General features: G+C 35.3%; 1 protein-coding gene across 2 annotated transcripts; it reads left to right on the top strand.

Annotated features, from left to right (window-relative positions):
• Positions 1–25,352: 25,352 nt before the first annotated feature.
• On the top strand, positions 25,353–58,518 carry GMNC (geminin coiled-coil domain containing). 2 transcript variants are annotated; one of them, XM_010337727.3, is made up of 5 exons: positions 25,353–25,385; positions 49,652–49,826; positions 51,674–51,762; positions 53,176–53,292; positions 54,821–58,518. In XM_010337727.3, exons 1-5 carry the CDS (start codon positions 25,359–25,361, stop codon positions 55,439–55,441), a joined length of 1,029 nt encoding a protein of 342 aa, XP_010336029.1. In that variant the 5' UTR covers positions 25,353–25,358; the 3' UTR covers positions 55,442–58,518. The 2 variants fall into 2 exon arrangements, with proteins under 2 accessions (XP_010336029.1, XP_003927066.1); XM_003927017.4 differs by lacking the exon at positions 25,353–25,385 and adding an exon at positions 47,795–47,920.
• Positions 58,519–72,089: the final 13,571 nt, after the last annotated feature.

The following is a 72,089-nucleotide window of genomic DNA, read 5'->3' as shown; positions in this document are numbered from 1 at the left end:
ATACCAATATAACATGAGCAAGTCTATATGCAATCAATTCATTATTTTATCAAGCAAATAATTATATGATGATCTTTAAGTGCCAGACACTGTCTAGAATGCTTCCAAAATACTTAGTCATTTAAACCTCATGCAAAACCTATGGCATAGTTACTAATAATAGCTACATCATATAAATGGGAAAAATAGGAAAAATTCTGGGATTTAGACTCAGGGAGTCTAGCTCCAGAGCTATGTTCTTGACCTTTGTGCTACATTTTCTCTCAGCATTTAGAGCCACATATTTGTAGTAATGAATAAAATAGCTAACATGATTGCCACTCTAAACCACACAAAATATTAAATAGTTTTCCTGGATTAGTTCACTTAATCTTAACAATAGTCCCATGAGGGAACTTATATTTATTTCCATTTTACAGCTTAAAAAGTAGAAGTTTAAGTCATTTGCCCATACCTACACAACTATTAAATAGAAGAATCATGGATTTTCACTGTTTTATTCTCATGTTCATGTATTAAGTTATTTTATATGCTGCCTCCCAAGAAAGCACTTTTATTCTTATCATGAGAATGCACATCTAAAACAAGCATAGCTGTATCTCTTCATTATACTTTTTGGCCTTATAATTGCCTAGATGTTGGAATGAAACAACCACATATCAATTCTGAGTGGGCTTATTAAGAATTCAGTTTATTTAGTTTCTAACAACTGGTATTAACCTACCACTTGAACCTGGCCAATTATACACTGCTGGAGGAAATGTAAATTAGTGTGGCCACTGTAGAAAACAATTTGGAAATTTCTGAAAGAGTTTAAATGAGTATCACCTTTTTAGACAGCAATCCCATTAGTAGATAATATACCCAAAGAAATATAAATTGTTGTACCATGAAGACACATGCACATATGTTCATTATAGCAGTACTGACAAAGGCAAAGACATAGACTCAACCTAGATGGCTCTAATGATGAAATAGATAGAGAAAATATGGTACACATAGATCACAGAGGAGTATATAGCTATAAAAAAATGAAATTATGTTCTTCCAGCAATACGAATGGAGTTGGAGCCTATTATCCTAAGCAAATTAATGCACAAACAGAAAACCTACTACACATTCTCACTTATAAGTGGGAACTAAACACTGAGTACATGTGAATACAACGAGGAGAACAACAGACACCAGGGACTACTTAAGGGTGGAGCTTAAGAGCAGGGTGAGGATTAATAAACCACCTATGAGGTTTAATGTTCCTTATCTGGGTGACAAAATAATCTGTACACAAAACTTCCTTGACATGCAATTTACCCATGTAACAAGCCTCCACATATACCCCCTGAAACTAAAATAAAAGTTAGAAATAAAGAAAAATATGATTTAGAAAATGGAAAAAAAAAGCCTACAGACAGTAAGAAAATGTTTGCAGTTCATAAATGATATAAAGATTCTCTAAATTCAAAATTGAGGAAACAAGGACACAAAAGTGGGGGATAAACTTCAATGGACACTTTAGCATAGGATATGTAGCTGGCAGATTATCACATAAAAATATATTCATTATTAATTGGTAAGAAAATAAACATTTAAACCACAATGAGATACCATCACACATCTACTAAAATAAATTGTAAACACTGACCAACTTACAGCAAGAATATTGGTTAATGAAACTATAATATTTTTTTGTGGGAATATAAAATGGTATAACCAATTGCAAAATAGTTTGATAGTTTTTTAAACTTTCTTAAAATATACACTTACATGATTTTGCTGTTCCACTGGTACCATATTTCCACACAAAATCTTATGGATGAAACACCACCTATCTATCAGCAGATGAATTTATAAACACAATGCATATATACATATGAAATAGTACTTAGTAGAATATCATTTAGCAATAAAAATGGCATATATGATAACATGGAAGAAAAAAAACAGACCAACAAATAATATATATTCTATTATTACATTAACATAAAACTCTAGAAAATGCAAATTAATCTACAATGACAAAGGAGTAGTTGCCTGGGGAATCCATGGAGTTCCTTACCTAGGTAGAAGGAATAGTCCAGTGTTCCATAGCACACTAGGGTGACCACAGTTAACAATAATTTATTGTATATTTCAAAGTGGCTGGAATAGAGCATCTGGAATGTTCCCAACACAAGTAAATGAAGAACATTCACATTGGAAAATAATAAATCAAGTTTTTCTTGTTCACAAATGGAAAATCTAGACTCCACCAAAAATTGTTAAAACTGACAAATGACAAATGAATTCAGTAAAGTTTCAGGATACAAAATCAACATACAAAAATCAGAAGCATTTCTTTTTCTTCTTTTTTTTATTGCATTTTTGGTTTGGGGGTACATGTGAAGAATATGCAAGATGGTTGCATAGGTACACACATGGCAGTGTGGTTTGCTGCCGTCCTTTCCCTCACCTGTATCTGTCATTTCTCCCCATGCTATCTCTTCCCACCTCCCCACCCCCATCCCTCCCCCATTTCCCCCCAACAGACCCCAGTGTGTAGTGCTCCCCTCCCTGTGTCCATGTGTTCTCATTGTTCAACACCCGCCTATGAGTGAGAACATGCGGTGTTTGATTTTTCTGCTCTTGTGTCAGTTTAATCAGCAGCATTTCTATACACCAATAGCAAAGTTCTGAAAAAGAAATTAAAAAATCCAATCTCATTTATGTTAGCTACAAAAAATAAATTAACTAGTAATGAATTTAACTAAAAAAGTTAAAATCTTTACAAGAAAACTATAAAATGCTGATGAGGAAAGCTGATGAAGACACCAAAAAAATGAAAACATAGCTTATATTCATGGATTGGAAGAATTAATTCTGTTAAAATGTCCATAATATCAAAAGCAATCTACGGATTCAATACAATCTTTGTATAAATACAAATAATGTTTTTCCAGAAATAAAAAAAAATCCTAAAATTCATATGGAATGACAAAAGACCCCAAATATTCAAAACAATTCTGAGCAAAAACAATAAAGCTGAATGTATCGCATTATGTATGCAAACCAGTAAGCTTGATTTATTACATTAATATAATCAAGGACAACATAATTATTTCAATAGATGTCAAAAAAAGAATTGGATAAAATTCATCATCTGTTCACGATGCAAAAAACTATCAACACACTGGGCATAGAAGAAACATGTCTCAAAATAACAAAACTATATATAAAAAACCCACAGCTAGCACCATGCTGAATGGGGAAAATTGAAAGCCGTTCTTCCAAGTTCTGGAAGAAGACACAGATGCCCATTTTCAGCCCTTTTATATTAAAGAGTACTGGAAGTCCTAGTCAGAGCAGCTAGATAAGATAAATAAATGATAAACGTGTGAGGTGATGTATAATTTTAAGTACCCTGACTTGATCATTACACATTGTATGAATGGATCAAAATATCAGATGAACCTAGTAAATATGTGTAGCTATTATGCATTAATAAAAATAATTTTAAAAATAGTAGACAGTATAGAAATAGGTAGAGTTCCCTTATCTAAATGTTAATTGAATGCTGTCTTTCAGTGCCCACTGCAGGCACTGAAAACACAACTCTGAAAAAGACTTGGTGTCTTCCTTTGAAGGACAAAATTATTTAATGAAGGAAAATGCTTTCACAAAGGTTTTCCTGGAAATAATAAAAGTTTTTTGTCTTTAAGGAGTGGTATTTTACTTCAATTTTGGTGATTCCAGGAGATAGAAGAAGGGAAGTCAGAAGAAAGTGAAGGCAATGCCTAGACACAAAATTTAAAAAGGTAATTGGCAATATCAGATGAATCTGAAAAAAAAATCTGAGAAAATAAAAATCAAGAATATACATTAAATTGTACTCTTAAACTTACTTAAATAAGGCAAAAAGAAGGCAATGAATAGAAAAAGATATCAAATGCTGGAAAGTGCTTTTAAAATGTTTCCTACTTACTGAAAGGCTTAATGGTAGACAGATATTCCAATTATCTATTACTACAAAATGATTCACCCTCAAAGATTATTTTATTATACTCACTCTGTGAGTAAGGAATTAGGACAGAGCTCAGCAAGTGTGGCTTGTCTTTGTTCCACAGTGTCCAGGGTCTCAGCTGTGACTATTTGAACAGCTGGAAACCTGACACCTCTAGAGTCTTCTTCACTCACATGTCTAGTTTATGAGCAGGGATGATTCAAACAGCTTCTCCCTCTATGTAACTGCAGAGCCTCTCAATGCGGCCTCTTCTTATGGCCCTCCAGAATGGTGGCCTCAGTGTAGCTGGATTTTTTATATTGCAGCTTGGGTCTTTATAAGGGAGTATTTCAGCAAACAAAGTAGAAGTTTCATGCCTTTTGTTGATCCACCCTCTACACAATGCCACTTCTTTACCTATTTGTCTAAGAAGTCACAAGCCTATCCAGATTTAAGAGTAGGGAATACAGATTCCCACTAGGACAATCAACACATTTGAAATTAACACATTTTAAAAAACACAATAGGCCAGGCATGGTGGCTCACGCCTGTAATCCCAGCACTTTGGGAGGCTGAGGCAGGCGGATCACATGAGGTCAGGAGTTTGAGACTGGCCTGCCCAACATGGTGAAACCCCTTCTCTACTAAAAATACAAAAATTAGCTGGGTGTGGTGGCGAGTGCCTGTAATCCCAGCTACTCGGGGGGCTGAGGCAGGAGAATCGCTTGAACCTGGGAGGCAGAGGTTGTAGCGAACAGAGATCACGCCATTATACTCCAGCCTGGGCGACAAGAGTGAAACTCCATCTCAAACAAACAACACACACACACACACACACACACACACACACACACACACACACCACAACAGATTAATTCTAGAGAGAAGAAAATCTCAGATTTATGGAAGTGATAAATAAATCTCCCTGATTTTCTCAGCAAAATATATCACACATTAACTGTTGAAACTTTTCATGGGAAGGGGACATAGAATGAGGATGAGAGAAAGAACTAGTGATTGCATAAGAGGGATAAAAAAGTCTGAAAGGCCACTTTGGTCGAGAAGTCAGTAAGCAAAGAGTAGAGATTCTGAGATTTTTGGGGAAATGGAGAAAAATAGCGACATAAGGTAAAACACTTAAAATAATTCATTTATCAAACTCATGGCAAAAATACCGGAGGCAAAGTTAAAATACGACACAAACTATGGAAAATCTATAACACAATGGTCTGACAATTTAATATTAACATGTTACAAATGAATAAGACCAATAGCTCAAGATATAAGAACACAGTGTTTTAATAATGAATATTAGGTATAAGTCTGAAGCACTACATGAAAAAATAATATACTTTTTAATGTGAATATTGGGATAGATTGTAAAATAATAGGAGAGGAGTTTTTTTTTAAAGGCTGTATTTTGTTCGTTTGTTTAATATTGTCTTACAACTATCTAAAGACACATGCCATAAATTTGATAGCTTTTAATAAGGTTTGCTGTTGAGATCAAGAGTATATTTGAGTTTCAATATGACCATTAATTAACATGCGCTTTGTCACAGAAGATTTTATAAGGAAATGTACAAGAGTATTTATATTTGGGGCAGAAAAAAGAAAAACTTAATAAACTTTAAACAAAAACGTGTTTTAAATTATTTCAATTTATTAAACTACCAATAAACTTGAATATACACACTGGTAATTGCTGCGTTTATAAACTCATAAACTCAGGTTTCACTCTGAATAGCAGAATGCAGAGAAACCATCCGTTCCCAAATGCTGCTCTCTCTTTATCCCAGCAGGTGGGCTTCTAGCTTTTCTATACACATAGTTATTGCTGGACAAATCTTTCCCCCTCTTTCTAAGAAATTCACCCCTCCCTTGAGCCACAGTTCTTTATGATGAGATGACTCATTAAGCTTTTTTCCCAGCAAGGAGCTGACACCCAATTAATGAGCTGACACTGTTCTGAGTCTGCTCTCACTAGTGCAGTAAGGCTGTGTTTACAAACACAGGCTGTTGTGTGTGTTAGGGTGGGCAGGTTAAAATCTCCCTGCTGGGCCAGTTTGTTCAAAATCATAAGGGTTCTTCAAACACTGTCTTTGTGCCTTACACATCAGACATACTGCTTTCAGCAGGATGCAAGTCACCCTAATGACAATATCCTATTTGGTGGGAAAGGGACCAATGGACCCAGCTTTTGGACTATAAATAATACAAATGGTAAAAAATTTTATTACAAAGTTACTTGCAATACTCTCTAACGGTAGGTAATTTTTATCCTTAAGATAATATTTTAGGTTTGCCAACTTTTATTTTCAGCTGAAAATTGTTGTTAAATCCAGAATTTACATGTGTTTTCCTCCCTCCACCTAAAATTCCATCTGCCCTTCTTCATTTGTCAAACTTCTAATGAACCTCAGGCCCTAATTGAAACGTCATTTCTTCTGTGAAGTCTTTCTTGAATTTCTCAGGAAGGGGTAACACTCTATACAGTGTTCTCATGAGAGTTTTTTAAAGCCTCTATAGTAGCATTCATTACACTAACTCTCTTTTAAGTCTTCTCTTTCTTAAAAGGAGAAGAATCTAAAGTATCTAGACATAGTATAGTTCATGACACATAGTAGATGTTGACTTAGGCTTCCAATTCTATGCCTATGGGCTACCTACAGTGTGTTCTATATCTACTAGTATCAATCTTCACTTCGTTTTCTAAGGAACCTATTAGTTATGAAAATCATATCTCTTTCTGTACAATTAGGACTTCATGTATTCTCCCACTTTAATAGTGAGCAGCACAATGCCAGATGCTGCACTAGTCATGGGCAATCACAAGGTGAACAACTTACAGCTCATTTTCTCAAGGATCTCATAATTTCATATATAAATAACGGTTATTTATCTACTCTGTACCACTTCTGAGTATTAGAGCTTGGATCCAAAAGATATTTATTTGGAGATAGAGATAAACAACGTAGAAAGAGAAACAACAATATTGTTTTCATTGGGCAAAAATAATGTTTCATTTTATTAAAAAGACTTGAATGTTAAAATTATATCATTGCAACCAAAACCAAAGAAACCTATTTCTTTTTCAAACATTCTTATACTGACAGAGTGCAAACAGAGGTTCCTGTATATTCAGTAGTCTCCCAGTGATGCTTATTCAGTGCCAACGTTCCCACTTAAAGTTCTCATCCTAATTAAACAAAGCCTGAACATATAGATGGCATAGGAATAGTGAAAAAACTCAAAACTACAAAATTAAAAATTGCACTTCCCTGTTAATCACTGGTTAAAGGAAAATGGATATAGGGCTTCCAAAGCATGAGGGAGCACATTCACTGTATGTATGCTGGCATTTACACACAGACAGACAGACAGACAGACAGACAGACAGACACACACACACACACACACACACACACACACACACACCCCTTTTCAGAAAGGCATTTTCAGTTCACTGTATTCTCTTGAAACTCAGATAAAATAGCAAAAGCAATATTAAATTGGGAGAAAACTTATTTTACAATTAACTAGTTATGAAATTAACTTAAAACCACAATGCCTACTGAGTGCATACTGTGAACTAGAAATCTAAGTGCTTTATGCTAATTGAGAACAAATTAAAACTACAATGCTTGCTGAGTGCGTACTGTGAACTGGAAATCAATCTAAGTGCTTTATGCTAATTGAGAACACATACACAGCTCCCTAAAAGAACTGTCCCAGCCCTAAAAGACCCATCCAGTGATCTTTTAATTAAGGCAAAATCCCTCTTCAAATCTGTTTCACTCAGATTCTTCTATCTTAGAAGATAATTTTTTTTTAAAAAAGGTTTGCTGCTGTTGTTGTTTGTTCATTTGTTTTTGTCTCTGACTTAGTGTCTTTGTTGAAAAGGGGTATTGGAAGTAAAATGCTGAGAAGGAAGAGGAAGCAACAGCTTTGGATCTTAACAAGGAAAATCTGCAACTATATGCATATGAGTGGCAAAATCTTGTCCATTCTTAGTTTGTTATAAAGCATGGCTATTATGTCCTGCCATATTCTATTTTCCGTCATACCTGCATAGGTATTATGCTAACCTGAAAGGCATTTTGTGGACCAGACATTCAGGAGGCCTGGATTTTGACACTAATTAGATATATTTACCTGTGTCACTTGAATCTTTAATTTTCTCTAATTTTATTAATTGCATTCAGTTTCCAGAATGGTAGGCAACTTACTGCTGGGCTTGCTCTTTTTAATTGGAATCTGCAAGAATTCATTATGATCATAATGTGTATGTTATTTGTGGGTAATGGAAAAAGAAATATACAAGCATTTATGTTTTCATATGTGACTTCTGCAAAAATTTAAGTGTATAAAAGCTTTCAGACAGTGTTAATGATTGAAACACAAAGATCTATCAAATATTATTATCATCATACCACAAAATTCATGATGCTTTTATATGCTTGGAACTCTGTGTATTTTATGTCATCCTTGCAAGAACTCTGTAAAGTTATTAATATCCTTACTTATTCATAAGGGGATTGAGACTCTGAAAAGTTAAACATATTGGCCAAGTTCCTGTAACTAATCAGTGACGGAGTCAGATTTTGAATCCAGATATACTTATGCTTAAGGCTCACATTTTTAATAATTACCATTTTTCTTCTACCCTGAGCGATGGAATTTCCTTGAAGATAGATATGTAGGTACTTGTATCTAGTCCCAAGCAATGTTGCAAATATTCAAATAGAGATCAGAAAGGAAGCAATAATTGCTCTGTAGCTAAGAGGAGAACAAAGGACCTGGTTTTTGAAGAATGAGTAGATTTTTCAGGCAGGGAAGCAAAAAAAGAAATTATGTAGGCGAATAAGTGTGGAGAATGGTTAAGCTTTGAGAATATAGACTGTGGATAGAGAATTGCTAAGGCATGTGAATGATGGAAGTGAAATCTGAGGTTTGAAAAAGAAATTAGAGTTAGATTATAAAGATTCGTGAACACTATACACAGAAATCAGGATTTCACATTTTCCTGAACATAATTATCAAAGTTAATGGAAACTTTAGTAAATATCAAAAGCAGGTCCTGTTGTCCTTTTTGCTTAAAACTTTTCTACAACCATCACATCAGCCAACTTACTTAATACTTGCCAAGGATTGGTATCTTATCAAGGTATGATTCCTGCTTTTAAATTTATTTGTAACCTACTTACAAAATGACAAAATGATACATGTATAACATTATCAAATGAAGCATGGTCTTATATGATGGGGATCTGTTAATGGTCTAGAAAATATATAAAAGCTACATAATTCATATGTAGGAGTGACACTTGGAGGGAAATCGGTCATGGAAATATGCATAGTGGTGAAGACCATGAGCACTAGAATTGGGTCTGAGTTCTAATAAATCTAATAACCTCAAATTTTGTGTGATCTTGAACAAATTATTTACCTTTTAGTTTATTCATAAGTAAAATAGTGACAGTGATGAAAGCATAATTAATGATCAATAAATATTGAGCCAAAGATTCTGAGAGGAAAGAAATTGATGAATAGTCATTCAGGAAGGATAAAGGAAGAACAGGAAATAAGACACAGAGACAGGTATGACCCATGCTATGAGTAACTAGAATGAGTATAGAAGTGGAGAAATCCAGATAAATTTGAGTTGGATATGCCAGAATCATATTTGAGGTAGCATGGTACAATGGGAAAAACAGTGGATTCCCCTCTAGGCCATTTTGACAGTCTTCTGTATTGAGCACTTAACCACCCTTCTGAAACTATTTTTTAAATCCATAAAACAGATTTTACTATTCATTGAGAAGCACATAGGAGAATGTACAGCATGAAACATTCAGTATGTATTATTAGGATATCCATCTTACACTAAGCTATATGGCAATTTCATTGATATCTATGATTTGCACATACAACCCAATACTGTGTTGGAAGATGCACATGGTTCTAACGTTTAACTATTGGGATAATGTCCTCCCATGTACTTTGTGTTAAAGAACTTTTTCCTACAGGTCTATAAATTTTTTACTTGAATACAAAAGCACACTATCAACCAAATAAACAGATTTAGGGTAAAGAAAGCAGTAAACTTTTTTGTTGTTGTTAATTCCTCTTTGATGTAAAATCCACGGAGCCACATGTGTACATTGCACATTATAGTAAAGAATTTTTGGCCAAGTGTGGTGGCTCATGCCTGTATTCCTAGCACTTTTGGAGGCTGAGGTAGGCAGATCACAAGGTCAAGAGATCGAGACCATCCTGGCCAATTGGTGAAACCCCGTCTCTATTGAAAATACAAAAATTAGGTGAACGTGGTGGTGTGCACCTGTAATCCCAGCTACTCAGGAGGCTGGGGCTGGAGAATTGCTTGAACCAGACACGTGGAGTTTGCAGTGAGCTGAGATCACGCTATTGCCCTCCAAGCTGGTGACAGAGCAAGACTCTGTCTCAATAAAAAACAAAGGAGAAGAATTTTTAAATTTTTTGGGAAAATCAGCCTTCTTAGCTTTGTTTAATTCAGACCTTCCCATACTTATTTGATCACTGAACCATTTTAATTATGAAATATTTCTTAATAGTCAGTGGAACTATGGCACCTACTGGTTCTACTTTGGTTAATAATAAGGGCCAGGGCTGTAATAAACTGAAGACTTGACCAGGGCTGGAGGATCATTTTCCACATGGTTGTTGGCAGGAGGCCTCAGTTTCTCATCACATGGACATCTCCACAAGGTTGCCTAAATGTCCTCATGACATGCCAGCTGGCTTCTTCCATGGTAAGTGATCCCAGAGAGATAGAAAGGCAAAAGCCACAACGTTTTTGGTTACTTAGTCTCAAAAAATAATGAAGATGGTCATTTCTGGCATAATCTATTTGTTTCAAGTGACTCACTAAGTCCAGAGCACATTCCAGGGGAGAGATATTATGCTCCACCTTTATGTCAGAGAAGTAATGGACAGATTTAAAAACCTCTGTATTGGCATTTTGAGTGTGGGGAGGGAAGCTCAGCAACTTGCTTACTTGATGTATTAGTCTGTTCTTATGCTGCTAATGAAGACATACCCGAGATTGGGTAATGCGGTAAAAGAGGTTAAAGGATTCACAGTCCGACATGAGTAGGGAAGCCTCACAATCATTGTAGAATGCAAAAGAGGAGAAATGGACATCTTACATGGAGGCAGGCAAGACAGAGCATGTGCAGGGAAACTCCCTTTTATAAAACCATCAGATCTTGTGAGACTTACTCACTATCTTGGAAACAGCACAGAAAAAAACCTGACCCCATGATCCAATTATCTCCCTATGGGTCCTTCCCATGTCACATGGGGATTATTACAATTCAAGGTGAGATTTGGGTGTGGACACAGAGCCAAACCATATTATTCCTCTCCTGGCCCCTTCCAAATCTCATGTGTTCATATTTCAAAACCAATCATGCCTTCCAAAGAATCCCACAAAATCTTAACTCATTCCAGCATTAACTCAAAAGTCCAAGTCCCAAGTCTCATCTGAGACAAGCCAAGTCCCTTTTGCCTATAAGCCTGTAAAATTGAAAGCAAGTTAGTTACTTCTTCAAAACTATGGGGCCACAGGCATGGTGTAAATTTGCCCATATCAAATGGGAGAAATTGGCCAAAATGAAGCGGCTACAGGCCTCATACAAGTTTGAAATCCAGCAAGGTAGTCAAATCTTAAAGCTCAATATAATCTTATTTGACTTCATATCTCATATCCAAGTCACACTGATGCAAGAGGTGGGTTTCCATGGTCTTGGGAAACCACCACTGTGGCTTTGTGGGGTTCAGCCTCCCTCCTGGCTGCTTTCACAGGCTGGCATTGAGTGTCGATGGTTTTTCCAGGTGCATGGTGCAAGCTGTGAATGGATCTATCATGCTGGGGTCTGGAGGATGGTGGCCCTGTTCTCCCAATTCCACTCTACAGTCCTCCGGGGGGACTCCGTGTGGGGGCTCTGACTCCACACTTTTCTTCTGTATTGCCCCAGCAGAGGTTCCCCACAAGAACCCTGACTCTGCAGAAAACTTCTGCCTGCACATCCAGATGTTTTCATACATTCTCTGAAATCTAGGCGGAGGTTCCCAAACCTCAATTCTTAACTTCTGTGTACCCGCAGAACCGACACCATGTGAAAGCTACTAAGACTTGAGGCTTGCAGCATCAGAAGCAATGGCCTGAGCCGTATGTTGGCCCCTTTTAGCCACAGGTGGAACAGCTGGGACACAGGGCACTAAGTCCCAAGACTGCACACAGCAGGGATCCTTGGACCTGGCCCAGAAAACCATTTTTACCTCTTGGGTCTCCTGGTCTTTGATAAGAGGGGTTTCTGTGAAGGTAGCTGACATGCCCTGGAGACATTTTCCCCATTGTCTTGGTGATTAGTATTTGGCTCCTGGTTACTTACGCAAATTTCTGATGCCAGCTTGACTTTCTCCCCAGAAAATGGGCTTTTCCTTTCGACTTCATTGTCAGTCTGCAAATTTTTCCCACTTTTATGTTCTGCTTCCTCTTAATCACTTTGTTGCTTAGAAATTTCTTCTCTCAAGTTCAAAGTTCCACACATCTCTAGGGCAAGGGCAAAATACCACCAGTCTATTTCCATAACAAGAGTTATCTTTACTACAGTTCCCAAAAAGTTCCTTATCTCCATCAGAGACCAGCTCAGTCAGGACTTTACTGTCTGTGTCACTAGCAGCACTTAGGTAAAAGTCATTCAACATGTCTCTAGGAAGTTTCAAACTTTCCCACATCTTTCTGTCTTCTGAGCCCTCCAAGTCTCTAGGAGGTTTCAAACTTTTCCACACCTGACTGTATTCTGAGCCCTCTAAGTCTCTAAGAAGTTCCAAACGTTTCCACATTTTCCTATACTCTGAGCCTTCCAAACTTTCAAGCTCTGCCTGTTACGCAGTTCCAAGGTTGCTTCCACATTTTTGGGTAACTTTACAGCAGCACCCCACTACCCTGTACCAATTTACTGTATTAGTCTGTTCTTACACTGCTAATAAAGACACACTTGAGAGTGGGTAATCTTTAAATAAAAAGAGGTTTAATGGACTCAACAGTTCTGCATGGATGGGGAAACTTCACAATCACAGCAAAAGGTAAAAGAGGAGAAAGGCATGTCTTACATGGTGGCAGGCAAGAGAGAGCATGTGGAGGGGAACTCCCCTTTATAAACCATCAGATCTCATGAGACTTATTCCCTATCATGAGAACAGCACAGAAGAAACTTGCCCCCATAATTCCATTACCTCCCACTGGGTCCCTCCCACAACACATGGGAATTATTACAATTTAAGGTAAGATGTAGGTGGGGATACAGAGCCAAGCCATATCACTCAGTTACCTTCTTGTTTCCCCTGCATCTTTAATGTTGTGCTACAGAAATTCCAGGTCTTCCTCCAAATGGCTTTAAAACCATTTTTTGTCTAGATAATTATTAACTCAGAAAACATTGCAAGTAAATATTATATTCACCATCTATCTGCACATAGATAATTATTTTGTGAATTTTCGTTAAGTTTCACTGAGAAAGACTTCCTTCATTTAAATACTCTAGGAAATATAATGTGAGGGACCTAGTTACATTTAATAATGATTGTTCTAACCATGAGTTCTTGGAATTCTGAGACAATTGAGAAATGTAGAAAGTGTGATTTAAGAATTGTTCCATATGTTAAGACTTGAAGGCACAAAACATTTCCTGGGCAAGATTAGGCTCTCTTATTTTTAAATAACATTGTAGTAATAACAATTGATTTTTTAATTTTAACAGGAATATTAGATATTTCTATATGTTTCTTTAAGTAAAATGAGATTTTTAATACAAGAATCATGACAGACTCAGACATTCTGAGTTTTGATATCGATCACATGAACTTGGGAAAATCATACCACCTTTATTAGCCTGATTGTTTTCTGTAAAAACAAAATAAATATATTGCTAAATTACACAGTCTACATGCCGTCTGTTGAAAAATTCTTTGGCTCTACTATTCCTACTACATTTTATATGAAATCCTGGTAAAATCTTAATGCTACAAGCTGTTCTGATATCTAAGGTGAGAAATGCAAGATAGATGTTTTAAGTGAATAAAAACATATGAGCTAATACTCAGGAAAGGGTATTTTTAAATTGTTTGTTACCTGAAAAAGATATAATCCAAGTGCTAGGCATGATTCTATGGAATACACATATGCATTTGTAACATTCATAAAAACCTCTATGTTTATGCAAGGTCCACATAAATATTGTTCTCCTTAAAATAAACTGAGTATTTGAAATGGCTTAATCCAAATATTGAAGCATGCAAGCAAACTACCAGGAGACAGGTGAGTGAAGGTTGTTTATTTAAATAAGAAAAAGAGAACCAAATTACATCACCAGGGATTAAAATAATGCATTGCAGACAATCATAATTCATAACTAAATAAAGCACAAAATAGGTAGAATTAGTGGTGGTTCAATACTAAGGAATGAAGATTGTTTCAGATCTGTTCTATTATTGATCTGTTCAATGAAGTCCCATACATTGGAATAAAGTGCCTAGACAATGGGACTTTTAACACAGGCAAATATATAATGTCTACTGCAGGCAGGCACCATGACTAAGTGGCTATAGTCAGCTAGTCAGCCTTGCAACATAAATAGTCTCTGATGAAAACTCATACTGTATTTTGCCCATATGGGAGAATTTTTTTTTAAAAAACTAGAAGCTTTAAAGAGAGAAAGTGCTGATGTGTAAGCTGGCATCACCATTATTTCACATTGTGGTGCAAGCAAGTATTATGGGTGAAGCAACCTTCTCTTCACCACGCAGATCCTGTTGAACCTTTTTGCTGTGTGTGGTTTCTTTACCTGTGCACCTAAATAAGTTCTATTTTTAAGTTTGATAGTTCTTCATCTTCCTGTTTTGGGTTCACTGATTTTACAAAATTTACCCTAAACTATCAGACCACCTAAAGACAAGTATAACTATATGAGAATCATGTGAGTACCTCTCTGTCTTATTTTTAGCAAACATATATTTAGCATGTAAATTATGCCAGTCCTAATGTTGAAATATTCATGTACATTTTATTAGTCTGTTCTTTCATTGCTATAAAGAAATACCTGAGACTGGGCAATTATAAAGAATAGTGGTTTAATTGCCTCATGGTTCCACAAGATGTAGAGGAAACATGATGCTGGCCATTGGCTTCTGGGGAGGCCTCAGGAATCTTGCAATCATGGCAGAAAACAAAGTGGCTCCTCTTACATAGTCAGGGCACAAGTAAGAGAAAGGGGGAGAGTGCCATACATTTTTAAACAACTAGATGTCATAAGGACTTACTATCATGAAAACAGTACCAAAAGGGGGTGGTGTTAAACCATAAGCAACCACCCCCATGATCCAATCACTCCCCTCACTTCCAACATTAAGGATTATACTTCAAAGTAAGATTTGGTTGGAGACACAGATACAAAACATAACATTTTCCCCTGGCCCCTCCAAAATCTCAAGTCCTTCTCACATTGTAAAATACAATTATGCCTTCCCAACGTTCCTCCAAAGTATTGACTCATTTCAACATTAACTCAAAAGTCTGCAGTCTGAAGTCTTACCTGAGACAAGGCTAGTCCTTCCTGCTTTTGAGCCTATAAAATGAAAAACAAGTTAGTTATGGCCAATGTACAACAGGAGTATAAACATTGGGTAAACACACCTTTGCCAAAAGGGACACATTGACCAAAATAAAGTGGTTATAGGCCCATGCAACTCCAAAACCCAGAAGGGCAGTCATTAAATCTGAAGGTTCCAAAATAATCTCCTCCGATTCCATGTACCACATCCAGGGAACACTGGTGCAAGGGGTGGGCTCCCAAAGCTTTGGGTAGCTCTGCTTCTATGATTCAGCCCACTCAGCCACTCTCATGGGCTGGTATTGAGGGCCCACAACCCTTCCAGGTACAAGAGTGCAAGCTGCAAGTGAATCTACCATTCTAGGGTCTACAGGATGATGGCCCTCGTCTCATAGCTGCACCAGGCAGTGACCCCAACTTCATATTTTCCCTCCCCACTGACCTCTTAGAGCTTCTCCATGAGGGCTCTGTCCCTGAAGCAGGCTTCTGTCTGGACATCCAGGCTTTTCATACATACTCTGAAATCTAGGCAGAGGTGCCTAATCCTTAATTCTTGAATTCTGTTCACCCGCAAGCTTAACACCACGTGAAAGCTGCCAAGGCTTACGGCTTGCACCCTTTGAAGCAGCTACTTGAGCTGTTCTTGGATCCCTTTGAGCCATAGCTGGATGCAGGGAGTGGTTGGGATGCAGGGAGCTATGTCCCAAGGCTGTGCAGGGCAACAGGGCCCTGGGGGACAGGCCCATGAAACCATTCTCTTCAAGGCCTCTGGGCTTGTGAAAGAAGGAGCTGTGCCAAAGGTCTTTTCTAAAATGCCTTGAAGGTCTTCTGCCCATTATGTTGGAAGCTATTAGCACTTGCCTTGTTTTTAGTTATGTAAATTTTTAAATGACTGTTACACAACGGTTTATGTAAGTAAAAAATAATAAACAAATGTATATGCTCAATGTGATTATCCCATTTCATAACCACAAATAATAAACGAATGTAATATGCTTAATATGGTTATCCCATTTCATATCCACACAACAATTTTGTTTCCTTAACTAAAAATGAACTCAAAGAAGTCACACGTTTTCCTGTTGTCTAATGTGAGAAGGTTTGGGATTGAAGTTTCTTCAAAAAGAGGAGTTTACCAAGAAATCATCATGAAACCTGACTTTCATGGGGAGCCAAGACAAAAGAAAGGCATCAGAAGAAAAGACAAAGAGGGAGAAAAAGCTACATAAGAGGGAAACTACAAACATCATAAATGCTCTCTGCAGTGTTGTCATAATCTAGAAGCACCCAACCCATCCCAAGAGTCTTGGTACATACTGAGTTAAGGTTAGGGAGATGGAGGGCTAAAAAATTGTTTTTCTTCAAAGAAAATTAAAAAAAAAAACCAAACTACTCCCTCAAAAGTAAGCATATTATTGGTATTTGTTGTCCTTGAATCATTTTTGGTTATTTATTTATTTTTCCATAAGTTATTAGGATACAAGTGGTATTTGATTACATGAGTAAGTTCTTTAGTGCTGATTTGTGAGATTTTGATGCACCCATCACTTGAGCGATATACACTGCACCATGTTTGTAGTCTTTTATCCCTCACACCACTCCCACCTTCCCCCTGAGTCCCCAAAGTCCATTGTATCATTCTTATATGCCTTTGTGTTCTTATATTTTAGATCCCACATAACATTGAGAACATACAATGTTTGGTTTTCAATTCCTGAGTTACTTTGCTTAGAATAATAGTCTCCAATCTCATCCAGATCATTGCAGATGCCATTAATCTGCTCCTTTTTACGGCTGCATAGTATTCTATCACATATACATACCACAGTTTCTTTATCCATTCATTGATTGATGGGCATTTGGGTTGGTTTCATGATTTTGCAATTGTGAACAATGCTACTATAAAAATGTATGTGCAAGTATGTTTTTTGAATAATGACTTCTTTTCTTCTGGATAGATGCCCAGTAGTGGAATTGCTGGATCAAATAATAGTTCTACTTTTAGTTCTTTAAGGAATCTCCACACTGTTTTCCATACCAGAGTGAATGTACTAGTTTGCATTTCCACCAGCAGGGTAGATATGTTCCCTGCTCACTGCATCCACGCCAGCATCTACTGTTTCTGATTTTTTTTATTATGATTACAGTCATTCTTGCAGGAGTCAGGTGGTATTGCAGCATGATTTTGATTTGCTTTTAACATCATTAGTGATGTTGAACATTTTTTCATATGTTTGTTGGCCATTTGTCTATCTTCTTTTGGTAATTGTCTATTCGTGTCCTTAGCCCACTTTTTGATGGGATTGTTCATTTTTTTATTTTCTTATTTATTTGTTTGAGTTTATTGTAAATTATGGTTATTAGTTGTTTGTGTATAGATTTTGAAGATTTTCTCCTACTCTATCTGTTGCCTGTTTACTCTGCTGTATGCTCCCCTTGCCCTGTAAAGGCTGTTTAGTTTAATTAGATCCCAACTACTTATCTTTGTTTTTATTGAATTTGCTTTTGGGTTCATGGTCATGAGATCTTTGCCTAAGCCAATGTCTAGAAGGGTTTTTTGAAAGTTATATTCTAGAATTTTTATAGTTTCATGTCTTAGGTGTAAGTTCTTAATCCATCTTAAATTGATTTTTGTATAAAATGAGAGATGAAGATTCAGTTTCATTCTCCTAGGTGTGGCTTGTGAAATATCCTTGCACCATTTGTTGAAAAAGATGTCCTTTCCTCCACTTTATGTTTTTGTTTGTTTTGTTGAAGATCAGTTGGCTGTACGTATTTGGGTTTGTTTCTGGGTTCTCTATTCTGCTCCACTGGTCTATGTGTCTATTTATTATACCAGTACCACACTGTTTTGGCATCACTGGTGATGACTCCAGATTTGTTCTTTTTGCTTAGTCTTGCTTTGACAATTTGGGCACTTTTTTGGTTCCATATAAATTTTGGAATTTTCTTGTAATTCTGTAAAGAATAATGGTGGTATTTTGATTGGAATTGCATTGAATTTGGAGATTGCTTTTGGCAGTATGATCATTTGCACAATGTTGATTCTACCCATCCATGAACATGGGATGTATTTCCATTTGTTTGTGTCATCTACAATTTATTTCCCAGCGTTTTGCAGTTTTCCTTGTAGAAGTCTTTCAACTTCTTGGTTAGGTATATTCGTATATATATACTGCAGCTGTTGTAAAAGGAGTTGAGTTCTTGATTTGATTCTTGACTTGGTCACTGTTGGTGTAGAGAAGAGCTACTGATTTGTGTACATTAATCTTGTCTCCAGAGACTTCTGAATTCTTTAATCAGTTCTAGGAACTTTCTGGAGGAGTCCTTAGGGTTTCTAAGTAAATAATTATATTGCCAGCAAACAGTGACAATTTGACTTCCTCTTTCCCTATTGGGATGCCTTTTATTTCTTTCTATTCTTTCTCTTGCCTGATTGCTCTGGCTAGGACTTCCAGTACTATGTTGAAGAGGAGTGGTGAGAGTGGGCATCCTTGTCTTGTTTCAGTCTCAGAGGAAATAATTTCAACCTTTCTTCATTCAGTTTTATGTTGGCTGTGAGTCTGTCATAGATGGATTTTATTATATAAAGGTATGTACCTTATATGCTGATTTTGCTGAGTGTTTTAGTCATAATGGAATGTTGGATTTTGTCCAGTGCTTTTTCTGCATCTATTGAAATGATCATGTGATTTTTATTTTTAATTCTGCTTGTGTGGTGTATCACATTCATTGACTTGTGTATGTTAAACCATTCCTGCATCCCTGCTATGAAATCCACTTGATCATGATGGATTATCTTTTTGACATGTTGTTGAATTCAATTAGCTAGTATTTTGTTTAGAATTTTAGCATTTATGTTCATCAAAGATATTGGTCTGCAGTTTCCTTTTTTAGTTATGTTCTTTACTAGTTTTGGTATTAGGGTGATGCTGGCTTCATGGAATGAATTAGGGAGAGTTCCTTCTTTCTCTATGTTGTGGAATAGTGTCAAAAATATTGATAACAATTCTTTGAACATCTCATAGAATTATTCTGTGAATCTGTCTGGTCCTGGACCTTTTTTGTTGTTGATGGTAATTTTTACAATTTTAATTTTGCTGCCTGTTATTGGTCCATTCAGGGTATCTAATTCTTCTTGATTTAAACTAGAAGGGCTGTATTTTTCCGGGAAATTAGTCATCTCTTCTAGTTTTTCTAGCTTATGTGTGTAAAGATGTTCATACTAGCCTTAAATGATCTTTGGTATTTCAGTGCTGTCAGTTGTAATATCTCCTGTTTCGTTTCTTAGTGAGGTTATTTGGATTTTTCTCCTTTTCTTGATTAATCTTGCTAATAGTCTATCAATTTTATTTATCTTTTCAAAGAACCAGTTTTTGTTTCATTTATCTTTTGTATTGTTTATTTGTTGTTTTTTTCAATTTCATTTAGTTCTGCTCTGATCTTGGTTATTTTTTTCTTCTGCTGGGTTTGAGTTTGGTTTATTTTTGTTTCTCTAGTTCCTTGAGGTGTGACCTTAGAATGTCAGTTTGTGCTTTTTCAGTCTTTCTGATGTGGGCATTTAGGGCTATAAACTATCCTCTTAGCACTGCCTTGGCTGTACCCCAGAGGTTTTGATAGGTTGTGTCATTATCGTCATTCAGTTTGAAAAATTTTTAATTTCTATCTTGATTTTATTTACAATTCAATGCTGATTCAAGAGCAGGTTATTTAATTTCCATGTGTTTGTATGCTTTTGATTATGGAGGTTAGTTTTATGGCCTATCATATGGTCTGTCTTGGAGAAAGTTTCATGTGCTGTTGAATAGAATATGTATTCTGTGGTTGTTGGATGAACTGTTCAGTATATATCTGTTAAGTCCATTTGTTCCAAGGTATAGTTTAAATCCATTTTTTGTTGACTTCCTGTCTTGATGAGACTGTGTAGTGCTGTCAGTAGAGTATTGAAGTCTCCCACTATTATCGTGTTGCTGTCTATCTCATTTCTTAGGTCTATTAGTAATTGTTTTATAAATTTGGGAGCTCCAGTGTTAGATGTATATATGTTTAGGGTTGTGATATTTTCCATTGGACAAGGCCTTTTACAATTATATAATGTTCCTCTTTGTCTCTTTTAACTGCTGTTTCTTTAAACTTTGGTTTGTCTGATATAAGAATAGCTATCCCTGCTTGCTTGTTTTTTTACACCCCTTTACTTTAATTTTATGGGAGTCCTTACATGTTAGGTGAGTTCTCTTGAAGGCAGCACATGGTTGGCAAGTTCTTATTCATTCTGTGGTTCTGTATCTTTTAAGTGGAGCATGTATGCCATTTATATTCAAACATACATCACGCTATTGTTGCCTGTGTATTTTTGTTTTCTTGTTCTTTTTAACTTGTATTTTAGTTTCATAGGTTTTATGTGATTTATGTTTTAAAGAGGTTCTATTTTGTTGTGTTTCCAAAATTTGGTTCAAGATTTAGAGTTCCTTTTAGAGTTCTCATAGTGATGGATTGGTAGTGGTGAATTCTCTTAGCATGTGTTTGTCTGAAAAGGACTGTATCTTTCTTTCATATATGATGCTTAGTTTCATTGGATACAAAATTCTTGGCTGATAATTGTTTTGTTTGAGGAGGCTGAAGATAGGACCCCAATCCCTTCTAGCTTGTAGGGTTTCTGCTGAGGAATATGCTGTTAACCTGATAGGTTTTCCTTTATAGCTTACCTTGTGTTTCTGTCTCACAGCACTTAACGATTCTTTCCTTTTCTTAACTTTGGATAACCTGATGGCCATGTATCTAGTAGAAGATCTTTTTGCAATACATTTCCTGAGTTCTCTTTGTGCTTCTTGTATTTGGATGTCTAGATCTCTACTAAGGCTGTGAAAATTTTCCTTGACTATTCCCCCAAATATGTGATCCAAGCTTTTAGAATTCTCTTCTTCCTCAGGAACACTGATTATTCTTAGGTTTACTCATTTAACATAATCTCAGACTTCTTGGAGGCTTTGTTCATATTTTCTTGTTTTTTTTTTTTTTTTTTTTTTTTTTTTTGTCTTTGTTGGATTTGGTTAATTCAAAGACCTTGTCTTGAGCTCTTAATTTTTTTCTTCTACTTGTTCAATTTTATTGCTGAGACTTTCTGTAACATTCCACATTTCTAAAAGTGTGTCCAAAGTTCCCTGATTATTAAAAATTGTTTTTACTTTAAGCTATTTATTTCCTTGAATATTTCTCTCTTCTTCTTGTATCGTTTTTTGGATTTTCTTGCATTGGTTTCCCCTTTCTCAGGTCCCTTTCTTTCTGATTATCTTAAAAACTAAACTTTTGAATTCTTTGTCTGATAAATCATGGATTTCTTCTTGGTTTGAATCCATTTCTGGTGAACTTGTGTGATTAGGGGGGTGGGTATTTAAGAGCCTTCTCTTGCTATATTACCAGGGTTAGTTTTTTGTTCTTTTCTTATTTGGGTAGGCTCTCTCAGAGGGAAGATCTAGGGCTGAAGGCTATTGTTCATTCTTTTGTCTCATGGGTTGTTCCTTTGATATAGTACTCTCCCTCTTTTTCTATGTATGTGGCTTTCTGTGAATTGAACTGCAGTGATTGTTGTCTCCCTTCTGCGTCTAGCCACCCAGAAAGGCCACCTGGTTCTAGGCTGGTACTGTGGGTTGTCTGCAGAATCCTGTGACATCAACCATCCATGGTTCTCTCAGCCTTGGATAAAAGTGCCTGTTCCAGTGGAGGTGTAGGGGGGTACAATAGACTTTGTAGGGGTTCTTAGTCTTGGTGCCCCAAGGGCACCATGAAACCATTTTTTTTTCCAATGCCTCTGGGCCTGTGATGGGAGAGGCTGCCCCCAACATTTCTGAAATACCTTCAAGGCCTTTTGCCCATTGTGTTGGTAGCTATCAGCACTTGCCTTCCTTTTAGTTATTCAATTTTCTGCATTGGGCTTGAGTTGCTCCCCAGAAAATGGGGTTTTCTATTCTACTGCATTGCTAGGCTGCAAATTTTTCAAACTTTTATGCTCTACTTCCCTTTTAAATATAAAATCCATTTTCAGGTTATTTCTTTGCTCACTCATATAAGCATAGGTTGTTAGAAGCAGCCAGGCCATTCTTGAGCACTTTGCTCCTTAGAAATTTCTTCCACCAGATACCCTAATTTATCACTCTCAAGTTGAATATTCCACAGATTCTCTAGAACAGAGGCACAATGCAGTCAATCTCCTTGCTAATAAATAACAAAAGTGACCTTTGCTCCAGTTCCCAATAAGTTTTAATTTCCATTTGAGACCTTATTAGCATGTCCATCTTTGTCCAAGTCACTATCACGTTGGTCACAACTGTTCAACAATTCTCTCAGAAGTTTCAAATTTTCTCTCATCTTCTTATCTTCCAAGCCTTCCATACTCCTCCAATCTCTGCGTGTTATCCATTTCCAAAGTCATTTCCACATTTTCAGGTATCTTTACAGAAATGCCAACTCCTTGGTACCAATTTTCTGTACTAATCCATTCTCACATTGCTATAAAGAAATATCTGAGACTTGGTAATTTATATTTTTAAAAAGAGGCTTAATTGGTTCATGGTTCTGCAGGCTATATGTGATGCTGCCTATCTACTTGGCTTCTTGGGAGACCTCAAGAAAGTTACAAATATTGTGGAATACAAACAGGAAGCAGGCTTATCTTACATGGCCAGAGCACAAACAAGAGAGAGAGACGGGGAGGTGCTGTACCCTTTTAAACAACTGGATATCATGAGAACTCACTATTGTAATGACACAACCAAGGGGGTTGGCATTAAACCATAAGAAACCACCTTCATGATCTAATCACCTGGTCAAGCGTGGGACCAGGTGGAGATAATTGAGTCATGGGAAGGTTTCCCCCATGCTGTTCTCCTGACAGTGAGTGAGTTCTCATGAGGTCTGATGGTTTCACAAGGGGCTTCCCTCTTCACTCAGCACTCATTCTCTTTCCTGCTACCCTGTGAAAAGGTGCCTTCCACCATGATGGTAAGTTTCCTGAGGCCTCCCGTGTCATGCAGAAATATGAGTCAATTAAACTTCTTTTCTTTATAAATTCTCCGGTCTCAGGTATTTCTTCATAGCAGTGTGAGAGTGAACTAATACAGGCAGGCTGCATAATTACTTTTATATAATTTCCAATACTATTTTAAATGATATATAAAAGTCTGTATTGTCTGTACCACCCTGAGTACTTAACATCAAAACATCCACATGCAAAGGAAAAAGATTGGAAATGAGCAAATCTTTTAAGAGCAAATGTTTCCCGTTTGTTAAAGTAGTTATCCATATACATCATATAATTTTTTTTGGTATTCAAAAAATTTAGGCTTTAGAGTAAGCATATAAAATTTTTAAGTCCAAGAGTCTTATACACAATATTATTATACATTATTATATATAATTATATAATTAATATAATTTATAACAATGCATAAAATTAATGTATAATATTATTATACAATAAATACTATATACAAAAACACTGATGATGGAAAAATATCTGCTTGTTACAGCTATGCAGTTGAATACCAGGAGTGTGTGTGATTTTTCGACTTATCTGACAGACATAAAATTACAAATTGTTTGAAACTACGATTAATTTTCCAAGAAATTTTCTTTCTTATAAAACAGAATATCTGCTTTATTTTTTTTCAGACCAAGTCACAACCCAGTCTAATATGTCTCTCTCAATCCTTTATACACCTGCATTTTTCTTCAAGTAATTCAAGTACTACATAAATACTGCACTTGCATGGCTCTTACTAAAGTCTTCCCTGCGGTCCTTTTCTCCATCCTTCTCGTATTCCTCTGACAATAATCACGCCAATAAAGAATGACATCTGTGCCTTAGCTAATTTTGAGCCATTTCAGGTAGGCCATGTGTTGTACCTTGACCTAACTTCTCATTTCTGTTCCCACTATTGTGGCCAATTAAATGGGGGCCTTATAAGGAGCCAGTTGACTGATCTGGTTATATGTGCCGTCTATCACCACAAGAGCTTAAGGGCCACAAATCTCTGTTATTACCAAGCTGTTGCTGCCAGAAGCATGCTGATTCTTGACAAAAAGATTAGGATCAATCAAATCTCCCCCAGGCTTATCAGTGGGACTTTTAGCCACACCTTCTACCTCAAACTTTCCCCTTCACCTCCTTCCAAACACCTACGCAGCAGCAAGCTAACAAGGTGTCTGCCAAACCATATGTTCATAATTAGTTAACTTCTTGCCTGTCGCTAGAGGCACCACTGATTCAGCAACAGCCCTCAAGGGTGTTGGGCATCCAATAGGACACCACCAACCAGCACGGCCCCTCCCCTCAGTGATCAGAGAAGAGGCATACTTAATTCCAGCTGTGGCATTGTTAAATGAATTAACTTTATCCTCAATTTAAAAAGCCAGCATGAAATCAAAGGAGACCCATGTAAAGAAAAATAGAAAAAAAAAAAAAAAGCTTCTAGGTTAACTCAACAAGTCTGCTGAATGAAACTCAACTGGTTGGCCTCATTTAGCCAATCACAGCAAGGCAGGTTTCTGGCACCGTTGTTACTTCTGGCATAATTCTTCCTTTTATTTCCCAGTTCTGTGGTTAAGGTCTCTTGTTACACACAAAGGGGATTGATGATATAATTGTTTATGAGCCAGCAGAACACATTTTTAGGTAGTAGTGAGGTTACCGGGCAATGAGAAATTAATGTTAGAAACAGCAGTATACGATGCTGGCTAAGAAATCTCATCTCAAGGTAAGAGTGCTACATATAAAATTAAATTTAAAATCTGCTCTTTCAGCCTATACATATTTGAGTGTATGATTTTCTTTAGGGAAACAGTTGGCAAACAATATTTTGCAAAATGTTCTAGGGCAGTGAGAACTCTAAAATATTTTTTGTTCCCATTGACTAAGAAAGAAATGTCTTGTATCTTGAAAAAATATGCATTTTCATTTACTACGTTAATTTTATTTAAATGAGAGTCACTGATAAATTACTCTACTCTGAATAAAATTATTTATATAGATGCTCCAATACATTCATTCATACAACTATGCTTAAATGACTAAAATCTAATATTAAAATCATGTATGATCCTGAATTTTGGTAGACACAATTTGACAGTGCCATTTTTTGTTTTGAAGCTTTCAAGAATATGGAAAATAAATCTCTAAACTTGGAAAAAAGAATATATTTTCTGTAAGTTAAATGTGATAAACCATTCTTTTTTAATTTTCTATTTTTAGTAGGTATTTATCTATATGGGGTACATGAGATACTTGGTACAGGAATGCAATGAGTGATAATCATATCACGGTAAATGGGATATCTATCCCCTCAACCGTTTATCTTTTCTGTTACAAACAACTTAATTATGCTCTTTTAGTTATTTTTAAATGTGTCATTAAATTATTATTAACCGTAGTTACTTTTGTGCTATCAACTAATAGGTCTTATTCATTTTTTCTAATTACTGTTTTGAATTAATACAAATTGATCTATTAATTTTGGATTTGAAAAATTGTTAAACAAAAATTAAGTCTAAATTCTTAATATAGACTTTTAAAGTAACAACTTCTATAACAATTAAGAGGAACAAAATGCAATTGTGTTAAAATATGTTTTTATGCATAATACTCATGAGACCAAAAATGTGAACTTAACATAGAAAACAAAATTTTTAAATTAAAAAATAAGATTGAAGAATTTTTGTCAGAAATAATTATAAATGATCAACCAGCTTATTATTTTAAACAATGCTAATATTATAATATTGCGATTTTGTTGCTATGGCTGATGTTTACACTCAGAGAAAATTGTCTTGTGAAGTACTCTAAGAATTTTGGAAAATGCAAAGAACAGGGACAGAACAACTCAAGATTTAAATATCTACCAAGCATAGGTCACTGTTCCTTGTAAGTTAAGTATCAGCTTAAGATCTAATTTCATTGTCAATCACATAACCTCTGCTATTATATTAAATAACCATTGAGGTTGGCAAGGGACTCAGGGATCTTGAGTAACAGACATTGTCAAGATGCTATGTAGCTTAAAGTGAATTAAGAAACTACTGATGTGGCTTGGGACCAGGGAATTAGAAAACAGAAGCCAAAGGGAAAATGCAGAAACCACAGATTGGTACAAGTTACAGGCAATTTTCTTAATAACTCCCTTTACTGTAACATCAGACAAGCCATGTCAAGCGTCTTCTCTATCCTCTATGGAAAAAAAAAAAAAAAAAAGTTAACCAGAATCAAATGTTTGCTTTCAAATATAAGTTGACATCCTACAAATAAACTTATACAATGTAATTGTCATGAAGCAAGTAACACCTTTTTGAAAAATAAAAAGAAAATAATCTAATTTAAAAATGACCATACATTAATGAACCATTTCTTCAGTTTAACCTTTTTAAATTTTCAACTTTGATGTATTTTAAATAAATAAAAATTTAAAAAATATATGATATGAATTCCATAACCAAGGGTGTTATTTATAATTTCATAGTAGGAAGTCTTTATTTTAGCTTTCAATGTAATGAACTTATAAACTTATACACGAGTATTATATTTATGGAATGTGAAGATATACAGAATAGAAATGGAAAATACTGTTAACTAGGTATTGATTTTGAGGAATCTTAAAATCGTGTAGCCCTGTTGCAATAAGAAATTGTGAACTTCTGAAGAATAGACCATGGTGATATACTATATGAGCAGGTTGCTTAACAGAAAACTGAGCAGGTTGAGCAGTGCAGCCTGAAGCAAAACAAAAGCCTTATTGAAGATGATGTATTCCAGATTAGTGATAAATGCTTGATCAACACAGTACAAATGAAACTGGATAGAAAGAGACAAATATGAGCTGTATTAAAGATCGAATAGGATGGAAACAGCTAATGAAAAAGAAAAAAAATATTCAATGATATTGCCGTACTGGCAAGTTTTGGTAATCAAAGGAAAAAGAAAAAAGAAAAAAAATGTGACCATGGAAAAGGTATGTGAGGTCAAAAAGATCAGAAGTCAGATTTTTGACAGGAAAAATGCTGAGTTTGGTGTCAAATTCAATTAAAGAAGTGATGTGCACCGCAGAAGTGATATGCCTACTGATCAGATGGGGAACTTTTCAGTTTGGGAGTTACTATCAAATGAAGATTACTAGGCATATGGGAATGGTTGTGCTCTTGAAGGCAGTGGATGTGAATCAAAAGCAATAGGTCAGGTTCTAAATGCTTAACTCCCAGCATAAAGGGGCTGAACAGAAAGTCTACAATGAGAAAATAGAAAGAGTGTTAGCAAAAGAGTTAGATAACAGCATCTACAAGACAATGAAATTATAGAGAGCTAGAAAAGGTAAAAATATCTTGTGGTGTTTGGAGGTCAAGTATAAAGAAAATGGCTAAAAATCCAAGTAAACACAATCAAACAGCACAATCAACCTTCAAAATCCATTTCTTAAGCATGGTAATGATGGAAGCCAAACTGCTCAAAGGACATGACATCACAAGAAAATAAACAGAACATCTTCTAATGTATTAAGCAGTACTTTGCAAGCATGCTTATAAGAGAGACTGGCCAATAACTCTTTTTTATTATACTGTTCTTGTTTAGATTTTAATATGAAGGTTATAATTGCTTCATAATATGAATTGGGATATGTTTTTTCTTTATCTTTCCTTTGACATTTCTTATTTGTGATAAATTGAGGTTATCAGTTTTTTAAAAATTTGATTTGAAATTCACTTATAAAAACACCTGAGCCCAGCATATATTTTAAGGGAGAATTTTGACTATACACTTAGTTTTTTACAACATTATCATGGTATTTTGTATTATTATTTTCTCTAGGGTCGTTCTGTTATTTAATATTTCTAAAAGATTGATCCTTTCTTCTATGTCTCTAAACTTATTTGCATTAATAAATTCATAACATTTTATTATATTTTAGAAAACAAATTGACTATATCTAATATTATGGCTCCCCTTTTTATTGCAAATATTTTAACATTTTCTCATAATCAGTGATCTATATGCATGTCTACTTGATTTGTTTCTTTAAAAAAATAATTAAATAAACTTGTCTATTAACTCTATTTTTCAGTTCTTTATTGCAATTACTCTTATTTTTTGTTGTTGCTTTCCTTTTTCAACTTTTTTATTTTGCATTGTCCCAATTTTGTGGATTAAAAAATTGTTTAGTTTATACTTGATTTTTTGTTTCTAAGTATTTTTAAAGTTTATAAATTATCTTCCAAATCTTTATTTCCTCACAAGTTTTGATACAAATTCTTTTATTTTCCACAGTTCTAAACATTTTATAATATTTATTTCTTTATTTTCATTTTTTGGAGATGGTATCTCGTGCTGCCCAGGCTGGAGTGCAGTGGCGCGATCTCGGCTCACTGCAACCTCTGCCTCCCAGGTTCAAGTAATTCTCCTGCCTCAGCCTCCCGAGTAGCTGAGACTACAGGTGTCTGCCACCATGCCCGCCTAATTTTTTGTATTTTAATAGAGATAGGGTTTCACCGTGTTTCCTAGGCTAGTCTTGAGCTCCTCAGCTCAGGCAAGCCACCTGCCTCGGACTCCCAAAGTGCTAGGATTACAGGCATGAGCCACCGTGCCCGGCCTATTGTTTTCCTTAACCAATTAATGATTTAGACATTTAGATATATGTTTTTAATTTTTAAAGTTGATCTGACTTTGGTTTACGTTGTTGATTTCTAACTTTATTAAAGGGTTGGTAAATTACTAGAGATTACTTAATAATTCCTGAGTTCAGCAATGCTTTAGAATAGTGTTTACTCTCTGTATCATAATAGACTACTACAGAAAAGTGATAGAAATTTGGACTGTAGCAGTAGGGTGGGGAAAGAAGGAATTTGAGACTTGGGATAGGTTTTTAGGTCTGAGACTTAATGACTGACTGAAGGTTAACATGAGAAAGGAATGAAGTATGACTGCTGTGATTCTGGCTGAGTGGCAGAATGGGTGGTGTCACCATTACTGATACAGAGAAGATTGAGAACAATGACAGAGACTGGGTCAGTTTGGGACAAGACGTGCTTGTGTTGCCTGTGAGATATTTAGAATGAGATAACAATAATGCATAGATTTGAAGTTCTTCTCTTGAGATCAAGAAAAAAGTTAAGACCAGCTATATATATTTTGAAGTCATCAAGGCATAGAAAGTCATTGAACTAATGGCAATGGATTGGTTTGCTTGCAAAAATGTGTAGAATTAGAAATGTGACAAAATTGAAATCTTGAACGATTTCAATGGTCTGCTAGAGGAGTAGTTATGGCTAGAAAGTGAAGATGAAAAGAGGTGTGTGATATTATGGTAAGATAACAGAATAGAGTATTTTGAGAAAAAGAGAATCAAGAAGAAAATGTCATTAACAATGAAGTAGAATAACTGAAAATCATATTGATACTTAACATATTATAAGAATTATAATATATTACGGAAGTGCCCATTAGTATTATTAGTAATACTAATTGAGATTTTAGTATTTCAGGAAGTTCTATGAATTATACATTTTTCTGTTGATAATACTGAATGGAGCTGTCAGAATATTAAGCATGGTAAAAATTCAAACAACAAACTGTCATGTATTAAATGTCTACCATGCTCCAGGAAGAGTGATAAGCATCTTATACAATGCCACTCTAAAAAAATTGTTATTTCTATGTAAAGCACAAAGTAGCTTAAACAAATAAATGCATCATTTAATCAATATGTCAATGTATCTACCATTTTTTTGCAGCTTATAATTTGTTAGGACTTTTCACATTTTTAATTCAATTGTCACCGTTGTGGAAAAAAAAAAATGTTACTTCCTCTTCTCTTTATACATCTGCCCTAACCCATAGAGAAGGGCATTTCCGCCTACTCTCCTTTCTTCACTCCCTTGTTGGTTTCTGCCCACAAAAAGAGGAGTTAACCATTTGCCTGTTCTGAGCATGAGTCACCTGCTCAGGTTTTCCTGGTAGACAAGTTTATTTTCTGTAAAAAGCAGGAAAATGCCCTGCTTTATCTCTACTTTTTGCGCTCAGGTGCTGCAATTTTCTTTCTGCTGCCTGCTCTTGTGTATAAAACTTACCTAGTCATGCAGCTGTCAGCATCTACCCTTGCAATATAGCCCCTACTTCATTCTCTTGGTTCCATTCATGCTACAAGGTAAGGTAGAGAAGCTAAACATGCTTATGTAATAGTTGAATAAATGGACTTGGGAATTTGCTCCATAAAAGTAGCCATTCCAAAATCAAAGGATTAGACCTCTTACTTACACATCTAGACCCGAGTACATTCCTTCATCATATTTTACCAGCCTGGCCAACATGGTGAAATCCCTTCTCTACTAAAAAATGCAAAAATTAGCTAGGCGTGGTAGCGGGCGCCTGTAATTTCAGCTATTCAAGAGGCTGAGGCAGGGAGAATTGCTTGAACCCAGAGGCGGAGGTTGCAGTGAGCCAAGATCGTGCCACTGCACTTCAGCTTGGGCGACAGAGCAAAACTCTATCACAAAAACAAACAAACAAAGAAAAACCCTGGAAGTATTAGCCAACTAAAAGAGTGGATACAGCCTTAATTTTAAAAAATGGAGATTAGGAAGAGACTAATTAACACTCCCATAATAGAAACACCAGAATTAAAGGAAGAGAATGTAAAAGAGGCAATGAATGAAAAGAATAACTGAGAATTCATTATAATTAAAGCTATAAAATCTCAGATTGAAGTTATGCAGGAGTTCAATCCTTCAAGAGATGAGCACTCCCACACCTAAAGACATGGTGAAATATAAGAATATCAAAGATGCTATCTAAGAGACCCCCAAAGAATAAGCAAATAGTCTACAAAGAAAGCAAAGAATCAAATTCATGTTAACTCTTCTTGATCTAAGAATATGTTGACTCTTTTTATAATTTAAAAATAATAGTAGCAAAAGTGGAAATTAACTTCTCATCTCAAACTACATTCTTAAGACGATGTTCTTTATTTGTTCTTCACAAACTTCTGAATCCTAATTTCCTTGAAATTTAAGAAATAAGTTTACAATAATTTTATTGTTAAACAGGTCTTTATCAAATTGCATTTGTCTGCTTTCTAAAGCATATTCTTAAAAAGTACACAGGGACATCATAATTCTCCTTTACAATATTATCAAGCGGAGAATTATCTCAGTTGAGAATGATGGTTTTTATAAAGAATCTTATTCTCATAGTTGAACTTATTTTCCATTGGTTTCTAAATGTGCTTCCCCATATTTTCATAAATTTAAAGATAGAGGACAAAAATTCAAGATCTGGTTGGTATTTAAAGCAAATTAATTTAACTTCATGCTACAGAGTCACAATAATACAAAATTCTATAATTGCTACAACATGCATTTCTTTTACATTACAGTAAATAGTGAAATGACATTTTTCAGTCGTAGTGTGTATTGTCATGAAGAGACACGCATCCCTTACTTCAGTCTGAAGATATTGGAAAAGTCTCCAAGAAGCTCCCTCTAGTGTCTGAAGGATGCAACAGCTTACTGGCAAAGGATTTGTGAGAGACAAATCCTTTGATTTTTTGTCTCTCTAAAATTCTTTGATGGGAGAATTTTCGTGTCTAAAATGTCTGGCTGAAAGAGCAGTGGAGAGCTTCAACTCAGATACACATTCTGCTTGCAAGTGGAGATACCAAAGGTCCAGAGAGAATGCTTTCACTAAGGTTATGCTGTTAGTTAGTGGTAGATCAAGTAGAAGTCAGGTCTACTGGCTTCTAGTCGACAGAACATTCCATGCTACTCTGCAGACTTGGATTTGGGACAAACAGGACTAGAACAGAATAAAAGCAGAAAAGTTGAAGATGAGATTTAGAAGTAAAGGGATGAGGAAACAGTCATTGGGTTAAAGGGGAAAACAACAAAGTTAACATTGACGAAAAGGGCTAGGGAATCCTAGTTACCTGTTTAAAGAACAGGAACCCAGAGACAGGGTGATTAATATGATGACTTAAAATTTACCATATTTGAGAGCTTATTGATAGAAGACTGGAAATATTAATTGAGCATTTACAAAAATATGGTTTGTTAGTGAGTTTTAAGATCAGTAATGAAGTTTAGCTACGAATTCCCCAATTATTAAAATCATTTAACTATTATTCTCTTCTTATCCCCTGGCTCAATAAGGATTTCTGACAATGCAGAATGTGAAAATGTCAAAGCAAGACAATAAACCTTGATTTCTTGCCCTACCCTAGTTCACGATAACGGACTGGCAGTGGAGTTGTTAGTTAAAACAGCCATGATGTATTATCCTTAAATGGTGTGTGCAATTTTTGATCTCCTTATCCTGCTCCCAGAGTGCACAAAGGACAATGCCTCTCTAGAGAAAACTCCAAGAATTATCTACCTTTAGAAACACAAACTAGAAACAGCCTCATTGCTTTATCTTTAGGCGTGTGACTTTTGTCTTCATACTGTTTCAAAAATTAGTTTGTAAAAATATATTCAATGATTTCTTCTTAATGAGTATTGAATGTGAGAGCATGCTGTATGTACAGATACGTACATCAAAGAGGTCATAGCTCGGTTGGGAAAACACCGAGATACAGAAGAGAAGGGGGGAAATAATGTTTCTAGTACCTTTCAATTCTCAACACTTTTTACACCTTAGCAATTGTGGAATGTGATGCTGAGTTCTCTGGAGATATTATTAGCAAATACATCCTGTCAGGTACTAAGGATACTTGATACATGAGCTACTCTTCACCAACAATACCAGTGGAGGTGGTGAGTGAATAAGGATATAGCTGGAATGGGATTCTAACAAATAAAAATGTGTTAGACGAGAAACTTCCACATGGAATAATTCAGTCTGATTATTGAATTTTAAAAGTGTTGTTTATGCTGGGGCAAGTAAGCAGATGAGAATTTCTGAGTTTCTATGCTACATCATTTTATGGAATGAAGTAACAAAACTCCTCAAGGATGGCTTGTTTCCTCATTAATTGAGCAGTTTCTGTTCAAGCAAAAATGGTAGAGATTTGGAGATAAATTTCTGTTAAGTCTTTTTGAAAACTGAGAACACTTCATAATAATATAGTTCTTTTTTATTTTCAATTTTCACTATCATAATAAATAGAGACAAATATTTAATAAGCTAAAATATATTGAGAACCAAAATTGTGCAACATACTATAGTTAGTATTTTTATCAACATCATCGTATTTCATTTTTGCAAAAAAACTTTCATCCCTGAGGCAATACTATTGGACCACAAGCATAAGAGAAATAGCTAAAGCAACAGAGCATTCCACAAAATTCTTCATCACATTATTTAGCAAGTTTCTTTATCTAAAACAGTATATAAGATATGTGATTCCTTCTTTTTGTGAAACATTAAACTTAGAAAGCTATACTTAAGAAAGTTTTATAAATTTGATGGAAATATCACTGAATCTAAAATGGTGAAGAAGACCTAAGTGTTGTAAAAACGTTCCAGTAATGAACAAGAAGTTGGTGGCTTCACAAAATTGAATAATACTTCAGTACAGGGAAGTACAGTGGGAACTATGGTAGAAGACTAGATGCAAAAAGAGATCTAAGTTCCAACTGCAATTTTACGTATATATTATGTAACCTATATATATGTACACATGCAACACGCATGCACATATGTACAGATGCAACACACATGTATATAACACACACAAGCACACATACAATGTGCATGCATGTATATGCATATATGTGACACATGCACATATGTAACACACATGTATGTGCCACATACATGTATATGTGTCGCATACATGTATGTATGCAATGCATATATGTATATGTGTGACATGCATGCATGTATATATGTTACACACATATATCTATATATGCTACATACATATATTACATATATATGTACATATATGTATATGTATATCTATCTATCTATCTATCTATCTATCTCTAAGGCATGTTATAAAAGCACTAATTAGATCAAATCAAGTTAAGGGTTTTTACTCCTCACCACAGCTTCCATTTCTTCTTCTCATTCATAATCCTACCCAGGACTGTTCAGTTGCTCACGTGCCAGCCTCAAGTCCAGCAAATTACCTCACAAATTACTACTCCAAACAGTTGTCAGAAGTGAACCCTAGACTTTTTTCGGGAGAAAGAGACCCAAATAATTTTGGTAGCTTTGGGATACATTTCACAATTTCATCTTGTCCAATTATCTGACAATAATCCATTATCTATCACTTTGCTTACTACTATATTTGCTCTCTGACTCCAGTTAATTAATTTAAACTGTTCAGTTCTTGATTGATTTTTTAGCAAATTTTATGTTTTTGCTATAAATCTTGTGAGAAATATAATTTAATTTGAATTTATGTCTTAATTTCTCAATATTTTCTTACAATATGGTTCTAAAATAGAATTAATAGATATTAACGAGTATTCTTTATATGTATTACCAAAGTACTTTACATAAATATTTTACTAATGTATGCTTGTGTGACTATATCTTTGACAACACTGAGTTATACCTTTAATTTTATTTTCTGCTTGGAAAAATAATATCTCATTTTAATTTGTGATATAAAAAATTGGTAAGAAAAACAGTAAGAAGTAAAAATTCCAAATTACTTCAGCAAAATCTAGGAATAAATGGTACATAAAATACAGCATAAAAACATTTCAAAAGTCTCTTGGGAGGGGCAGATGAGAGTGAGAGAGGTAGCTAAAAGTATTTTTAAAATGTAATCTTATTGGAGTAGAAGGAAAGAATGAAAAAATAGAATGCTCCCTGAGATAACTAATTGAGTTTGTCCAAGTCAGTATGCAAAAATAGAGTACCAAAGCTCTGACCAAACTCGATCTACCTGTTTTCAAAAATACTACTTCCACTTCTTACCTGCATAACATAAGATAAGTGCTTCATTTCCTCACTAGTTAGATGTTATAATTATCCTTACCTTATAGGGTTGTCGTGAGAACTGAATTAGATACTATGGATTATTATAGATTATTAAGTATAACAAAAATATAGATTCCTAACACTTATATACTGTGTACACAGTATATACTTGATGAATTATATTATCATTATAACATTTTTTGTTCATAACAACAGAGATGAGTTATCTCGGTATGAACATCCAGAAGGAAAGACAACTACTTAATAATAAAAACAAGGTATGATTTTGAAATTAATAAGGTGACAAAATGGAATGAATAGCAACTTTATCAAGCACATGAGAATAAGGATTGAATAGAAAAAAAGGTATAGAAACATTAAAATTAAGAAAATAAAAGTGGAAAATAAAAAATGAGAGATAAAATGTGGACCAAGTGGTTTTTAGAACAGAGAATCTATTTTGTATGGCACTGTCATGGTGGCTACAGGTCATCAGACATTTGTCAAAATTCACAGAAACTACAACACAAGAAATGAACACTAACATAAACTATGAAACTCAGTTAATAAGCATGGATCAACACTGGTTTATAAATTGTAACAAATGTGCCATTTAATGCAAGATGTTAATAATAGCAGAAACCTAGGGTGAGTGGAAAGGGGTTCATAGGAATTTGTACTTTTTATTCAACTTTTCTGTAAAGCTAAAAGTACAAAAAAGCCTATTAATTATAAAAATAGTGTAGAAATTTCTGTATACACACACACACACACACACATATAAATAGAAAGAGCAAGAGATAGCTCAGCAGAAATTTCTACTGTATTTTAGAAATTTTATATTAATTGTATATATAATTTAGTAACAACAGATTTTTGTCAGATATGTAACATAATAAATTTGCTAGCTTTTATCGTTACTTACTTGTATGTTAATATTTCCTTGAAGTATTAGCAATACCTTGCAGATAAATGGTTTAGAAAGTACATATAGATTATTTCATCATTGCAGTAATCCTAAGAGGTAATCAAAGGCAGGTATTATTTATGCTTTAAGGATTACAGAAAAAGGAATGGCTAACTTCATGGAACAAGAAAGTGGCTGAGTGAACATAAAGACTCATTCTTATTATTTTTTGCTTTGGGGAAAGACTCATGCAGATCAATATAAAAAGCAAATATATTCTGTAAAAAGTACCAAAAATAACATAAAAGAAAATAAAAGAGATAAAATGTTTCATCAATCGTCACAGAGATTAAGAATGAACTGTAATTTCCCATGGATAAAAAAAGGTTGATGTTCTTAAACTGGACTTTGAAGAATCTACATTGTTACAGAGAGACGGGAAGAATGTTTTAGTGTTCTGTTATACAATAGGGTGACTGTAGCATTAACAATTGTAATAATATATGTAATATATAGTATATGTAATAATATATGCAAAAATATATTTATATATTTCAAGGTAGCTTAAAGAAAAGATTTTTACTGTTGTTACCACAAATAAATGATGAATGTTTAAAGTAATGGATATGGCAACTACCCTAATTTGATCATTATATTATGTATACATGTACTGAAACATTATATTGTGCCCTCTAAATATATATAATTATTATGTGTCAATCATGCATTTAAATTATTCAAATTATATTTTCATCAAGGTGGTAATACGTAGTTCTTACTTTTTATGCTAAGCTGGTGTCATGCAAAGCTCTATGACTAAATATTTGCTTCACAAAATGTGACTTTTATCACATTTATCATTAATGTTGGCGCTTTGGTACGCGATTATGCAGCCAATTAAGTTATTTGGAATGGCGAGTTCATGGGTGGTTTGAGTAGATGCATCCAAACTTGCCCAGTAGCCTTTCACCTCTGGAGAGCTGGAGTCAATTCCGACGAATCCGGTTCCCCCGTGCATTATGGCAAAGTGAGACCGTTGTCTTGCCACCTGGTTCAGCGTGGCCAGATGGAGGGAAAATGGTGTGTTGCCCTTGAATCGAATAGGCATCTAGAGGTGGTCCCTCCAGGTCGTGGGTGGTGTGGGGGTAGCCCGTGGCATCGCTGCACCGATCTTGGCCACCTGTGCAGATGACTGGGGAGCTGGCCGTAATACATTACAATACATAATATGTATTAATATAGTTATATAATGTAATGTCAGATAATATATATTTATGTATAAGTGTGTGTGTATATACATACATGTGTGAGGGAGAGTGCGTGTGTTTGTGTCTTTCATATTGGTCCAATTCCACTCTGCTAAGTTCTAAGTATTTTCAGATGTTTGTATATGTTTGCATTTGTGCCATTATGAATGAGTTTTTAAAACGGTCAGCTGGATCCACTATCTAAATGAAGATAGTTGGCTGTGTTTTTGCCTTCCATGTGGCCTGGTTTTTGCCTTAACAGTGTGGCTGGGTTTCAAGGTTGAGCTTTGAGAGGGAGGGAGAGAGAGGAAGTGGAGGGAGGAGGCAGGAGTGGGGCCGGAGGAAAGAGAAGCCTTACCACCTTTAAGAACCAGCCTCTGAGATTACACAGTTCTGCCCTGATCTTTTTGGTTGAGGCAGTTATTAAGTTTCCTGTAGTTTCAAGAGAAAGGAAAATAGACTCTGCCTCTTGACAGAAATGGCAAATGGAAATACTGCTGTAGCCATTTTTGAAAAAATAATCTGCTATAGATGCAACAATGTGAGATACAAAATATAAAAATTATTTCTATAAAGTTATCTATTTTATTATGTATTATTCTCTACCTAAGAATATGGTATTTTTTATAATATGAATATCATATCCTGAATAATAATGCTTAAACAGGTGAAACAATAGGGCTCTTACAACTGGAGTTTAATTTAAGAATACTAGATAAATGTTTCCCATGATATTTAGAATAGCCAAAGAAAGACATTAGAATGACTTTTTAACTGTTCTAAATTATTGCAAAATAAAAACAAAATATCCCAGGATCTCATATTTAAAATGACAGTACCTAATAAACACTGAAGAATTATTAAAATTGCTAATCATCCACAAAAGAACAACATTGATTAATAGCAAGATGGGATGGGAGTTCGAAGATCCAGTTTCTGATTTTAGCTCTTTACTTAAAAATTGGTCCTTGGCAACTCCATTAACCTCCCGGATGGATCTCAGGAGATGAGAGAATATCAGATGGAATAATATCGAAAGTACCCTTCTGCTCTAAAAATCATGAATTCACAGATCTAAATTCTTGGGAATAACAGAGGATCAATTTTAAAACACTTTTTTGTTTTGCTTTTAAATGAGAGCTAGCTTTGCAGAAGCATAGGGGAACCTGTATTGTTCAAAGTACTTGACTGGAGAAAATGCCTCAATTTAGACTCTCGTATTTATTTGAAAGATCATTATTTCACCAAGGATTTGATGCTTTGCAGACAAATCTGCCTTCATGTACCTACTCTTCAGTAACTTTCCATTGCTCTTAAGACAGAGCATGGCTCTCGCGTGACCTAGTCTCAACCTATTACTCCAGCACCATTATTCACCACTGCTTTTGTCTCTGATGTATCAGGACCGTTGCATATGTATTTTTGTCTTCTCTGTTGCATGTTTCCGTCTCCGTCTCCCTCTCCACTCATTTAATTCCCATTCTTTCTTCAAATTGTGGTAAAATGTCATTTAGTCAGAAAAATATACCTTGACACCTCGGTCTACTCTCAGGTTCCTTCCTCCAGGCCAAATGGGTCGAGGCACAGGTCAACACAGCCACAGCACCCAATAATTCCTTGTTCATTGCACTTATCACTATTTCAGTTGACACACATATTTGTGTAATATTTTCCCCTCAAGTATAAACACCATCAAGACAACCATGTCTCTTCTATTCATGGAGCAAAAATTATAGGAACACAGACTGATGGTCAATAGTTTTAGTCACTTTTCATGGAATTGTCAAAAAATAAATAATTTTCTTAAGTAGTAGGTTTTTCATTTCTGAAGGTGTTCCATCAAAGGCCAGATAGTAGACTTTAGTGAATACAAGTGGGAATTATTCAAAGAGTAACTGAGCTCTTCCTCAATTTTATTCTATATTATGTAAATACTGTGTATAAAGCACTAATAGAACTTTCTTTTCTTCTCCTAACTGTCCACCTTTTGATGCATATTCTCTCATATTCTTTGTGTGTATATATATATATATATATATATATATATATATACATGACTTTTATTTTAGGTTCAGCTTTATTTTTTTTTTATTACTCAAGTAAGCTTATGTCATGGGAGATGATTGTACAGATTATTTCATCACCCAGATTAGTACCCATTAGTTATTCTTCCATATCCTTTCCCTCCTACCACTCTCCGCCCTCCTATAGGCTCATTTACTGTATTTTTCAATTTTCTTTAAATTTGGGGCTTCTCACACTCCAAAGTTCCCACAGGTATCATCAAAACATCAATTCCACTTGGTGATTTTTCACTTCCCCTTGAACCCTGATAAGTTATGACCTAGTGTAATATGACCCATGAAGTTCCTACATTCACAATTCTGTTTTGGTTTCCTAAAACTTAAACCTTTAAGATTTGGGATAGACTCAATATATTTATCCTCTCACTCAATGTGCTTCCCTGCCTTTCATGACCAATTCTGAGAACCTAGTGCCTCAGAATGGAGGAAAGAAAGAATGTCATAGTAGTCGAGATTAGCAGTGATTCTACTCTGCTGTCAGCCTTCTCGTTCCGTGTTGCTTCTTCCTGTCTTTCTGATCACCCTTTAGGTTATGGCAGTTCTACTAAATCTCAGCAAAGCTATTCCTATATAAAAAAGAGCCGGAAATTCTCCTGCCTATTTAAAGATGTGCACGGAAATTAAAATCATATTAAATTGTGAGTTTTGAGAATTGAAAATAATTTTAAGGAGCATATATTTTTATAATTATCAGTGTATGAATATAATATAAAACATATGAGACTAGCAGTAATCCACCCTCTTTGTAAATTCCTCTAGTGACCAAGAGCTCACCACTTACAGGGTATTGAGTTCTATCTTTACATAGTACTGGGTGTTACAAATATCTTTATTTTTTAAACTGAAATCTGGCAATTTGTTAATTATAACTATTGGAACTAGTTCTATTTAATCTCTTCAATAATTTCGTCACAACATTTCTCTTCAAAACAATAAACACTATTAACATATTGGTATATTTTCCTTTTGCTTTTTAATATGTATGAATATAATTGCATACATTTTAATATAAGTAACATAATGTCATTTTTCTAATTTTTTTCAAAAAGATTTTCTGTAAATACACAATCTATCTATACTATGGATATATTGTAATTTATTGAAATAGTTTCTTATCGAACATTTTAAAATGTTCAAAACTGTTCAGTATAATGATGCAATAAACAAAGTTGTACATTATTTTTGCTCAGATGTATTATTTTTATAAATTATTTTGTGCTTGCTGGCTTAAAGGTTATGGATATCTTAAAGTTTTTGAAATACATTTGCATATGGATGAGTTTTATATATATGTATTTTCTCTCTTGATTCTTTTATGACGAAGTATATGACAATTTATATATAAAGATATATACATACACACACACACACACAAAACACACTCATAGTACTTATTTCTCTACTGAGCTAAGAAAAAAAATAGCTATAGACACAAAATACAGATACTTGGGAATAAAAATTATCTTTTTCATAAAAAAGCTTGACTGTAAAACATATGTATAAATGCATATCAGGTAGTCTACTAAAACTATATATATGCATATATATGCATATTAGATAGCTTACTAGATATATATATATACATACACACACACAGTTACTACAACACAACTATACACATATACTATAATATATATGTACATATATGTGTGTATATACATATGCTGCATATATATGTGTATAGACACACATACACGTGCACACACACACATTGTTTTAGTAGGCTACCTACTGTGCATTTCTGAGTAGAAATACATTTTCTCACTTTATCATGGTGACACTGGGTGGCCACACACAACTCCAGTTGGAACAGAGCCTACCCTGTAAGCTTTTCTCAGGAGAAGCAGAGAAAGCATGTGCCATGTAGACAACGACATTTAAATGGGAAACAAATTGTTCCTTTCCTTCTTTCAATCTCACCAATCAAACAAATCTGTTCTCCTAGGAATTGTTGCCCCTTTGTAGAAAAATCAGGGTGGAGAGTAGTCTTTGTTTCCTAACATCTGCACATTTTCAACTGTAAGTATTTCAAGGCAGTGGACTTCACAGATTACTTTATATATGTGCCTATGTATACATGCAAATATATAAGCACATATATTTATACATATTGAGATATAAATTGATACTAAATAATACACAAGAATAACTGCTAATAAAAATGTTTTTAAATATGCAATTCTGTAATATGCAATTTGAGTTTTTCCCAATGTGTCGTAGGACAACAAACCATTTTTTAAAGAGCTTAGTCAATATGCTTGCTTGTCATTGGGGGCCCTCTTATCTATAAATGAAGCTGTTGAAATGCATTTGTTAGTTTAACGCTATTGGCTATGATTTGTTTATGCGGTGCTAAGACTGCTATTCCAAAGATGGCAGCAGAAAAGCTTCTGGTTGGATAAAGAAAACAAAAACATTACTTGCACTATTTTCATTACGGCCCTCTTTATCGAACATCACAGAAGTTTCTGGAGTTTTACTTTATGATTGACAGAGTAATTTATTACGATGCTTTTGTTCATCTTAAGACATTTAGCTTTATTAATTTCATAGCAACTATACATTTTTCTAATATTGTTTTAGAATATGTAAATACTTCCACTAGCTGAAGGTTGGCATTATGCTTTCATTTTGCAAAAATAATAAATGTAGAAAACAGAGATACTATCAAATTTCACCAGTGGAATACAATTTTTAAGTAAATTTCTTTTATTTGTTTTAGTTGGTAAATTAGATAATTTTGCCGCAAATTATTAGATTAATAAGAATTCAGTTAATACTTCCTAGATTTTATAGATTACAAAACATGAAATTATAGCTTCAGTATAGCTTAACACTTTGTACTTAAATATACTTCTTTTTCTTCTTTTTATGAGAGAAGTCACATTATTTCAGTTTCTCTGATAATTTCAGGGCTAGATGGAATTGGGTCCCAGTTGTCCTATTTTTCTATTACACTTTTAAGTTTTTTTTTTTTTTTTAAGAAACTTGGCAGTAACCCTTTTATTTCTATTGTCTTCAGAATGAAATTGGATGCCACATTCCATGCCAATGCACCTTTCAGACCTTTAATGCTTTGTCAATAATCTATCCATTAATTTGTCCATCAAAAATCCCTAACAAGCATTTCATGAGCAATGAAAGCACTAAAACCAACTTTGTGCTCTGAAAGTGGAAATTCATTGCATTTCAAATTATAGTTGGTCTAGCATACTGCTGATGTATATTAATTATAAAAATTATTATTATTATTATTTAGAGGAAGGGTCTTGCTTTGTAGTGCAGGCTAGAGTGCAGTGGCACAATCATAACTCATTGTAGCTTCAAACTCCTGGGCCCAAGTGATCCTCCCACCTCAGCCTCCTAAGTAGCCTGAGTAGTCCTCCTAAGTAGGACTACAGGTGTGAGTCACCATACTTGGCTAATTTTTAAAAATTCTCTGTAGAGATGGGATTGCACTATATTGTCCAGGCTGGTCTTGAACTCCTGGTTTCAAGTGGTCCCCCCATCTTGGCCTCCCAAAGTGCTGGGATTTCAAGCATGAGCCACCAGGCTTGGCTCGATTTTAATTATTTTTTAATGCAGTTGGGATAAAGTGACGGAAGTAGAACTGTATTTGTTTTGTTTTATTTCAGTTTCTACAACTCTAACCTTGTGGCAATCCAAACTCAATTTTACTGCTTTGTATGTACTTTCATAGCAGTATTGAGATGATTTTCTTCCAACTTGAACAGATAGGTTATACAGAGAAGAGCTTCCCAACTCATGCAGCAAGGCACAATAGATTACAGGCCTTTGAGATTCTGTTTCTCCCTGACTTTGGGGCTGGCCTTGTAAGACTTAGGGGATTCACACATGGTTGCCAACAGGCAGGAAAATCCTCAATTGTTTATTCCAGCTTGCCTGTAAATCTTATTTTGAAGTGTTATGAGAAAAGTCATAAAACAATACTACCAACTACAGTAAAGGTTTGCTTACTTTGCACAATCAATATAGATTTGTATCCATTTTCCAGATAAAGCAGATAGCTGATATTGAAAATATATGCCCTTAGACTAAGAATCTTGGAATTTGTGACTATCACTGCAGTATGCAATTTTTTTCTTAATAAAATGTAATAAAATTTAACGGAAAAATTTAAGCAATCAATGAGTCAATAAATAAATGACTAAAGATAGTTTTAAAGCTATTAAATACATTGTGATGAAACATCCAGTAAAACAGTATTATAAATCTCCACATACACACATCACATTTCCATATAGAGCTAATCTGAATTATGCCCAAATGGAACATTTCACTTCTTAAGTTACCTAAGGTCTTTCTCTTTCCTGGATAATAACCTAATATAATTTTCTTGACTTTTTCTATTGCCAGAATTAACAGTTGGCTTTCTTTTCCACACGTTTTCTCCCTGTAGAACCAGTTTTTCACCACTGCATAAGTTATTACATATATGATGGCTACCAGAAAGCTATGTTACCTGTAGGTAGTAGCAGGTAGTAGGAAAGTCTCTTATCAATATCGACATGACTGATTTCTGCACATCACTTTGGTGGGATACAATTAAAAACTATGGCTCAACAAACTGAATCTGTTATGGTTCTCCAGATATGCTAAACAATGCAAATGCTAAACCTTCCAATGAAAATCATCTACTGCACTGAATTTTCTCTATGGAAACATTTTTCTTTACCTACTAGTAAAACAGAAATGCCTTTTTGTTTTGTATTGTTTGGCCTGGAGTTTCAGCTGTTGAAGCTATGAGAAAAAGCTATGTTTGTAAAGAGAAATTAAAAACTGTTCTTTATTATATATGTTACTGAATCCACTAATGGGGTAATCAAATAAAGTGTCCTCCAGGGGTGAAATGAAAGAACAGTCCATATGCCAATCTATTTATCTCTTCAGTCTACCTCTGATCACACTCTACCTTTTCCTGTCTGCAGACTTGGTTTGTGTGCAGGTCAAATTACCTCCTAATTTAAAAAATATTTTTGCCCTGGCAGGGTATAGTACTATGACCAACAACTGGGTTATTAGTCACCTCCCCTTTAACACCATCCCTTGAGACATAATACAAAAGCAGTATTTACCTGATCTTATTGTTCATAGAAGAAAATCATCTACATGAGTTACAGCTACACACAAAGAAAGATGCACTTCATCCATACATATGAAAACAGAACTGCCAGACTTCACATTATTGTTTACTTAATGCCCTTTTCAAAAAAAAATTGTCAAACCAATAATAAATCTTATACTTAAGCAGTACATCTTGGATAAAATGAGGTACATAAATCAGACCTTGAGAATTTAAGATATTTTTCATCTTTTATGGTTTTAAGAAAGCTTTATCTTTGATTTATGTTCAATTGTCAATAGTTCTTCACTGTTTAACTTTAGGGTTTCTGAATCACTCACTATCTATACTCCCACTACTGCTAAGCTAAAGTAGTTAATGATTTGTAAAACACTTGTGTGCTTAAAGGTCATCAAAGACTTTTAAAAAATATGTCCAGCCCTAAAACAAACCCTTTATTTTACAAATGTAGCTTTCATTTACAGTTACTTTTAACAACAAAAAAGCACAGCAATATGTATATGATCAAAGGCAGAATTCCCTATAAGTAATAGTAAGAATAGCTACTATTCATTATTTAGACAGTAAAATCATAATTTTATAAGCATTAATGGTCAGCTTATAAATAAACCTTTCCGGTATGTATTGCATTCCTAATTTACCAGATGAGTTAACTGAGGATTTAGAGTCTTTGATAATATAAGTCTAAGTGATTCAATTTCAGAGAGGAGAGAAGAAATTGGAATCCAGATATATATGGAGGGAAAGTCTATGGTTTTTGTTTTCATATTGTGTTTGCTCATTTGCCCATTTTGTACCATTTTCAGACCCAGGAAGTTATATATCTCAGAGGCTCATGTCTCACTTGTGACAGCTTTGTGGGTTTTGATCTGTTTCCTCTTCTGATGTCAAGGCATCCTTGCCCAGTGTGCAGTGAGGGCAGAGAGGGGATCACTCTTTCATGTGACTCTCTGAAATGAGTCTAGGTAGAATAAATCAGTTCACCTATCTTCCAGGCAGTGCAGCCCAAACCTGGTACTGTTCACTTAAAAATGCTTGCAAATAAACAGTATTGGAACAGGAGTAATGGGTCGAAACAAGTCTGGCACTTTGTTCGCCTTCCTTGTCTATTCTTTTCTTAAACTTGGACACAGAGCACTTAATAAGCATCTGCTGTGTGCTAGTCAACTTGCTAAGTGCTGTGGGTCATGAGTACAGTACAAGGAAGAATAAATAACAGTGAAAACTATTTTAGAGATAGAGCTGTGCAGGACACAATCAGAAGTTCTCTTAATTCCTACCCCCTGCCTGGTGTTAGTTTGCTAGGGTTACCATAACAAAATGGCTTAAACAACAGAATTATTATTTTTTTTTTCCCAAAAAATATCTTGAGGCTGAAATTTTAGGATCATGGTGTTGGCAGGATTGTTGTTTTCTTCTGAAGCTTCTCCTCTTGGCTTGGAGACCGGACAGGTGCCTTCTTACTGTGCCTCCACAGGGCCTTTACTTTGTGTGTGCCAACCCTAGTGTCCCTGATAAGGGGGCCAGCCTAATTGGATTAGGGTCTCACCTTTCTGACTTCCTACAGAACTTAATTACCTCTTTAAACGCCTTATTTCCAAATACAGTAACTTTGGGGTTAGGGGTTCAACATATGAACTTTGGGAAACACAACCCACCCATAACAATAACCATTACATAAATGTCTGTAATGTGCAGTGGAAATAAGCCAAAGTGAGTCAGATACCACATTCATGGAGTTAGGAGCATGGATGCTTCAGCCAGCTTGGGTTCAAATCCCAAGTCTGCTACTTCTTAATTGTATAATCATTGGTGAAATTTCATAATATTAGTGCTTCATTGGTCAACCTGTTAAACCAGACAATAAGAGTACCCACCTCCTGGGGTTAACGTCAATTGCTTTATATCTCTCATGTTAGTAAGCTGAAATAAAAGTTGGCTGTTAGTGGTGGCTCAGTGGTTTTAAAGATGGTGCTACTCCTGTTTCTCCTCTAGATATAATGTAATAGGAACTGTCAGAATAAAAGGTGAGAGAAAAAACAGAGGAAATCAAATTCTTTAATTAAAAGATATTAACATACACCAAGTTTTCTTAATGATAATCATTTATTATAATGTGAAGATAGGTACCATACAGAAAGACACTCGGATTCCTAAATTTGCAGCTTAATTAATTATTTTTACAAATCTTTGCTGAGCACTTATTGCTTGTCAGAAAGCGTTCCTGGTATTTTGGAGACAGCAGGGAACCAAACAGGAATTGCTGTTCTAGTGAAGCTTACATTCCAGAATGGATACATATCACCTCCACATTTAACCCTTCAGAAATTGGAGAAAATAAGACACACCGAATAGAAACTTTATAAAAAAGTCAACTGACAGCGTCATACAGCAAGTTAATATTAATTTGCTACCGAGTAGCCAGGAAAAAAAAAAAAAAAAAAAAAAGTGCACAGGACCCATGCTAACGCTGGGGCCATCAGAAGGGCTTCCCGAAAGGCCGCCCTGATCCCTGCGATGCAGGTTTGGGCTTTTCTTACCCTGCGTCCAGGCACCAGGACCAACGTCCCGCCCTGCCCGGCGCTGCGCGTGGAGCGGGAGGGAGCCCGGCCCTTGCGTCGGTCCCGGCTGCGGGTTCGCGGCCAGCCTCGGCCGCGCGTCTCCCCGCCCGCCGCGAGGCCACACCGGGGCGGGGTTCGAAGCAGCGCCGCGCGCCTGGAGGCGGAGGCCCGGAGGTCCTGCCTTTGCCCCGCGGCCGGCGGCCCGACCGGCAGGTGTCTGGTCCCGGCGCGGCGCTTGCCCAGCGCGCGGGTGACTTTGCCTTCTGCCGGGTGAGGCCCGGCCCGCGTCACCAGTGTGACAGCCTCTCACCCAATCAGAGAGCGGCGCTCCCGGGAACGCTGGGCGTCACCGGGGCTCCGGTGGATTAGAACTCGCCTCCCCTAGCTCCTCCCCTCAGTCCCATTTAAAGCTCCCACGGGTTTTACTGAAAAATTGAGTGGGCTCAGTTTCTGCAGCGCTTTCTTCCACTGCAAGATGGTAAGTGAGGAACTGGCGTTAGCGAGTCCGCTGGCGAAACTTGGGTCTCTGAAAGTTAGTAAGCTTTGCATCTGGAATTTATTACACCTTGGGAGCAAGATTTTTCTGCTACCTGCAGTTAAACAGATCCTCTCTGTTGCCCTGTCTCTCTTTCAGAATCCTTTATCCTTTATCTGCTTTCTCTATCTGCATTCTCTATCTGCTTTCTCTATCTGCTCTCTCCCTTTCTCTCCCACTACCTCCTTCCCTCCCTCCCTCTCTCTCCTCTCTCTCTTTCCTGCTATCTGCTCTCTATCTGCTTTCTTTCTCTCTCTCTCCCTCTGTTATTTCTACTTTCCTTACTTTCTCCCCAGTTTCTCCCTCCACCTGCACTCACTGTTCATTCCACCTCTTCCTCTAGATTCTGTATATATTTGGAAACACTTGGACATGAATTTGTCTAGGAGTATTCGGGGTTTGTTTCTTCTCAGGTATCAATTGCATAATAGCGTAGCTCTGATTCCAATAAGAACCTCAGGGAAGGAGTCTGCAAACATGCTTTTAAAATAAAAGAAAATTGTGCTTGATAAACTTTTGGCTGGATTTCTTTGGTCTGCACTGCCCAAGCTAGACTTGCTTCAGAACTGGAATTTTTCAAGACTTAATTTACTGAGAACATTAACAAAGTGTGATTGAATTGACTTAATTTTTTTTTTCTTTTTCTCCTTCTTATTTGTTTTCTCTCTGTTTATGTTAATGCCCAAAGAAGCCTTCAAATCAACAAAAGACTGTAGTATACAAAAAGAGTTTTCCCAAAGCTGCGCCTTGCTAAAATGAATGGCTTTTACCTGATTAAACATTGACAAGTAATTTAAAATTGGTGTCTTACAAATTAACCCAGGAAGGCTGCGTACCTGCCCCTGCTCGGACATTTGGAAAGAATGTGTGTTTGAGGTTTGAGAAGTGGAGGAATGTTCGCTGGATGAGAAACGGTGGAGAATACACGCCAGTTAGTGGCAAGATAACTTTGGAGGGGCATTGATTCCTAGTACTGGACAGAACTACAGCTTGCTGTCTTTGCTAATGAACTTCTTTCAGCTTTGATTGTACGTTTACTCGGAGTGACTTTATGCTCCTGTGATTAGGGTTGGGAGCAAAATTTTAAAATAATCTTAGCTAACAAGCTAGATAGACTATAAGCCAGCCGCATGTCAGAGGGAGGAGAAAGGGAAGAATGAGACAAGTATGGTTCAGAAACTAAAATGAAGAGGTTAGTCTATATTATGTCGTATCCATTTCAGCTTTGGCATTCTGCACTCTTTGTCCTTCAGGAGTTTTAGAAATATAATTAAGGTATTTGCTAGAGAGAACCAAATAATTCTTATGTTTTTGAATCATTAAGTAGAATTCTCTTGACTGAGAGCTTGGGTCGCCTATTAGATGAGCTAGGCATTGCAACAGAGAATACAACCTGGATATGTACAGATTTCATCCATTCAATACTAGCCTGTTCTTTGCTCAGAGGGCTTAAGGGAAATTCCGGGTAAACCAAGAAACACATTCTCTCTTAGTAATTACAATGTGGCCATCCCAAAATTAATATGGATCTATATTTAAATACCTTTACTGATTTTTTTTTCTTTATAATTCACTGCATGTAATTTCGGTATTTCTCCCACCCTTTTTCCCTTCTAAATCTCCATCACCCCATCTCCTGGGACCCCTCACTCCCTCCCATACTGAATTTCACAGAACACCATTCTGCCTTGCCAAGACCAGTACTTTGTAGGAGGCCAGAGCTATAATTGCCCGTATTCCACTACAACGTCAGAATCTAGTGTTGACGTTTCCACGGAGACTTGGGTCTCTTTCTGGGCTGCTGGTCTCCTGGACAACAGAGAGCTCCAACAAGCACCACAGACACAGGGTAAGTTCTGCTCTTCTGCTTCCCTGAGCGGTCTGGAGCCCTTTTCCATACTCATGCCTGCAGAGCATCCTGGGCTAGGGCTCTAGAACAAGGGGCGATATGGAAAATTTAAGTAAACCCAAGGACTCCTGATTTTTACAGCCATAAAGCCTACTGTTTTGTACGTGCCAAGTAATGAAAATGGGAGATTCCTTACCTTCCCACTGGATAGCATGTATTTCTCCCTACACTTTACGGTTCTTGGAGAGTCCCATCTCACTAAGGGAGTCTGGGTCTGGATCAGAGTTTCATAAACAACACACCAGCAGACTGTTTTTGGAATGAGGATACCAGTTGGAACATTTCCTTTGGAATTCAGGAAAGTTTCCCTGAGTTTGAGAGAAGAGCAAGAAATACTAACTTAGTCTTTTATTTCATAGAGGAAGTTCCATGGACATTGTCTTAGAAGTGGAAAAAAGGATTCCCTTTTATACACACACAAAAAAAGGCATCAGCTTTGGAGAGAAGTATAGCATTGATGTAAAATCACATATAATTTTGATCTGTGGCTTACTAGCCATATTTATATATATGAAAGAAATATCTGTGTTAAACACTCAAGTTTCTTGAAGAACTCTCAGACACCCCAGAATTAAATATCCATACTGTTGGTTCTGCTGCATGATTTGTTTGATTTTTTTTTCAAAGACACAAACAAAGGAAAGCAAAATATTAAAAGCACATTTAAATGTCAGGGAGGAAGTTGTTGGGTTTTAGCTTTCCACTACAAGCAACAGTAGAAACAAAATGTCCAAAAATGTGAACTCAAACTGCTTTTGCCATTTTATTCCTGTTTCCTTATTCATCATTTCACTTTAATAAAAAAGAAAAACACAAAAAGCGTAAATACTTTTTTTACAAAACAACTACAGTTTCAGAAAATAAGCAGGGAAAGCATGTTGCCACAAGAGGTTCCCACATCATATATAATGTATCTATTTTTCCATTATATATAATAAAGAATGTTGGGCTAGATGCTGTGGCTCATGCCTGTAATCTCAGTATCAACAGTATAACTAGAGCAGAGCAAGAGTCAAAAGTAACCTAGATGAAGAAAAGAAAGTAAAAATAAACCAGGGTAGTATGACCAACCATAGTTTTTTATTGATAGATAGAGCTAACTGTCAAATATGGGGGGAAAAGCACTTTGGAATAAACACTTTAAAATACACAGATTAGAACAGTTGAAACAGATAAGGCTTGAGTACAGTTTTGAGATTTTCGTTAAGGTCTTCAGAGAAGCAATGTCCAAATTGTTTTAAAGTAGGAAGTGCTACCACGTGCAATTCTGAATAAATACAGTCCATTAGATTTGAAACAGGCAGGCAGACAGGCAGAGAAACTGGTAGCATCACAGACCAGGATTTAATACTGTAGAGCCAAACAGTATATTATCAAGTGCTAAAGCTTAGAAAATAAGCTAAAACCTAGAAGAATATAATGCAGTTGCAATGTTATGCCCAGTGTTGGGGAGAGATCAGTAAGTATTTGAACAAATTAGTGAAAAGACTGGACGGTTTTTATTAATTTTTCCAGCAGAAATACATATATTAGGCAAGAATGTGACCCCTTACCACTTAAAAACGTACTTCTTTAATACTTTTGGCATATAGTGTATAAATATTTGTCTCTCACAGCTTGCTTGCCTTTTCTAAAAACTTTAAATGTTTTGTTTTCCTCTGTGGCAGCAGTAGCTGTTTAAGAAAAATAATTGAACCTATTAAACTTTCTGATTTGATTTGATGAGTTTCTTTATTGCACAGAAACTACAAGATTATTTTGTCAGTTATCTACTTATATTTTCACAGAATCATTCAGTGACTCAGATTTTCCTCTTCCGGACTTGTGCTCATGGGAAGAGGCTCAGCTCTCCTCTCAGCTCTACAGAAACAAACAGGTATGCACAAGTCAGAACATTGAGACTGGTCATGTTCTGTGTGACCTATTCTCTACTGTTCATGTCTTGCTTTTTTTCTTTCTGGAAATTCATGCTGACTTAGTTAAGAACCAAAGTGAGTGTGTGTCCACAGAGAGATCAAAGTTATATGATCAATGTCACAGAAAAGAAAAACAACCAAGACCTCTAGAAAGGCCTGCAGTCAGGCTTTCACTTTACACATTTTAGCCATATGACCTCGAATTCTTTTCTTTTTTCTCATTTATGGAATGCGATCTTTTTTTCCTCTTTTTTTTTTTAATTGCACTTTAGATTCTGGGGTACATGTGCAGATCATGTAGGGTTGTTGCATAGGTACTTACATGGCAAGGTGGTTTGCTGCCTCCGTCCCCCCTCACCTGTATCTGGCATTTCTTCCCATGTTATCCCTCCCCAATCTCCCGTCCCCTAGACCCCCACAACAGACCCCAGTGTATGATGCTTTCCTCCCTGTGTTCATGTGTCCTCATTGTTGAACACCCACCTATAAGTGAGAACATGTGGTGTTTGATTTTCTGTTTTTATGTCAGTTTGCTGAGAATGATGGTTTCCAGATTCATCCATGTCCCTAGAAAGGATGTGAACTCATCATTTTTCATAGCTGCATAGTATTCCATGGTGTATATGTGCCACATTTTCCCTGTCCAGTCTATCATTGATGGTCATTTGTGTTGGTTCCACATCTTTGCTATTGTAAACAGTGCCACAATGAACATACGTGTGCATGTGTCTTTATAATAGAACGATTTATAATCCTGGAATTGTCATCTTCTTGCTGCTTATTTCAGAGGGCATTTGAAAAGATCAAATGATATAATGAGTGTGACAGTACTTTTAAACAATAAACATAGTTAATACTTGGAGAAGTGATAGTGATTACAAAATATTTTCCAAAGATCGTTTTTTTAATGTTGTGTTTGTTTTGCCCTGAAGTGTAATTTAATTTAGTGGACATACAGACAGATCAATCTGAGGCAGAAAGAAGCCAACCTACGTCTATTTTTATTTATTTATTTTAAAATGCAAGGAAGGAGTCCAGCAAAATCTTCCTAAACATCATTTTATATATTTAAACAGTTGCATGCAGTTCATTTTTCTTCATATCTACCTGATTCCCTTGTGCTTACAATTTAAAAAATCTATTATAATCTCTCCAAATGCTTTGCAATGAATGGAAATTCAGAGCACAAAGCTGAAGAATTAGGTGTTAGAGGATATAAGTTTAATTCAGGCCTCTCAGATGAGGGGTTCCTGAGATTGTGCCCATACAACAAACAATAATCAAGTTTAAGGTAGTTAAGCATCAGTGGCATTATTATAAAGTTACACAGTCAGTATAGTGGAGCAGCCTTCACCATTGCCTACTTTTTGCAGCTGCAAGATACTCTGGTGCAAAAAGAAGAAGAACTTGCTAGATTACATGAAGAGAATAATCACCTCAGACAATACCTGAATTCTGCTTTGGTTAAATGTCTTGAAGAAAAGGCCAAGGTATGTATGTATCTAGTTTATAAGAACAGGCAGTGATTTGAAAAAGGAAATGATTTCTGTAAAACTCCTTGATTAAACAGTGTATCTTGATATGCATTTATAGGTTGGATGGTTTTTCTTGAGGAAATATGGCTTTTTTCACAATAATTTTTGTATATCTTTTCTCTAAAGTACCTAGATTGCAGATGTCAGTTATTTATTATAAAATAAGAAGCTTAAAAAGCAAAAGCTAATCAGGGTGGGGGTTGCTGAGACAATCAGGGTTAATCAAAAGGTAGAATTAGATGGATGGAATGCTGGTATGGGAAGCAGATCAGAAAGACACTCAGTTCTTTTAATTATCTGTTTGACTTTAGACAAATCACTCTTACTTAGATCCTCATTCAACTTCACTTGTAATGGATGGGCTAAAATATCTTTTAAGAATTTTGCTAGATCTAAAATGTCATGAATATTGCTGGAGACTAAATCTCTTGATTTGGCATTTACAAATTACATCTGGCAATTAGGCATATACAATTACATTATCGTTTAATTCACATTTTTTCTATACTTTTAAAATGAGCTATTTCTAACTCAAGGTTAAATAACTTGCCTATAGTCCTTTTTTGTTCGTCTTCAGTTCTTTGGCTTTGCTATTTTTTTTTTATCTATTTGACATTATGTTATCACTAATGCTTTAATCATCAATCTTTTCCTTACTTCTAGACAAGCTACATTATCTGATATTATTTGATCTAAATTCATTATGCTTCTTGCTACTCTTGCTAAATAGAGCAGTTCAGAGAATAAGAAAAGACACTAGATTTGATGGCCTTACAATTCAGTTGCCTTTGTTAAAAAGAGAATACATCGTAGTTATTAGCCTGCGCTCCTAATTCCGTCCACCATTCCATAAAAGGACACTTATTAATATTATTAAGTGATATTAACTAGGCAGTTTTATCTGTTGGTTTCAATTTTCCAGGATTTAGAATAACATAATAATATATCTCAGAAGTGCTTTGAAAGTTAATTAAATAAGAAGAAGCAGTGTTGTATAGTGTTTAATCAGAGGATCTCTCTAGATTCAGATGGCTTAGGTTTATGTCTAAGCTCAGTCATTCTCAGCAAGTTATTAATATGTCTGTGCTTTAGTTTGCTCACTAATGAAGATTTTAGTAACATCCATATCCAGTGAGATAATACATCTAATCAACAATTTATAAATTATAGTGAATGATAGTTTATTTATAAATGATAACTTAATAAATGATAATTGCTATTATGGTCTTGATAAGAGTAACTTGCCTGTACTGAAATCTTAAAAATATCATCTGGTCCTCTCAACATTTAAAAAATATTGAGTAAAAAAATATGATTTAGAGTTTTTAGGCAGTAACTTGTCATCATAGATTTTACTTTACAAATAAGCTAATCCAATCGGTCTTACTTGCATGTGAAGAGAAACTTAATCATTTTTTCTAAATAATTTAGGTAAGTAGTAAATATATGAAAGAGGTATAACTTTCAAATATCACTTCCTTAGAAATTGCTCTCCTCTGATGAGTTCTTCAAAGCATGTGGAAAATTCAGAAAGAGAAAGAGAAAATCCAAAGAGCAAAGATACTCTCCTGCTGAGATTCCTCATCCCAAAAATACCAAAAGAAACGTCTCTGGTGAATTTTCTAACTGTGGAGAACAACCTGGGCCCCCTGTGGATCCCTGGGTCCTTCAAACACTTGGATTGAAAGACCTTGATACCATTGATGACACCTTATCAGCTAACTACAGTGCCCTCTCATCTCGTCCCAGAAGATTTGCCAGCACATTTTCCCAGTTTTCGGATGATGCAGTTGATTATAAAAATGTTCCCAGAGAGGATGTCTCAATTGACTGCAGAGGTGACAGAACAACCCCCTTGCACAGCACTGCTACTCATGGAGAAGATTTCCACGTCCTTTCTCAACTTTCAAATTCTCCAGCGGGGCTGAAAACTCTACCTTACTATACTGCTAATGTGTCACCCAACAAGACAGAGATGGCATTTTCCACATCCCTGAGCCCTCATTGTAATGTGAAAACTCATTCCTTCCACCAGGGACAAGCCTTTGTGCGTCGAGATGAGGAGGGAGGCTGGAAGTTTACCTGGGTCCCTAAGCAGTCTTAGTGACCCCTCTTTTATCACAAAGCACTGCCATGAACTCTGTTTACAAAGACCTCTCTTGCACTTGAATTTGACTATGTGGAACAGAGAAGCTATTGCTTAGACTGTCTCCTGCCACTTTAAATGTCACTCTCAATTACCCACTTAAATCTGCAGGGAATGGCTTCCACGAATCCGTAATGAAACATATCCTCGCTTCTTTCACCTAAATTTGACTTGTTTACACACCAATACCTGCTATTGACGTTCTTTCTTTGCCCTATACTTGAAAAGATATTTTCCATTTACTTCTATATTTTTTAAGACCTAGATACATTTTTCAAATTATAGCCAGTTTAACCTATTTTTGTCTTTTAAGTAGTTGAAATATCACAGCCCTTTTACTTTTCTCCCTCTTTGTCATTTCTGAAAACTGCCTGTAGAATGAGCCTTATTTTTGCTTCAATTACTTGCCACTGCATGTTCAAATAGCTTAGGGTGGGGTAGAAACAAGTGTCTTTGCCCATCACCGCTACTACTGAAGACATAATATGGATGTGTATAATGTTATGTTCATGGCAGTTCAAAAAGTTCAGCGCCCCATGGTGGCATTGACAGTCTCTTAAAACAACTGTAACTCCACTAACAAGCAATATCACAGATATACTTTAAAATTACACAGAACTTAAATTATTTTTAAAGGCCTCATGATGTATCAGCTTCTATATGTACCCAGCATTGTTTCTTTAACGAACATGGCTCCAAGAAGAACATTTTGAGGGACTGTGTTAATAAAACTAGTCATCATCTGAAACTACCCAGATGCTGACAAACTCCTACTGCTGAAAACAAACTAACCTAGTTCAGCCATTGTCTCATTCATTCATTCATTCATTCACATATTCATTTTTTCATTGATCACTCCTCCCAAGATATCTAGAATACCTAATGCCTACTCTGTACCAAGCACAATGCTACGTGATGATAAAATGCAAGTGATTTAGACACTGGGGCCACCATCATGAGACTCAGACCGACTCATCTGCTAAGACTTTGAGAAAATGACTTCCCTTTTGTGAAGGTTTAGTTTCCAAGCTGTAGGAAGTTGGACTAGATAATAACTAATAATTCTGAGAATTAAGGCTGGGTCCTATCAGCTTTACTCCAACATGGCAATTTCAGGTCACTGAAGAAACTAAAGAGAAGTCTTTAGATAGGCACTGCAAATATCATGTAAGGTGAACTTATGTACAATTAATAACAAAGAAAAATAAGCCATTTGAAGTTAACATTAGAAATCATTGCTATGATCACATCTAGTAAGAGCCCATTTTGCAGTTAACTCAGTCTAACAATGTGAAAATAATTTGCATCTAAAAATAGATACATATTAATTTTTTAAATAAGTGTGATATACTGAATGTAGATATTGGCATCAAGGATCTAATATTTCTAAATTTGAAACAATCTATTTGTAGTGCTTATGCTGGTTTTCTTCTTTCCCATCTCCCCATATCCCTGTCATTCCCAGAGTAACTTACACATCCTGCATGTGTACCTGTGTTTTTTGGACAAACTTCAATTAATGATGAAATCCTCCTCCGTGTGGAAACCTGTTCTCATTTTTCTCTTTTCCACATCTCAATAAGTAACCTTGCACAATCAATATCTCATAGGTCAAGCGGATTGCTTAGGAGTCTTTGTAACAAAGATATGCCTTTCATTGTTGTTGCTGTTTGGCTGTTGCTTTATTTTGGTGATGTGAACAAAAGGTCTGTTTTATAGAGTTTTGTTACCGCCCACTTTTTAAAATAATTTATGAAGAGGAATCCAATATAGCAATTAATATTATTATGTGGAGTATTTAATAAGTAGAACGCAATCCATTTTCTAAAAAGTAAAATAAATAAATAAATGTGTCTTTTACATTCTAGTGTCTGTGCCCCTGGTTGGTGAAATTTGTCTCTTTTTAGAATAAGAGATTTAAAAATTAGAATTATTGTACTTTACTACACTAGGAATTGAGAAAGCAGTATAACTAATTTTGAAAGTCTAATAATCAAGCTACAAGAGAAAATGTATCTGTTAACGAACACTTATTTTTTGATCTTCGTGTGCCTTACCATGTGTCAAGTGCCATGAGGATTCACCCAAACTTAGCACAATGCATTTGGTGTACAAAACAAAACCACATAAAATGTCATAGCTTTTGATGGCTTTTAAATGAAACTTAGTTTCAGCCCAGTTTAAAGATATTACAGAATGCTAGGGATAAAATGGGTTAAGATTTCCTGGCTTATATTATGAATGGTATTCTGGAAGACAATTACCACATGTTCTTGAAATCATGTCTATAAATATTTAATATCCATTTAAATTATGTATAGAAAATTATTTTGTTTATGTTTGAGACACTAAAAATTTCTTTCCCCTGAGTATATGTTTTACTTGTATGGTTTTACCATGTCTCTCTAGTAAACCACCGTTAATATTTTAAGCTATAGTGGGAAATAAAAACTAAGTATTTTGTGATTGTGATAACTATTTTTATATTATGCTTAACATTCCCTAACAGTAGATTTTCGTCTCCTAGCTTGTAACCTTAATCCTGTGTATTTGCACTTCTTTTGAATGACGTGTATGGTCAGACTAATGTCTTCAGCATTTAGGGCTCAATGATTCTTTCCCTTTTCTAGGGTACATTAATGAGGCTTTCCAGTGTTAAGTGGCTTAGGGTCCTGTGCCTTCTAGGAACACCACTGTCTTAACTGGCCAAATATAAAAATTAGGATTCAGTATCAATTTTTAAAATTTTTAAATTTACCAGTGTCCTCTGATCATTTGAAAATAAATCATACTTGTATCTCTTTACTATCTGGGGAAAAAAGGATGTTGTTAAGCTTCAGCTATGAAGGCGACATTCAGAAAGGAAGACTGTTTAAGATTTCAGTGATGCTAAACTATAATTTTGAAAAACGTGAGGAAAAGGAACAATGTGAATTAATGAAAAAACTTATCTATTTGATTTGATTCAATGAAATGATTTTTAAAAGAAAGTATGACAAATGGATTTAACAACTAACCTGTAGCAGAGATATGGAGAAAAGTATAGAATTAATATATCCAGTGATAATTTTTGATAAATATTACATCTTGCTTGTAAGATCAGGTATGTAATTATACCTGTGTTTCACTTTACCAAAAGATTCACATGAGAATAATATTAAATTCTGATGTTTTTCGTTGTATTTCACTAAACCAAATAGAATTGGGTTTCAAGCTACAAATATGTAGTGTGAGTATTTCTCAACATGTTTTTCATATTTTTATCTATATTTTTGTTATATAAACATAACCAGACATCTGGGTTTAATTCTTATATTGAACATTCTGGAATTGTAAAATATAATTTAACACACAATATTTTAAATAATATGATTTCTTTATGATTTGAAATATTTCTAAATATACGTGAGAGTTAATTTTGTAATGAATTTATAGCTAATAAATAATGAAAAAACTTACTTAATCCTACTTTTGGCCCTTATTGTTAGAGAACAGAGCAGCAAACCAAGAAAAAGTTTTCTGTATTCATTTCTTTTGTAGATTTTGTCACAGTAAAAAAAAAAAAAAAGCATGTCATTTACACATGTATGAAATAGCAGTATGACTACTAATGGAGGCATTTAGTCAACAGATACAGCCTGTGTCAGGCTCAGCTGAGGATATAAAGATGAAATATGTGTTAAAAATTAACTTGGCAGCTGGGCGCAGTGGCTCATGCCTGTAATCCAGCCCTTTGAGAGGTCGAGGCAGAAGGATCATGAGGTCAGGAGTTCAAGATCAGCAGGACCAAGATGGTGAAACCCCATCTCTACTAAAAATATAAAAATTAGCCGGGCACAGTGCCACCTGTAATCCCAGCTACTCGGGAGGCTGAGGCAGGAGAATTGCTTGAGCTCAGACGGCAGAGGTTGCAGTGAAATGAGATTGCACCACTGTACTTCAGCCTGGGTGATAAAGTGAGACTCTGTCTCAAACAAACACAAAAACTAACTTGGCTGTAAATGAGAGGAACATAATTTAAACATGCTTAATCAAAGCAAGGGTATAATTGGCTTTCCTCATCAATGTTTATATTTCCAGCATAGTTGGATAAAATGTCTGCAATCTGGTTCGGGATTTCTAGCAAGGCTATGATTAGGAATAGATTATTGAAAGATGTTAAGATAACACTCACCGCACAAAAGCATGACAGAAACCAACATGGGGCAAGGTAAACTTATAGAGCAATCGACATAAAATATTCTCTAGTTTTGTGACTTTCCACCTCAAGTGAATAAAACCTCAGTTAAATATTCCAGATTGATTTTAGTTATAGCATGAGGAATTATGAAAAGATTAGGGCATCTGCGTTTGAAAATTGTAAGCAGGATTATCTTGAGGACACTATATAGGTATATAGTCATATTTTCCTCAGGGAAAGATTAATATCAAGAGACAATGATTTGGGACTTGTATCTCAGGGCAGTAACCTGTATCTATATGGAGATTATCTTGTTATGAGTTATGGATAACCTGGATTTTATTTAGTTTTCTTACAGTATTTTTGTTTCTTTGTTTGTTTTTGGAGAAAACTATGAATAAACTTCACTCACTTTAATCCTTGAATAGGGATGTAATTGATATAGTTTATTTTAAACATGTTATCACAATGTGTTTCTTGTCTTTATTGCTATTTTAGAGACAAGTGTTCTAAGTGTTATATGGGTCACATTATAATAGTTGAAGCCCAAGACAAATCCTGGTACTGACATTAGGTCTAACACTCTTTCCACTATTGCTGTAGAACTTTCTCCTTTGTTCAGCTAAGACGAAGTTTTTGTCACACGAATAGGAAAGATTGGGCTCACAGATACACAGAAGTGTGAGGAACGAAATTTATTAGGCGAAAAGGAAAAAAGAAAAAATAACTTTCAGCAAAGAGTTCTTCTGGCAGGTTTCCTGCTTTACATATTGAAATCCCAGGTAACCACACGGAAACCAGAGAAGCCAGGCTCCTCACTCCTGCAAACAGTGCAAACTTCTTCCGGCTCTTCCCCACCCTCCCATACATGGGTGGGCATTATTTAGAAAGAATCAGTCGGGAAAGGGTAGGCTTCATCCAGAACCAGCAGCCCGGTTTTTCAGCCTTCAGGGTGTTTCAGGCTTGCAGGCAGTGTTTCACTGGGGACACGTGGCTGACTCCTGTCTCTCACTATCACACATAATGGCGATATTTGGCACTGGCCAAATATTGATACAGTCAACGGACTGTTAGAGACTATCACATACCTCAGAGATAGAAGTGTAAAGTATGGAAGAATTCTGAAACCTTTGCTTACTTTCTACAGTAGCGTATTCTGGTGCTCACGAATTCCATCATTCCTAACAGGGCTTGTTCACAAGAGACCTAATTCATCCTCTATCATTTCAAAAGAGGGAAGTGTATACATTGAAAACCATTTCAGAAACTTGGGGCGAGGAACGTGGGATGGAAAAGGTGGGCTGTCATGGTCAAAAGTATTAACATTCTTCTTAAACAAAAAAAAAAAGGGAAATAAATCTTTCTCAATTACTGCTACTAATATTAAAGCCTAAAGTAGCAGTGTATACATGATCCTTATGAAAGCCTATCTCTTCCTCTTTTAATACAGAAAATAAATTTTATTCCTGTTCAAGTACTAGCGTTACTCCTTCTGTTCTCATTCCTTTTTGGTATAATTCAAAGGGAAAATAAAGGGTGAATAGTCATATTTATAAGCTGACTCATTCTCCTAACACACTGGAGACAGTCTATCCTCACACTTTGGAAATCAGGGGTTAGAATATGACTGATGTTTTTGTTGTTGTTTCTTATGTCTATGCCAAGTTTATAATCTGAAATAATAAGGCATAGAAAGGGTGTTTCTAGGTAATTTCTCATTTCAAGAGAGTCTTCAATACTAAATGACTAGCCCCTCTGGGATGAGGCCCAACTATCTCAGGAGCTTTACAAAGATAATGTTCCCTCAGGGGCCTCCAGTTGCTGTGAGGTTGAAAGCAAGAAAAGCTCTGTAATGAGTATGCACTGAGAATTCAGAATCCTTTGTTATAATCAGGCAAAAGGCAAAACACATCTTCCTTTCATTTGCTCTCCCAGGATTTTCCATCTTCCAGAAGCCACAGAGTTATTCTTCTTCCACCCCTGGCCCACAGGGAGTCTTAGGTGGAACTTGGAAGTGGCATCTGCACAGTGCCACTTGGGCCCGCCCATTAATAGAACTGTGTGTGCACCCCAGGAATCTCAGCCTCTTTGGGGAATTAAAGCACCATATTGCCAGAGCCTTTACCTTTTCTTCCATTGTTTTTCAGAACCATGACTAGTCACACCTAGCCCAACCTGTTGTCCTCCTTCCAAATTTCTACAATAATTGTAAATTAATATACTGCTTCCTTTTGAAATGATAAAGAATGAATCAGGTTTCTTGGGAGCCATTCTGTTAACAACAATGGTAGTAAATCTGTCTGATGACCCAGAATAGCCCTGATGCATAGAAACATCCTTTCAATGACCTTGGAACGGGCTTCAAGAAGACTGTTTAATATGTATAGTAATTATTAGAATTTATATATGTCAGTTGATCAGATATAGAAATTCTCACTTCCCTTTCCTACAGTGCAGTGATATTATGGACAAAGAAAGACTGCAGTAAAAAAAAGTGGGTTCCTCCACTCATAACCGTCAACCCTAGAAATTAATTTGACTTTTCTTGGTCTCAGTGTATTTACCTGTAAAATGGAGATAATAATGGTTGCCCTATATGCTTACCAGTTTTGTGAGATAATCTTATAACTTTTAAGGACTGTGTATATGTTAATTTGTCATATAGCCTCAATCTTTGCCTTCACATACAGTAAAAATACATTTCAATTTAATTCTCAAGTGAAAAGCCTCACCTTTCATGAAATGCAACACTATTAAATCAGTTAGAGACTTTTACTGATTCGATTCAACAAATGCCCACTGTTTTTCTATTATCTTCAAAGTGAAATTTTATCTTCTAGGCACTATAGCTCATGTCTTAAAAGAGTTTACTTACTTTGGTAAGTAGAAGGAAACTGGGAAATAATTCATTGAAGGCATAATATCAGAAACATTCATTGGATATAAAGTTAGAATTGCAATAAGTAGAGGCTGAACAGCTCAACAGTGCAAAGTGTGGGGCCTGTGTAGGGAATGGTAACTTTTCCAACTGACTGCAGGGTAGTATTTTATAAAATGGTGTATATATCCTGGAAATTCAGCAGAAGCTTCTGTACAATGAAACACATAGCTTCTATGGATGTTTTATCAATAATAAAAGGGAGGAAGTTTATATCAAATCCAAAAGAGTAAAGACAATAGCTTAGATACGTTGTTACTTTAAAGCATCAGTTTTCATGCCCGTTGACACTGGTATTAGTATGGTAAATATTAAAGGCATCCAACTTTCATAGATTTCCTTTTTAAAGGTTTTCAATTTTTCAAGACTGAGGCAGGCATACCCTTGACAGACAAAAGTATGGGCATGAAGGCAGTGAAAATTATCAGCTGTTCTTCATGCATATCCAACAGCCTTTGTTTCAAAATTATAGGTCATTTTTAAACATGATATTCTAATATTTCTTTAAAGATCTTAAATGTACTGCACATATAACATGAGGACTACGGAGAGTATACAGTAGTGACCATCATCTTCCCAGAACATACAATGAGAAAAGAGCCTATCCTAATCCTCCTAACCCTTTTCCCATTAGAGGAAGAGGGGCAGGAAACTTCCCCTTTGCAAGCAAATAAAGGCATGCAAGAGAGTCGTGTGAAGATGAGGAATGACTGTAAGAAAAGGAATATAATCTTTTCTTCTCATATCACTGGCTGCAGCAACATTACCTGGAAGGCAGTGCAATGAAAGAAGAGACAGCAGAATAACCTGGATTTCCGACATTTTTCATGACAAAATAATGACTGTGGTTGACCAAACATTGCAGAAGTGCAGCAGAAGCTTCTGTACAATGAACTTGGGACAACTTAACTTAATGTTCCCCAGGCCATGTCCTCCCAGGCCATGACCTGAGCTACAAGAGGCTATAGAGTAGACATCTGACAGTGTGAGCTGAAGTTAGGAGAAGAAGCTGTGAGAAATGGTCAAGGCAAAGCTATGCAGAAGTTTTTCAGGTTCCTAGAAAGACCTCACAAATATATCACACCAGGAGCGTAACTATATAATTTATTGTCCAAACTATGACATTTTAGAGTGGCAAATACTAAACTGAAAGTTATGTTGGAGCGATAGATATAACCCTAGGTTACTGTCACCAGACCAAGACACAAGTCCACAATAGGTGGGAAAAAAGCAGCATTTTTATTTCTGCTAGATAAAGGACACCAAATCTAGTCATGTTAGCCAGGGAAGCAGCAACCATGAGTAAGAATAGGCTAAATGTCATTTTTATTAGATAGATATGTATCCAAATTATAAGAAAAGATAAAAAACCGTGTCAAGAATGGACCTTCTCCTCCATTCCTAAGTGCCTTGAACCCCACATTTAACCCACACTAGAAGAAGGAGATCAGTGATAATATAATCAATCCAACCAGTTATAAGATTAACATTTAAAACACATGGATGCTGTTTCATGGACAAAAGTGACCTAACATTTATGATATTTACCTTAAAATGGAAAGTATAATTCAACATGGTAAACCTAAAATCAGGCAAAGGGAAAAATAAAGCCAATTTATCTTTATATTTCAGTGAATTAGGTCTCCCAATAAATGACTCACAAGTGGTTGTTGAGAGTGAAAAATTAGTTGGACAAATAAGTAGAATAGGCTTTTTGAGATGAACTGGAGCTCAAATGTACAATAAAACAAATTTGATTTTCGGTGAACTTCTCTTCAGGGATTATTAGGTGCTTATCAGCAAATCATAAATTACCAAATACATATATCAAAGCCCAAAACTTTAAATTTCCACATATTATATCAGTTAAGATATTTGCATACGAATTTATGTATTTTTTAGTAAAACAATGCTAAAAATGTGTAATAAAATTTTATGTATACCTATAGGGATATGTGAATCTGTATCAAACAGTAATTTTATGATTACCTTTTTCATAAGAAAACTATCATCTTTTCAGGTTATTAAAATTTTTCTGCAATATAATTTTCAATTAAAGCTTGGTATGACTATTTTGTGAAGGTACTAGAACATATTTAACTAGTTACCTCTTCATATGAAAGTTATTTCCAATTTTCTTATTTCTTTACCTTCCTCCCTCTCTCCCTCCCTCTCTCCCTCCTTCCCTCACTCCCTCTCTTCCTTCCTCTTTCTCTTTCTCTTTCTCTTTCTCTCTTTCTTTCTTTTTCTTTCTTTCTTTCAGTGGGGTCTCACTCTGTCAACCAGTGATGCAATCTTGTCTCACTGCATCCTTCAACTTCTGGGTTCAAGTAATCCTCCCACCTTTGCCTCTCAAGTGGCTGGGACCACAGGTGTGTGCCACCACACCTGGCTACATTTGTGTCTTTTTGGCAGAGGTTGGTTTTTGCCATGTTGCCCAGGCTTGCCTCGAATTCTGAGCTCAGGCAATCCACTCCTCTTGGCCTCCCAAAGTGCTGAGATTACAGGCACGAGTCACAGCATCTAGCCTAACATTCTTTATTATATATAATGTAACAATAGATACATTAAATATAATATGGGAACCTCTCTCTCATGGCTACATGCTTTCCCTGCTTATTTTCTGAAACTGTAGTTGTTTTGTAAAAATATTTATGCTTTTTGGGTTTTTTTTGTACTTTTAGTAGAGACAGGGTTTCACCCTACTGGCCAGGATGGTCTCGATCTCCTGACCTCGTGATCTGCCTGCCTCGGCCTCCCAAAATGCTGAGATTACAGGCATGAGGCACCACTCTTGGCAAGTATTTACACTTTTAAGAGTTTCATGATGGCTCACGTCTGTAATCCAAGCACTTTGGGAGGCCAAAGTGGGTGGATAACTTGAGGTCAGGAGTTCGAGACCAGCCTGGCCAACACGGTGAAACCCCATTTCTACTAAAAACACAAAAGTTATCCAGGTGTTGTGGTGCATGCCTGTAATCCCAGCTACTTGGGAGGCTGATGTATGACAATCGCTTAAACCTGGGAAACAGAGGCTGCAGTGACCAGGGAGCATGCCACTGCACTCCAGCCTGGGAGTTAGAGTAAGACTCAGTCTCAAAACAAACAAAGTTTTGAAATAAATAGCAAAAGACAAAAAATAAAATAGCCCCAGAACTTATCATTCTTTTCTTAGTTTGTTTTCACACTGCTGTGAAGAACTACCTGAGACTCCTAATTTATGAAGAGAAGAGGTTTGATTGACTCACAGTTCTGTGGTTACCTAGTCTCACTCAGGTAGTTCTTTATGCAAGTGTGAGAATGAACTAATGCACTGCCTTTAAATAATTGTTGCCTCATGATGCAAAATCTTACATTTGATATTAACACATCTGCAAAACAGAATTTGGTATAGCTCTCATGTATTAAAATAAAACCCAGGAAAACTATGAAAATAAAACTCAAGAAAATTCTGCTGGACATATGAATTTTCAGGCATTTATTTGGAAGTTTGAATGAATAAAATTACTGCAATCAACAGAACTAACACCTAACTGATTTTTGTTTTGTTTTGTTTTGTTTTGTTTTGCTAAAAAATTGTCTTTGAGTCTCCTAAGCTCTCTGGTCAATTCTGTCAATTGATGAGAGTCGTGAATTTTGAGTTGAGTGGTTAACTTTACAAATAATGTACATTATTTTCTCATTATAGATATAATCCATATTCATTTTTTCCAAGGACCATATTTTATGGGATAATTTATTATTGAAGGAAGAGGGAATTTATCAATCCTTACTTTTCCTCTTTTTTCCTCCCAATAGTGCAAACAGCAGCGATTTTTGTTAAGCATATTCAAATTATTTTATGTATTTGAATACTTTAAGTTTTCTCTTTGTGCTTTCTCTATTTGCTTATAAGATCATAAAGTTATTGCTCATCTAGAAATCCGATGCAATGTCTACTTTTCTTGTTGCTTATTCCATCATCATGGGCAGATTTATTTTTATAATTTTGGCAAAATGGACACTGTCAAAAAATTACTTTTATGCAAAATATTGATAAATGCTTTTTCTGATCATTCTTAAATTATGGTTTATAATGAACTTCCTAATAACATATTTTTCCCTGATAACATATTGTATTCTGAAATATGCATATGAATTTAGAAACTTTATATATCCTCACATATAAAGAAAAATCAATTATAAAATATGTATTAAATTATAAAAAAATTGCACCTTCATTGTATGAAATAATTTAATTTTAAAAAGTGCTACACTCTGCTTATGGGATAGCCATGCTCTGCAGGAGCGGTCATGGAGCTGTAACACTTTGGGAGCTATAACACCACCACTTAAGTAAAGCTGTTTTCTTCTACCTTCAAAAAAAAAAAAAACAAGTGTATATATAGACAAAGCAAAAAGTGGAAACTAGATAAACAAGAAAAAGCGTTTGGATTGGGGAAAAATAGAGGAAAAGAGAATTTGGGATGACGTTTTTTCCCTGTCATCATTTATGTTTTTTGCTAATATCAAAATCAAACAATTTCTAGAAAAGCTAAAGAGAGATAATAACCAAAGTTAAGTGCCGGAAGTCATGGTGATGAATCTGTGATGAATTTCTGTCTTCCTAAAGCAATGAATCATCAAATATGTGCAATGGAAAAAGAAAAAAAATTATATGACTATGCTAGACATATTTAAGCAACGAATACTCAAGACAATATTATATTTAAGCCAGGAGAAGTAACCATTCCAGATTCTTGTTTGATCAAATTATTCTATTAATTGCCCAATTACGTAGTGTTAGTTCTTCATTAGTTTTGAATAAAACAATACACTACCTAATTTTGAGACTTTCATTTTTTAAGTTTTAAATCTTACTTTTCAAATTGGCAAAAATTAAGCATGATGATGTACGGGAATGTGGAGAAACATTATCAAGAAATTCAGAGAAAGATGTCCTTTTATACACTGCTGTAGGAAATGCAATATTGTACTGTTAATTGATTAAAGCAAAAAAGCAGACAGTGTCTATAATACACAATGATCAAATACCTATGTTTGTAGGTATGTGAACAATTTTGTGTGGATAAAAAATGTGGGATGAGATATAACTTTGTGAAGTGAAAAGGAGTGGAGTTTGCTGTATGGGAGGGAGCCTGGAACACAATTTCCTTTGAGAATCATAAAGGGAAAGCAGGGCAGAAACCTTTATGCCATTATGTCATTGCCACTCGGCTTACTTTTTTTAGGGTGCACCTGCTGTCCAAGGCTTTAACCGAAATACAGAGGAGAATATAACAAATACATGACAACCTGCTTTTTCTTTTCTCTTCTAGCTTGTCTATGGTCAAGTTCTACAGCCCCATCTAGGAAATCATTTTATGTCCATGAAGTGTGACTCTCTGTTATTATATTTCTGTAATACTATGCTCAACATCACAGTTGAATTTTAACATTTTATCCTTTGTACAACTACTCTAACAGTTTTAACCTTACTACCATGCCAGAGATGGATGGCTCAGCTTGTCTACGGCCAAAGACATATACATAAAATATGAAAGAGAAAAGCACTTTTACCATATCAATAACATTAATTGTATTAAATATGAAAGAACTAAGAATTTATTTATTACAATTTTTTAATCCCATGGATTTTAATTAATCAATAGGCTTTGGAGTGTGTTACGACCAACATTTTGAGGAATGCCAAAATAATTAATAATTTTAGAAGTATTTAGCCCCCAACTTTACAAAGGCTGATTAAAGAAGACTTTATATTATGCCTAGACTCAATGCAAATGTAAAATAATCAGTTGTTAGGTTCCTCAAAAAACTCGTATATTGCGCTATTTAGAATAGATGCTCATTTTCTACTTAACAGTAATATGGCTTTAGGCAGATTATTTAACCTCTTTAGAACTTTGCCTCACTTGTAATATTGGCAACATTATAGTGCTTAACTCAAGTTTTGACACAATGATTGAATGAGTTACACTGAAATATTTAGAACTAGTCCTGACACATACTAGGTAACATGCAGAAATGTTAATTATTAATATCACTACTATTATAATCATTTATAAAGAAGAGCATCAAGGTAGAATAAGAAAGCTTGGAAATGAAAATTATGAGAACGAAAAATATTTTCAAAATTACATAGGTCAACTGAATATAGCTCCTGTAAAAAAAAAAAAAAAAAAAGGTACAAACAGAAAGTAGGTAGTTTAGCAAGTGAAGAGACTCAGAGTGGAAATTGGGGGCCAACCAAGTTGTGATGACTCTTCAACGTGAAATTATTTTGCCCTTGAATTGGTCTCTTTCCCTGTAATTATTGTTGCCATCAATGTATATTGGGCCCAAAGGCATATTCTTTACTTAAATGTATGATCTCTGATAAGACTCTTGTTTCCCTTAGCATTGTGAGAGAAAGATAACCATTTATTTTTTATAAAACTTTAATATATTTTAAAATAACATGTGCTTATGTGATATATATTAGAAAACAAAAATAAACATATAGAGCATCTAGAATCCCAAAACCACTATGAGCATTTCAGTATACTTCTCATCTTTGCTTCACATAAATGTGTATTTTTAACATTTTTAATACACATTTATGTGGAGAAGCAAAGATGATACATATTTTTAAAAATACACATTTATATGTGGAAGCAAATATGAAAAGTAAACTGGAACGTGCATAGTGGCTTTGGGAACTGCTGATTTTCTTTTCTTTTTGTTGCATAAAATTTCAAACATGTCTAAAAATAGATAAAATCCTTTGTGAGCCCCATGTACTTCAACAATTATCAGCATTGTCACATCTTGTTTGATCTGTTCAGAACTACTACTATCCTATGATTACCGTTTTGAGTTTTTAAAAACAGGTATAGGGTATGCAATTTCACTCCAATCACTTTAACATAAATATTCAATAAATAAGAACTTTATAAGTAACCACTATGCCCTTATCACATCTAACAAAATTAACATTAATTTCTTAATAAAGTTTACTATTTACTTCTTACTAGAACATTTTGTTTTATAAGACTCTTTTATTCTGTACAGCCAAACTTATTTAATGCTTTTCTATATAGCATTGATTTGTTAAATAAACTGGCTATTTATTGTAAAGAATTGACTAGTTTTTGAATATGTAAATCCATTATGCATATTTTCATGTCAACATATGTAACTATTCTTATGTTGTGACTTCATTGTGTGGTGTTTTATTATACATTGAAACTCCTAAAATTATTGATCATCCCAAGATAGAACGCAAAGAAGAGTAAAGTAACTTGATTTACAGCACACATATTTCTTACCTTTCTGTGGTTATCTTTTTTCAATATTTCTAGTGTGTGTTGTGTTTTAATTTATTATCAATATAAAAAATCGAATATAAGGGAAAGAAAGAGGATATGAGAGAAAGTGAGAGAAAAGAAAGGCACTCCACTGTCTTTTATTTTACATAGACTAGATTACTTAATCCTAGCACTAAGGTTGTATTTCTATGTGAATGGTACCACTTTAATATGTACCATTCAGAAATCCCTTCCTAAACATTTTAACTCTTATATGAGAAAGATTAAAAATACTTTATTTCTATAAGCAAACTGGAAAGCATTAAGTATCTAGTCCAAGAAGGAACATTTCTTCTGTGGTTTATTAACATTGAGAATAACTTCATTCTTCAGGAAAGATCGTAAGTCATTTCAATTAGGAAGGATATACCTCTGTAAGCAGTTTAACATATTGTCAGTCCTGAACATAAGATCATATACTTTGATCACATTACTTTCATAAAACAATAATATACATGCAACTATAGTGCCATTGGTATTACTACAACTCGTTGCTTTATTTTATGAACAAAAAAAATTTAGCTCCAGAATTTTAATATTACTTTGTCCAATTTAGCTGAAAAAATAACTAGATTTAGATCACTGGTCTCCTAATAACTTCCACTAAATATTGTATAAAAAATGTCATTTTTATCAAACATATTTACAATGATAAAAAGGACTTTAATTCATGGACAAATTTGTAATAGGAAAAAAACTAACTTCAGCACGGGTGTTTGTCCCTGGGCAATGGGAGATAGGAGTTTTGGACCACGTAATTTTTTAATGTTCTCTTCAGCCCAAGGGCACTATGATTGATAAGTTATTTAAACAGCATGCTTATTAAAGTAAAACAATCTGAAGACTTTAGTGGATACTAACAAAATGCTTAGAGTTGGCTATTACATCTCTTTCTCACTCACTTTTTTGTTTTTTGTTTTTTGTTTTGAGATGAAGTTTTGCTCTTGTCACCCTGGCTGGAGTGCGATCACGTGATTTTAGCTGCCCGCAACCTCCACCTCTCAGGGTCAAGCGATTCTTCTGTCTTAGCCTCTTGGCGATTCACTCTTGGGCATGTATTTATTGGTTTGAAGAAGCAGTAATTTTCCTGTTGAATCCAAGGTGCGCCAAGTGAACAAAAACACCCTCCATCACGTTGCTCTGGCCAAGGTGCTGAAACCAGTACTTGAAATTACATTCCAAGTATCAAACGACTTAAGTAAGTACTGATTGTTTTCTACCTTATTGTTGCACAGATTATTTCATCACCCAGGTATTAAACCTGGTAACTGTTAGTTATTTTTCCTGATCCTCTCCCTCTTTTCACTCACAACTCCCCAATAAGCCCCATTGCATGTTGTTCCTATGTGTCCACCTCTTCTTATCATTTAGCATACACTCATAAGAAGAACATGCAAACCTTTGTTAGTTTGCTAAGAATAATGGCCTACAGTTCCATCCATGACCCTGAAAAGGTTGGGTTCTCATAATTCTTTTTATGGCAGCAGTATATTCAATGGTGTATATGCACCATATTTTCTTTGTCCAGTCTATCAATGATGGGCATTTAGGTTGATTCCACATCTTTGCAATTGTTAGTAGAGTTGCAATGAACACACAGGTGCATATGCCTTTATGGCAGAATGATTTATAAGGGGGGAATTTCTTTGAGTATATAGAGTAATGAGATTGCTGAATCAAATGGTATTTTTATATTTAGGTTCTTGGGGAATCACCACACTCTTTTCCACAATGGTTGAACTAATTTACACTCCCACCAACAGTATTTAAGTGTTCCTTTTTCTCCACAACTTCACCAGTATCTGTTATTTATTGACTTTTTAATAACAGCCAGTCTGAGTGGTGTGACACGGTATCTCATTGTGGTTTGATTTGTGTTGCTGTAATGATCAGTAATATTGGACTATTTTTCATATGATTGTGGGTTGCATGTATGTCTTCTTTTGCAAAGTGTCTGTTCATGTCCTTTCTGCACTTTTTAAATGGATTTTTAAAATGTAAGTTTGTTTAAGTCCTTATAGATGATGGATATTAGACCCTTGTCAGGTCATAGTTTGCAAAACTTTTCTCCCACTCTTTAGGTTGTCTGTTTATTCTATTGATAGTTTATTTTTGCTGTGCAAAAGCTCTTTAGTTTAATCA

Source organism: Saimiri boliviensis, chromosome 8, assembly GCF_048565385.1.
Source record: "Saimiri boliviensis isolate mSaiBol1 chromosome 8, mSaiBol1.pri, whole genome shotgun sequence".
Classification (NCBI taxonomy): domain Eukaryota; kingdom Metazoa; phylum Chordata; class Mammalia; order Primates; family Cebidae; genus Saimiri; species Saimiri boliviensis.
The sequence above is the reverse complement of the archived record's forward strand: the minus strand, read 5'-3'. Positions and strand labels throughout refer to the sequence as shown.

Coding starts and splice junctions, on each gene's coding strand:
- GMNC (XM_010337727.3), top strand. CDS start 25,359: ATGCTGGCTAAGAAATCTCATCTCAAG. Junction 25,386..49,651: donor CTAAGAAATCTCATCTCAAG/GTAAGAGTGCTA, acceptor TGAATTTCACAG/AACACCATTCTGCCTTGCCA. Junction 49,827..51,673: donor ACAAGCACCACAGACACAGG/GTAAGTTCTGCT, acceptor ATATTTTCACAG/AATCATTCAGTGACTCAGAT.